The sequence below is a fragment of the Carassius carassius genome, chromosome 30, assembly GCF_963082965.1.
Source record: "Carassius carassius chromosome 30, fCarCar2.1, whole genome shotgun sequence".
Lineage (NCBI taxonomy): Eukaryota > Metazoa > Chordata > Actinopteri > Cypriniformes > Cyprinidae > Carassius > Carassius carassius.
In genome coordinates, this window is record NC_081784.1 from 3,318,372 (window position 1) to 3,385,725 (window position 67,354).

A 67,354-nucleotide genomic window follows, 5' to 3' on the forward strand; every position below is an offset into this window, starting at 1 on the left:
GCCAGAGGAAATCGAATGCTCTTGCAAATGCTAATTTTATAGGGCACCAATTAAGGAGAGGTGTTTTATGGCACTTTTTCAAGAAAACAAAACCTGCGCCCCAGACCCTCCCTGGCAGACCGCGTGGTGTCCAGCCTCTAATTGGACAGCTCCTCCTGTGTCCGCTCACACACACACACACACAGTGGAAATGAGATGCTGTCTGTTTGTAGTCCCTTTCACTAACACGACACGTTTATCACTGTCACAGGCTCACTGAGGGGGAGTGAGTGTGTGTGTGTGTGTGTGTGTGTGATTCAGTACAATCTGTTGTGTTTTAGGATTTTTTTTTCTTTACATTGTGCTCTTGCACGTGTTGTCCTGGCTTTTCTACAGTCATAGATTTCAACATCTCATTCAGACCTGACAGCTGTGTGTGTGTGTGTGTGTGTGTGTGTGTGTGTGTGTGTGTGTGCGTGTGTGCGTGTGGGTTAAAGTGACGTACAATGGTGATGCCAGGTTAAGATGTTAACTAGACAATGATGTGTAGGTTGCAGGACTTTTAATGTTTAACTAACATGTGGTCTGTGTGGAGTGTGTCTCTATAAAGAACTGGCACATTATGCATTAAGTCATCTCTGACTGGTCTGGAAATGCTTTTGAAAGCCACACATGTCCTTGACTTTAACCACAACACTTAATGTTCACATTTACTTAGTAATAGACACAAAAATGCCAAAAAGAAATAAATACAATTATATAGAAATAAATTTTATATATATATATATATTCAAAAGTTTTTTATGTTTTTGAATATTTTATTTAATTGTAAATACACCAATTATTTGAAGTATTATTACAATTTAAAATAACTATGGTGTATTTGAATATATTTTAAAAAGTAATTTATTCCTGTGATGCAAAGCTAAAATAAAGGAATAGTTCCATTCAAAATTTAAATTTTCTGGAAATGTACTTACCCTCAGGCCATCCAAGACTTAGATAAGTTTGTTTCTTCAGTGGAACAGATTTGGAGAAATGTAGCATTACATCACTTGCTCAGCAATGGATCCTCTTCAGTGAATGGGTGCCGTCAGAATCAGAGTCTGCTGATAAAATCATCGCAATAATCCACAAGTAACCCACACCACTCCAGACCATCAGTTAATGTCTTGTGAAGTGAAAATCTGGATGTTAAGAAACAAATCTATCATTAAGATGGTAAAATATGAGTCCTAAATCCATAATATTGCTTTCTCCATGTGAAAAAGGCATCGCGCCTGAATCAGGAGAGAAATCTGCACAGATCAAGCACCGTTCTCAAGAGAAAACAGTTCAAAACAGTTCTAAACAAATATTTTGATGTGAGGATAACAGTAGATGGACTTTTACACAGGAGAAAGCGTTATTATAAATAATATAGTATTTTGTACTATTTTGTTCTTGCATTTTGGCCAGACCCAATGGTTCGAAGTAAAAAAAGAAAAACTTGATGGATTTGTTTCTTACAAAAATGTAGATTTTCACTTCACAAGAGTGAATTACTGTGATGTTTTTATCAGCTGTTTGGACTGATTTCTTCAAATCTTCCCATTAAGAAACAAACCCATCTACATCTCGGGTGGCCCGCGGGTGAGTAAACTATCAGAACATTTTTAGGTGAACCATCCATTTAAACAAACAAAAAGTTATATCAAATCTGCGATCATCAGCTGAAAGGATTAAAGTACCAGAGGTGATGTGATAGAGAGGTCACAGCGAGAGGACTGAAGTCATTCATATTCGCATACTTGAGGAAAGTGAGGAACAGGAGCGGGAGAGTGTAGGTGGACCGGCATTGTGATGCGTTCTGTCTCAGCTCCGCCCCCCCACAGATCTCTTTGATGCTGAAGAGTTCAGGACATTACTGCATCTCCTCAGAGGTCACCGCACTGTGAACCCCAAAAAGCACTCGCTTGGGGGCCCCGCAGGAGCCAGAGGCCAAACTTTTGTTCCTAAAGAAAATAAACGTGTTGTCAGGACGAGAACAGGGAAGGACTTGCAGAGATTAAAACAAATAGAACAGGAAAAGAGTGGGCTAAGGTATTAACATAGGGTCAGATCAGCATGTAAATGAGATGAGAAAATATGCATTGCATTACTGAAGTGTGGATGCATTTGTAGGCAGAAGAGTTATGTGTAAATACACTGGACACTTTAAATATATAAATGTCACTGCATCAAATCAAGCAAAACATTTGGCAATAGCAAGTTTGTTGGGTTTAAAATAATATAAAACAAATATACTTTGCATAATGATGCATAACTACACATCTGTGATTGAATGTATATACATCCATTAAAATCACTAAAACACCAGTGGATTGGTTAACACTAAGAAAAATGCTTTTTTTGGGGGGCAAACTGCTAATCTGCATATCTCTGTGTTACTATATTTAACAAATTGCATCTAATCATACAGAGGTATTAAAAAGAAGAAGAAAAAGACCAAAAGGTGTCTGTAACTCACAGTTATGAATGCCGAAAGAGACATCTAGACAATTATTTAGAATTTAGAAAACTAAAAACAACAACAACAACAATAATAATAATAATAATAATAATAATAATAATTAATGCTATTTCTAGGTTATTTTTGAGCCATGCTGTTGATAAAATATAAAAAGAAAGTAAATTCCATGAAGGGATGTCACTTTCAACAAGCTAATTATAATAAGCAAAGTAAAGTCATCTGAGATATAAATTCTGTAATGAATTATAGCCTATATATTTTTTTTCTTATTTAACTTTCTTTAAGATGCATTGATGTCGAAGACGAAAAGTATCCAAAGAAGAAAAATAAATAAATGCAACTCACGTTTAGACACAACATGCTCAGGTTCTGCCCTCTAGTGGTGCTTTGTTGTACTGCGTAAATTTGCGTATGGCGCCACAGAGAAAGAACAAACTAAAAATAAACTTATCTTTGAACCAAACCAAATCGACAAAACGCCGTTTTTATATGCTATGCATGGATATGTCATAATCATAAATCATCCGAACAGGGTGGAAATAACGATAAGCCTTTGCTCATTGATTGGAGTTAGTTTACAGCATTTCAAGCCTTAAGTTCACTTGAAATATAATTATACCGATTTATATGGCTTTATCAGACAGATATATTGTTCAACTGACAAACCAAGAAACGCCATTGTGGTTATCCCTCCAATATGATGTCACTTCCTAGAGGATGATGTCAATGAGGAAGTGGGTTTGTGAGAGCTCAGATTCCTTTACCTGCTTGTGTATATTTTGTAATAACATGTTTAGTGATATAGAATGGGAGGATTTCTGGCTTCTTTGACAATTTTTTTTTATGTCTAATAAAGTTGTAGTCGTCTCTATTAAATTTTTATAATTTTCCCAGTAAATGAAAAATTTGCTAAATTTAATAATAGTATTTCCCCGAGTGCCCCTTTTGTCATCAGTTTGTAGAAACGATTATCTGTTTGTTTCAGACTGTGTTTATTGCAAAGTATTTAGGGTTGAAATTTCTAATTGTATAAAAAAGTATATAAAGTATGTAAATAAATAAATAGCCTAAAAAATAATTACTCCTAGTGATACATATATACAAAAATGTAAATGTTCAAAGAAAATTCCTTTTTTTTATTTAAAAAAAAGTTGTTAATGTATATATAATGTATTTTGAATGGAAATCTAAAAATAAATTTGAATGTAAGCAGAGATGGGAACGAATATATGAAAATGTATTTTAAATAAAAAATACAAAATACTTTGTGGAAAAATTAATTCAAATACAAATATAGTATATAGTCTTTTCAAAATACACGAAATACATGTGAAATTGGCCATTCAGTGGTCTCCCTATATGCTGAAATCTATTTGGACCTATTCTAAAGAAATTTAACAAACAAACAAAAAAAGAAATTGTTCAAAACAAATACATTTCAATGTGTACAGCTGCTTAGAAACTTTTGTTTTCATTTTCCATACCTCTTCCCTTCCCTTACCCTGTACGAAATACAAAACCACAAAAAAGAAGAAGAAGAAGAAGAAGAAAAAAAGCATATTTATTTCCTGTTAAGTGTATTTTGTTGGATATAAAGTTTATTCAAATGAAAAAAGTTTTTTTAAAATGTAAATTTTAAAATTAGAATTAATTTAGATAACATTTAACTCTTTTTGGCCTAAGTTTCTTTTCTTTCTTTCTTTCTTTCTTTCTTTTTTTACAGACAATAAAACCAAAACCTTAAGATTTTTTGATGACAGACAGTGATTAAATTAATTTATTTACAAAGTTCTCATGAAACATTCAGAGAACATTTACTCTGAGTCACCCCCTGTCGTTTCACAGAATTATACAACGCCGACTACTAAACGGCGAGCCCATTAAGTATAAAAGCCTAGTCTGTTCATGGAGAGCTACGCGAAAGTATAAACAAGGCTTCAAATGCACAAAACGCTTCCACTACAACAGAAATCGGGAGCTGCGCGGAGCTTTCTTGTTAACTGAAGGCAAATCTGAACGATGCACTATTTTAACTTTAACCGACAAGTACAGCTGACCATGACATCCTCACCTTATCTTATTCCTGTAAAATTCCTCACTCAATGCTGAATGGAGCTATACTTTTGTGGTCTCCAGATATGGCTTGGGTTCCTCTATGACCCAAAAAGTTAAAGCGATGCTTGCCTCAGCAAATAGCTAAGGCAAGCATCACTTAACATCACTAATAAACAGAGAATAACAGTCAGGAAATACTTCAAAGCTCTGGAAAACAAAACATCTGAACCTTCAGCACATTTCTGTAATGGCTCTTTTCTTCCTGAAGGCTGATCAAAGTGAAAACATGAAATCTGTCTTAAAAACAAAACTCCAGGATTGTTGGAAGGAGGAAGCTCATCAAAAGCTCCTGTGAGGGCAAACAAGACACCTCAAAAGTGCTGACAGATTAATTCTTTCAAGTTCACTGTTTCACACATGCTGGTATGACTGTATGAGCAATGATGAAACCATATAAAACCAGAGGATCAAAGTGGTATTGTCATCAAACAACAGATGGAGGACATGAGATCAGAAAAGAAAAGAACTGAAAGTGGAAAAGTTGAGAATTGCTAGAAAGTTTTGACCTTTTTTATAACAGAGCCAACAAATAACCCAACAGCATAACATATGAAATAGAGGCAAGTTGTCATATTTATTTTTATTTAGAAAAAAAAGGAAAAAGAAAGAAAAATCTTAAAAGCTGTTGAAGACTTCCATCTGTGTTCCTCAGGGGAAAATAAATAAATAAAAGATACGGTCAATTGAACAAAGGTTGACCTGTGGGGCAAGTTGTCACAACAGTGACCTGCTGTTTAATGATACTAGTTTGAGATGAATACATTTTTTGTTTGTTTGTTTGTTTTCAAATAATATATATTTTTATTATTATTATGCTTCTATGTTATATTGTTATTAATGTTTTCTGATTTCCAGTGTGTGCATAGCCTATAAATATTAATATCCTTCTTTCTATTATGATTTATGGCAAAGAAAGAGAAAGCATTATGCTCATTACTATTGTCTTATTCCCCATGTTTACTTTATATTTTAATACCTTCTTTAGATAATGTGATCTTCATTATAAAATCTTCTTTTACTTTGTTATTTAATTTTTATAATTTATATATTTTTTTAATTATATAATTTATTATTTTATTTTAAACACTGTTTATTTGCATTATTTTACTTTTATTTTAGTTTTTGCACTTTGTTGGCAATAAAAATGTACAGTTTATTTCATGCCTATAATGAACAGAATATTGAAAACATGCATAAGCCATCATAAAAAAGCTATCAACATTTCCTCCATTATACCACAGGAAAAGAAGATACAGTCACAGGTAGACTCCTGGGGCGGGTTGTCACAGTGAGAACCTGCTGTTTAACGAAACTGATTTTAGAAGAACACTTTAAAAAAATACTATTTAAAGTACAAAAAGCAATATATTTGTTAAAATGCATTGGAGACCACTAAATAACTTTTACGATAGATTTAAGCAGTAAAAACAATTCTGAAAACAGGACAGTTCAGGAAACACAGAATATAAAAATGGTAACATTGAAAAGTATCAAATGCTTGACTTGATGAGATATTACCCTTGTGACAGCTTACCCCAGTCTCCCCTTCACTGCTGTGTATAAGTGTTTAATTTTGAATTCAGCTTTAATTATTAAATATATGTGATAGATCTGAGGGGAAGTAAGGGAGTAAGTCAGCAGTCATTCTGTGCTGAAGTCCTTATTTATCACAGTCAGACGGCCCACAGGGTCCTGTGGAGATGGTTGCTGGTAATTGTACAAGGTCTGGGCTCTCAAGGGATGTATGGATTATCAGGAAAACACTGTACCTCATTATGATTCAGCTACTAACAGAAACTAGGACACACTGAAGAACATCACACCTGGAAACAGCACAGGCAATGAGTACACATACCATTACAGACTGGACTGTCTGATTACATTATTCTTATTATTCTTTTAGGTAGTTAGGCACAATTTTAAATTTAAGATTTTTTATTTTATTTTATTTTTTATTTAGCTTGCCAATGCTGCATTTATTTTTATATTAAAAAATTGAATATTAATGAAGTAAAAAAAACTACTTTCTAATTGAATATATTATAAAATGTAATTTATTTCTGTGATGAAAAGTTGAATTTTCAGCATCATTACTCCAGTCTCGAGTGTCACATATCTATTTATCTAACATATCTGTCTATCTGTCTGTCTGTCTGAACTGTTTGTTGATTGATTTTTGAGCTCAGCTAGATTTCACAATGCAAATTCAAATAAATGTATTGCAAGTAGAGTGTTTGTGCCCCTCCTTAAATAGTTTAAATGATCATTCGTTTCATCAGAAAAACCTGCATCACTGCCAATCATTCCTCACTAATGACCTCAGAAACAGCTTGTTGAAAATCAGGACATTGGGAACACTGTTTTCCTATACTGTTCTATCAGTTAAGAAAACAGTGCTACAAACCTATAAGGAACTTTCAGTACAACATTATCCGAATTATACATTAAATTTATGTAAATGTAAATATTTGCATTGCATGTTTTAGCAGCAAATATGTAAAACAGAGGCGGTTGAACACCAAAGGCTTCATCAACGAGCTCAAATCTTTGCAGACGCATCAGCCAAATGCAATATTAATATGGAGTAAAACAGCAGGGTATTCAGAGCATTATACACCAGAAGTCATATTCCAATAATCCCTTTATTTTGATTTAATAAATTTATGTTAGATAATGCGATGACTCTACAACGTTCTTCTGATGCTTAAAAGTGCACATTAATTTGTGCTGTTTGTGGAAAGCACCTAAAACTTTTTCTCTCTGTTTCTTTATGCATTTCATTTTCTTTGTCCCTTTCATACTTTTTCTATCCATCTCTTACACAGCCTTCCCAGGACTCAAAAAATGCTAATAAGTGTGTCAGATAAACAAACAATGAGAAATGGTCGTCCCATGGCCTCTCTGTCCCTAAGCTTTGATCTCTCTGTGTTGTATTGTTCACTCAGGCCTGTTGTTCTCCTGAAAGCCTCTATGAAGCTGCAGCCACAGGCTTTTGACATCCTAGTCGTGTATGAAAAGCATGACAATCGGCTACAGGAACACAGAATGAACAGATCAGATGGATTCAAGATCAGCTTTTGAATACGGTTGGAACGAGTAAATAGCAAATTGTAATGACAATAATTTTAAACGTATATTAAATTCTTAAAGGTAAAGTGTACAGCTTAAAATGTACATGTTAAAATACTTTTATTAGACTTTCTAAAGAGTGTAAACATGCTTCTTGCCCACATAATGATGATCGTTCAACACCAGTCAGTTATTTAATATTTGATATAATAATTATTTAATTTATACAATAATAATTAAACTGTCATCCCAGGTCAATTATTTAACATTTCATATAATAATTAATGGATTTATGCAATAATAATTTAATTGTCTTCCTTGGTTGATTATTTAATGTGCCAATGTTATCCCCGGTCAATTATTTAACATTTCATGGAATAATTCATTGATTTATGCAGTAAGAAATACATTTTCATCCTTGGTCGATTATTTAATGTACCCATGTTATGCCATTTTTAAGTTTCCTATTGTTTTGGGAGTCTCCTACAATACGTTTAAATGCATGCGAGGTTAAAAAAATCATTTAATTTTCTCAAAATATGCATTTAATATCACCTCCTTTTCCAACAATTCTTAAACGATTTGTTCGAAGCAGTTCTAAGATCCAGTCTCTCTCTCGTTTACCACACAAACAAGCTACAAGCTGCTCACTGCCGGTCAGCATAGAACATAGGCGTGCATTATGTAAATGTGTTATGCTGTGACGTGTAACCATCACGGAAGAGGGATTCAGAGAGGGATTCAAAAAGATGACACAAAAAAGAATGCAAATAATTATAATAATTGTTTTGTACAGCTGATGGATTTAAAACAATCTGGAGATGTTTTTTGAAGATGCTCTGTAAATACAGCTTACACAGTGTGTTTATGATAATTCAGTCAATTATTTTTTAAATGCACTAGCTGTGGATGCTTTTGGTAACCATGACATCACAACAAGGAGAAAAGCATTTTTATGCAAATTTCAAATTTCATTATGCAAATCTTAATCGTTTTTGCTACATAAAAAACAAAACAAATTTACATTTAAATTAATAGAGAATGCATTGTCCAGAACTGCACAGAGCAGCATTGACACACATACACAAACAATCTTCCATCTGTACAGCTTGTGAAGCAACAAAACAACTACATCAGCAGCTTTTGAACCTGACATCTAATGAGATGGTCCAATCCATCTAAACCTGCTTCTCCTTCAAAACATACCAAGTGTAAAGAAGCTGCTTCAGTCCCACTACATTAATTATCTCCAGCCTGAAAGCAGCCCGTCTTTGACCATTCATTCTTCAGACGTCTCCTGAATCACCCACACAAGCTTTTAGGCCATCCATAAATAAATGCAGCCTTTCTACACAAGATTAATCTGCAACATTCCCTCCTTCACAAAACTAAAACAAGATCACTAAGCAAAACGTGGAATTAAACAAGTTGACTTTCAGCAAAACTCTCTCGCTGTGTCTTCCTCCCCATTTGTGTCTCAATCACCTTTCAGGTGAGTAGTTCTTTGGTTTTGTTTTGATTTGAAATATATATGCAATGATAAAGTCTTGTTTTGGTGCAAAAGTTCACTATGCATTGAAACCCATTAGCATTTTCACTATGGCACGATTCAGGCAGATGAAAATAACAAAAAGTTTATTTATTAAATTAAATTCCAACAACAAAGACAGAAGCAATCCAAACACATGACAGAGAGTGCAAAGCACAAACAATACCAGACAAATTAAAGTTGTACAAAGAGGAAATTTGCAGGTGTTATTAATGTGATCAAATCTGGTTACTTCCCTATGTTTGTAGATTTTTCTTGAATGTTATCTTTGGAATATGGATATTTTATTTGTAAACGTCACATTTTCTTTGTAGCTTATTTCAGTTAATATCATAAAACTAGCGAGCTAAGCCAGTAGTAGTGCTGACAGTGTCGTGTAAACATAGCTGAAGACACAAAAAGTTGAGGAACATGAACCTATTCAACCGAGTGATTATTTACACTGGAATCACTCTGATTGATTCAAAGTCTTGACTTCTATCATTCAGTTCAAGCGATTCACAAAAAAAAAAAGAAAAGAAAAAAAGCATGACATTTTACACTCAAAATTTCACAAAAAGCTTATGGATGTAAGTCTCTTTTTCTTGCTTGTGTTGCTGCAAGAAAAAGAGAAAAGCAGAAGCGAGGGATGAGTATTCCTCCTCTTCAGTGTAATCCTGTTCTCTTGAATGAATAAGCTGCACGCTTATCATATTTCTCATACTGAAGGTTTACCACACTGAGAGAGAGAAAGTTTCTATGTTACAAATACAAAATACCGTCTTTTGAAAGTATTCATATAATAGGGTAACAGTGAAATCGCTTCGTCTCACTTCCAAGACAAATTCAAATATAAAAAAAAAAAATTCAGAATGAAATGATTAGAGTGTCATTTACAAAAGTGTTATACTTAGATTTGAGAGTGTGGGATTACATTTCTACTCTAATCTCACACTGCTAAACAAAGCAAGTGTCGGGCAAAATAGCTTCTGCATGCATGTCTGGTGTGTTCAGTAGGACAAAAGAATTGTGAAAGTGAAAAGAGAAGTGAGCATGAAGCATCTCAGAAAAGCAATGACATTTTTATCTTTTCATCATAAAATGTGCAAAATCTCTCCTTAGCATCTATTATTAACATTTTTCTCACTCAGGCTACTCACCTACTGTACAGCTCTCATGCATCATTCTGCAGAAAACAACACGTTTATTATGCATTTATGAATTGCAAATACTTCAATCATAAGTAATTTACATTGCATTCAAGGCATAGATTTGATTTGTTCATGCACACCCAAAAACCCATGGTCTTGGAGTTGCTGATTTTTACATTTATTTTGTTTTAACACTGTGATGGTGCTTGGGCAGACACCGCCTGCTATACTGTAGTTCATAAGGCACTGGTTGTTGAGCTGAAATAGAGCAGTATTTGTGCATTTCACGTGCCTGACTACTACAGAAATCATTTGCTACAGTAATATGCCACAATGTACACTGTTAGACCTTACCATTTTTTTTTTTGTTGTTGTTTACAGTAAAATACTGTTCCCAGATGGACTAGTAAACACAGAACTAAACTTTGAAGTAGAAAAATAGTAAAGCATGCTTCAGTAATTTTGGTTTTAATTAAAACTTTGAAAAACATTATGAATATATGAACATATTTACAATATGAAAACAAGAACCTAAAACCTCCACAAAGATCCATGACAGTGCTGTTGCAGTATCATAGAGATGTTATTATATTTTTCTTAATAGTTTTAATTAGATTTCACATATATATTTATATTTTGTGTTCAAAAGTTTTGGCAATTTTTGTTTATTTTTTGTCAGTTTTGCTTTTATTCTGTTTCTATCCAAGACTAATTTTTTGTTGAATTAAGGGAAACATTAAGAAAGGAAGGAAGTTTGGGATCGTGAGATGCAAGAGTGATTCATGATCCAAATATAGAAACAGCAACTGTATCCACCTGAGATTGTAACATTAAATGATTAATGTGCTGATCAATAAGTTCAGTTCTGCATCACAGGTAGTGTTGAGGAGAAACTTCTCTTTTGTTCAGGGCTCTTCGGTGCTCAAAGGCACTTTTAATGTTTCCTCCCTCTGCGTGAGTATAGCAGAAGCTTATGTAATTGTTTCTGTGAGATTTGAGAGTGGATTGGGAACCCCTGCGGGCTGAACATTGCCCATCCAGCTTCACTCAACTCACTTCAACTCTTTCATCTCTTTTTAATAGCAGTAGGAGACCTGAGATGAACAGTCACTGGAGACATGGGTCTGGAGTGTTTGCACTGCAGGAAAAGAAGCTGAGAATTTGAAAATGAGTTGAGAAAGAACAGAGCCATGGCATGAGACATAAACTATTATTTATAAACATTAATAACATTAATCGAACTAAAAGCATTACAGTCTACTGATAAATAATGTTCTGATAGTTGTAATGAGTCATTTAGCAAATGCTTTTATCTAAAGCAGCTGTGATTCCAGAAGTAATTTTCTATTGCACTTTCTCCACAGGATCTTCTGTGGTATAGACTCATAACTCAAACTAACCAGCTCAGAGATAAATCCCACAACAAACTTTGTTATGAAGCAAAATATATTAAAAAATTTGGAGAAAATAACTAAGGAACTATACCGTTAACACCTTTTACAATTCAATTAACTACAGAATGCATTCCATAAAACTTTAAAGTATTGTGAATTACATTAAAAAAAAATGAACTGTAAAAAACAAATCTACTGACTTCTGAAAATGTATTATATGTATAAAATACAATACAGTTTATTGCAAAATATAAATATTAATATATATTTACCATTAACATGTATTTGGTTCATTATAAACCTACTGACTTCAGACATGTATTATATGTATAATTACAATAATTTATTGCAAAATATAAATATAAAAAAATAATATATATTATTAGATTAATTTAAATTATCAGTGCAGTAATGATGACAAAATATGGATAATTTTCCACATAAAATAGACAAAATATTTCTTAAAAATGTTTTTATATCAAATGTTTTCATATATATATATATATATATATATATATATATATATATATATATATATATATATATATATATATATATATGAAAGCATTTGATATAAAAACATTTTTAAGAAATATTTTGTACATATATATAAGAGAGAGAGAGAGAGAGAGAGAGAGAGAGAGAGAGAGAGAGAGAATCTTGTCCTCTTTTTATTAGCCATTTTTCATCAATATTTTATGACTATTTTACCATAAGAGAAAATCTTCAGATTTAAAATATGCATGTCCACTTAAAATTAATTTGCATAAAGATGACATTACCATTAACATACATGGAACTCAAGAAAAACAGAGGTTTTGGAAAATGTTTATATTTGTATATCTTATGTCTTATTACTGATGGCTTGTGATTGTGATATAATGGCCAATAAAATACCTACTGGAATGAAGAAGCTTATAAAAAAAGCTATAATGGAAAAACACAACATGAATGTACCATAATGATAATCAATTACGGATTAATTGACAGATGATGAACGGAGGACACATGCCCTTTTAGGAACCTCCAGGATCCTTTAAAAGTGTATCAGTGTGCAAATGGACCATCACAGACCAAATATAGGAAATCAGTTGCACAGTGGTGAGAAACAGATCAAAATATGTACTTTAGTTTCTGTATTACTTGCTTCAGTTTTACTGTTAATGGCAAGAACTTGTGGTGATTTATTAGAAAAACAGGGCTTTGTTTTTATTGCAACTTTTGCTTTTTTCATTCTGTTCCTCACCCGGTTCATTAACAGTGTGCCGTAATAAATATTATGTGCCATGAGAACTGCTGAGCGGCAGTGACCTTCTTATAGAACGTTCTGGAATGCTCCAGTGATTACATTCAACTCTTTTTTTAATGGGACCTGTCTACATATAATCCCTGATTCTTTTACAGAAGCAGACCAGATGTTGAATGCTTGAAATGAGGATAGGAGAGACTCTGAATAAGACTTAAGTGCAAACACTTGAGCAGTTATATTTTCTATATATTTTCTATATATATTCTATATATTTTCTATATATTATTCTTATATTTTCTTAGTATTTTCTTGGTTTGTCAGCAAATTCTTTCCCCTGAACATGAACATTTTCTCCATTCCTTCACGAAAAATAAATGAATGCACTGTAACAAGCTGAGAGTTTTGTTTTTTTTTGCAAAATTGCAAATGAAGCAAAAAAAAAAAAGTTTGTATTTTTATATAATAATAAAATAAAGTAATTAATAAAATATTAAATGCATTTTAAAAAGTTAGATAATAAATTAACATTTAAATAGTAAAAAAATTAAGATAAAAAATACAAATACAAATAAATCAAATAATCACATATCACCAGATCAAACTGAAAAAGTACTGATTAATAAAAACAACACAAACGCAAACGGGCCAAAAATTAGTTTTAAGTTTAGAAAATGTTTGCGTCTCCACCTCCCTTACCTCACAAATTATGCTTTGGTTCAAATGCCTGTTTTCCTCTTTTACATCGCAGTAAAAACTGTTGCCGCAGGTTGTTTTTCCATTTCCGCTGGTTGAAGCACCCCTTACGTGATATTCAGTTCCTGGAATGTGAATTTTACCGCTGTAACCCTGCCAAAAAACTTGCATTGTACCCCCCGGAACGCAAGTTTTACAGGGGAATTGTGACTCGGCTAGTTTAAGGGCTAATTTTGAGCATCACTTACACATACAAATCCAGTGAGTGGAAAAAAAGTCAATAGTTGTGGAACTCGGCTGTCAAGGATATTTTATTCACTTAAACATCGGATAAAGTGATTATTTTCTCTTTAATACGCCCCTGCGAATGAGAGAGAGAGAGAGAGAGAGAGAGAGAGAGAGAGAGAGAGAGAGAGAGAGAGAGATGCCAGAGGCTTGCCACACGCTCATACAGGAATTTTTTATTTTATTTTTTTTAGCCTCTTCAGTCTTGCAGGTACATGACAGCTGTATGAAAAACCGCAAAGACGAAAGATGGTTCATCTGAATGTCTCCATCTCAACATCCGCTGTGCTGAACGTTGTAACTCGTCGCGAGGGTTTGATGACGGGCTGAAGCGGGGATGATGTGGAGCTGTCCGCGGTGCTGAACCGCCGCTGACCGCGGTTCTGAAATATAGCTCTTCAGTCCCTCAGCGACATTCATCGACGTGAATGCAAGACCAGCGGAGGACATTCACATCTAGCCAGCGTGGAAAGGATGAGGAGGGATTTCATGCCCACTCTGCTGCTCATATTGAGCTGTTTTGGGGCGTCGTGGGTCTTGGCTGGTAAGTTTGCAAGATTTCATTCCATCAATACTAATGGAGCATTTATGGGGACAATTGTACAACTGATTAATTATGACATTCGATGAGACACTGCGAGATAGTTGTGGTCACATGTGGCATGTGTAATGATGTTTGAACCTTTGTGGGGAGCATGGGAAAATATAAAGCATGAATTTGGTCATATCCAAAAGCCAATGCCATAAGCTTGATGTACAGCACTGAACCGAAATATTGTGGCAATAATAGACACTTTTTGAACCACAGCACACACACACACACACACACACGAACGCACCCACAGTCACTTGAAAGCAGTGCATCATAAATCTCGAATATACAGGGTGAATTTAATTACATTATCGACTGCAACAACAGGGAATGTGCTTTGTGTGTATGCTAACTGAAATTCTAAATATTCTTTAGCAATATTCAGTATTAATCTATTCTATAATATTTTTTACTAATTTCTGAGTTGATTTGTCATGAAAATTAAAATCAATTAATAAAATAAAATAAAATAAAAAAATGATTCAATTTAAATTGTTTAAATTAACTAAATTAATTAAGTTAATAAAAAGTAAATAAAATAAAATGTATCAAATTTAGCCAAAATGCAATAACAGAAAGACAATGACTGATACTTTAATGATTCTGTCCTGCATAAACCTGTCACCAAATTTAAGCACAATACCATAAAGAAGCTTTTTCTACTGTAGATGTTACCTGCAAAATAATAAATCCAAACTACAGCTGACACATTAACTTATGGAGCTATAAATTTTACATCTTAATGCACTATATTCTAGTTGTAGTAAAGAAGGAAAAGCAGTGAATCAGAATGTTAACAGGCTTCTGGCAGCTGCAACCATTGGATCCTTGATGCTTTTAGAGGCTTGAATGACAGAAGCCACTAAAAGGTTGAGATTTCAGTAGAAAATGTGTGCAAGTTTACTTTAAAGAAGAGTATTAAACACTTAAATGAAACTGTGGCAGAGAAGTCGAGTAGATGAAGAGTAAGTCGGAGAAAGAAATATGCAAAAATAAAGCCCAAAGCACATGGCTGATTAAATCAGTTCAGCATAGTAAAAATAACATGATGTGATGAATGGCTTAAAGGAATAGTGCACCCAAAAATGCACTTTATGTCATTATTTACTCATTCCTTTATTTTTTCTGTGGAACACAAAAGGAGAATTTGCGGTGACTATTTTCTGTACAATTAATAGTCCATGGCTTTCAATCTCCATAAATGGGAACAAAAACCACTAAAGGTAGTCCATATGGCTTGTGCAATTTATTCTGAGGTTGCATGATAGCTTTATGTGATATATAGACTGCAACCGAGTCATTATGCTATAATTTGTTATCTTTATATTTTGTGTTTTGTTTACTCAGTTTAAATTTGGCATGAATGTGGACCAGGACACTTACCTTCCAAACAAATTCCCACTTGGTTTGTACTTGGTTCCATAGCAACCAAGTACAAACCTACAGTATGGGGCTTTTCATTTGACTATTTTCTTATGGAGCAAATACCATATCTCTGAAACCCAAGATCAGTGTTATTGTTAAGTACTAAAAATAGATAACTAATAAAAAAAAAACCTTAAAAATTGCTTTCAGTAATTGAAATAAAACTGAAATAAAAAAAATTAAAATTAAAATCTTAAAATAACTGAATAACTAAATAAGTTTACTACAACTGAAAGTGAAATAAAACACACTGAACCTAAATAGTAAATTAAAAAAGGAGAGAAAATGACTAAAATGAAAATAAGAACTAAAAATAAAAAACTGAAAGCTAATACAAAATATTAATAAACACTATAATGTTATATAAATAATACTAAAATTCCTTTCTTTATTTCCTTTATTTTGGTTTGTCTTTAGTAAAATCATCTTGACCTGTTTTCCTAGATTGTGTCATCCTTTATTTTCAGTCTTACAGTAATTGATTTTGTCTGAGATTAAATAAACACACTAGAGTTAATCTGAGTAAAATATATACAGTATAACATCAGTGTATTGCATAGCTGATCATTCATGATATTTATACTTTATCAAAAATAAAGAAAATAAAAATAATAATAATAATCGAAGTATTGCATTGCGGAAAGAAAAATGTTTTGTGATGAATTTAATACAGATGTCAACAGATAAATCTAATGATTTCTGAATCAATGCCTGAACAACAGTGTGAATGGAGTTAAGTGTTTATGCATTTCTGCCTGTCTTCTACATCTGTGTGGGATGCTTCATTTCAAATTTGTTATTGCTCCCATAAAGCCATTCTACAGCCTATAGAGAAGTCTATTTACTGCAAGCGTCAATCAGGAGATACTGTATATGTCTAAGACAGTTATTATGCCTGAAACACACTCTACAGATGCTGTAGCCTGACTTCATGCGTCATCTACAGGTGTCAGAGCACAATTCAGAAGACAAATGCATGCAGGCATTCTGCAATTTTTTATAGTTTGAAGAAAATCATGGTAAAAGAGAAAGTGGCACATCTGTTTAGGGAATTCTCTCCAAATGTGTCTCTTTCGTTAATGTAAGTCTCATGAGCCTTAAATACAACAATACCGTAAGTAACACTTCTAAATACTAAAAATAACAGTTTACTGTTGATTTGTGAGTCTTTTGTTCATAAGAGTTGGACTGCACAGATCAATTTTTTTTTTTTTCTTTATGTGCTCAGCTACTACTGAAAACTCCTCAATATTAATAAATGTGTGAATGTCCATCACTTCATTTTGGGGTTTCATGCATAAAATATGATTGCAATAAATTTGTACATAGAGTTCTAAGACTGCTCTCACTGTAGCAGTACACTACAACCAGTTTTGTTCATCACACAACACGTAGGCAAGGAGGAGGCATGAAAATTTTATCTGGGGCACCATAAGTTGTACTGGATTCACTGCTGGTGGACGAGTTTTTCACACGTCATCCCTCCAAACGGCTTCATAACCATATCCTTTTACATCTAGAAATAGAGTTTACATATAATGTGTGTGAAATAGTGATTTCTAAACATTAAAGAAGAGAAACAACAGCACTCTCTGAAGCACACGGTACTCATTCAGCAAACCTGAGAAACACTTGAACATTAACACTCACACAAACTGTATAAAAGTTACTATATATAATATCTAAAGATTAAAGCTATCATATTTCATAATTTTATTAAATATATATTTATAACATACACCATGAGTCAAATGTTTGGAAAAATTCAAATATTTGATGAATTTTAAATAAGTGTCTTCTGCTCACCGAGGCTGCATTTACATGATCAAAATCAGTAAACACAATAAAAACTATAAAATATTATTATACTTAAAAAAAGTATAATGTTTTCTATTTGAATATATTTTAAAATGTAATAAATTCCAGTGATGCAAAGCTGAACTATCAGCAGTCTTAAGTGTCACATGATCCTTCAGAAATAATTTATTATATTTATATTTAGCAGACTAAACTATCATTAAACTCTTCATTTAGATACATATGGATATTATAACACTTGAAAATGAAAATAATGAAGATAATTTACTTACCCTAATGTCCTTCCAAACCTGCATGCTGTTATTGTTTCTATGGGACTTTCATCTTAATGCAGCTCTTTCGCACTGATGAATCACATACAGTAAGACCAGGAATGTGCACTGATGGGAATCCTCTTTGTTTTTCTCAGAAAGTTTGGCTGCTCCAGTGAACGTGTCCATCAGAGATCTAAAGGGCCGCTCTGCTGTGGTGACATGGGACATCCCAGATGGGGAGCCAGTCATCGGCTTCGCCATCACACAACAGGTACTCAAAATGAGAGAGAGAGAGAGAGAGAGAGAGAGAGAGAGAGAGGAAAAGTCACATACTCAGCACTCATATACTGTATCTGTATGTTCATTAAGCATCTGGTTAAACAGAGAGAAAGAGTAAAGTCAAGACAAAGCATTTGGTTGAAAATTGTTTTATCTATCCACAACAGAAAAAAGATGTTCGCATGCTGCGCTTTATCCAAGAAGTGAACACTACCATGCAGAGTTGTGCATTGTGGGATCTGGAGGCAGATACGGACTATATAATACATGTCCAGTCTATCAGTACAAGCGGGCCGAGTCCCCTCAGTGAACCGCTGCATTTCAAAACCCCCAAAGAAGCTGAAACACAGGCCTCCAAGAGCAAAGGTACTACTATAATATAAAAACTGTAGATTCTAATCTATTTTTTTTTCAGTATGAATTAAATAATTAATAATCAATGTTTGACGCACCACTAATAGCATCAATATATTATTCACAGATGAAGTGACCATGGAAGAAGTGGGTCAGAACGCTCAGCTCCGGGCAGGAGAGCTCGTCATCATTGTGGTGGTTTTGATCATGTGGGCAGGTGAGTGAGGAGCACTGGATCAGTCAAATCCTGCTGCAACGTTCAGATTTACTGCAATAATCAATTTATTGGATGGTTAATTGAACAGCTTATTGCACATCTGCAGCGTTTGTCATTTGTGTCTCTTTCAGGTGTGATCGCGCTCTTCTGCCGTCAGTACGACATCATCAAAGACAACGAGCCCAACAATAACAAGGATAAAGCCAAGAACTCGTCTGAATGCAGCACCCCTGAGCATTCATCAGCTGGCCTGCTACGCAGTAAGGTATAACCGCTGCCCTGTGAGAGTTCAGACAATGCAGGCAGGTACAATCGCCCTGAACTGTAACTCAAACCAAACTCCGCTAACATTTCAGTTCATGTCTCAGAAAACAGTATAAATATAAATATTTTCTTATTGATCATTAATAATAAATAAATTAAGTCTTAATTTCCTTGGATTATAAATATGCACCCCCCCAAATACATTTCACGTTTGATTTAAATAGTGTTATTGAGATATTATAATAGTTTAATGTTTTAAAAATATATATTTTTTTCTTTTATTTTCCTGTGTAAAGTTTTAGTAATTATTTTGTGTGTGTGTTTTTTATGTGTCGTTTTTTTTATACATCGACTTAAAATAAATTAAAATTATAAATGTTATTTATTTTATTTTATTTTATATATTATATTATAATTAGCTATAAAACCCTTATGATATGAACAGTAGCACTACTGTTTTTTTTTAGTACATTGAGTTAAATCAAATGAAAATTATAAATGTTGCTTTGGCAACTAACACATTTTTATAGAATTTATTTTATTTCTGTTAAAGTTTACATTATTTCAACTAATATGTTCAAGTGTTTTATGCATTTAATTTGTTAATGATACCATGATATTTTAGTGAGCATAAAAGTGCACACAAATATCATGTAAATAATTTAATTTAATTTAATTTAATTTAATTTAATTTAATTTAATTTCATTTCATTTCATTTCATTTCATTTCATATGACTGACCTGCTATACATTTTACATGCATGTTTTTACCGTTTATTCGTTAACACTCATATATTGAATAAATTATGTTTTTATAATTAACAATTGTCTTGCTTCACAATGCATTATGGGATTGCATTCTCTGATAATGATAAATGTAATGCTGCTCAAAACATCCTTCATTTTTCATTACTCCACTCATTACACCATGCTCTCTGCTGATTGCTCCAGGCTGCCCTCCAATCCTCTCACTTACATTATACATCTGCTTCCACTCTCCACAGTTCTCCAAGAACAACAACAATAACCAAACGCAACCTGTGAACATGATCAAAGGGTGACAGGAATGGTTTCTGCTTCAATGGATTCTGCTTTTACCACATGGCTACAGAGGCCATATGTGCTCATCCTCAAAACAGGAAGTAGAAATATTGGAAGTTTCCTGAAAACAGCTGGAATAATCTGGCCAGCACAGCGAGCATCTGAAAGAGAGGCCAGAAAAGTGACCTTTCACACAGGCCTGCTATTTGCTATTGGAGATAAGACCAAATCTGTGGCTTTTCGGGACAGGAGAAAACCCTCTGAAAGAAACTTTTAAACTGTTGAGCTTTGCTCCTTTATCTGGTATTCTCTTTTGCCCAGTTGAAATGGCTTGATCCATATTCCTCTCAATGGTGATGAAGGCTTTTATAATAAAGTAAATCTGTTGTAAGCCTCTAAATGCAGAAAATATATTTCCAGCTGACAAAAAAAAAAAAAATGTTCTAGGAACATTTTGCTAACATTCCTGTTACGAAAATGTTACATCTGTTCTCTTAAGTTTTGTGGGGTTATAAGAACACTAAGGGAACATTCCAATTTAGAATTTTGCAAACATTGTTACTTTTGAATGTTCTCTTAACATTCTAAAACAAGTAGTTACATTTAAAAAATGTTAGATGAAAGTCCCACTAAAACTGTGTGTGTGTGTGTGTGTGTGTTAATGTTTTTAGAACATTATTAAAGACCACACAAGTCTGACTGAACATTCTATTAATGTTTGGCTACCATTCTAGCAAGGTTCTCTCAGTGTTTTGAGAATGTTCCTTGTTAGCTGGGTTGGTTTTCAAATGTCTGAAACCACATAAAAAATCTGGTATAAAAAAACAAACAAACAAACAAACAAAAAAAAACTGTTAAATACATATGGAAGCAGATTAATCTCAAATATAATTCACGCAAAAAACATGATTCACACATGCGTAGAAAATTTTACATGCATGAAACCTAATTCACGTACACACAAAAAATATCCACGTGCGTGAAAAAAAAATATATTCACAAAAAGCAATTCACATGCGCAAAATAAAATTATATACTCGTAAAATACATTTCACAAATGCAAAACACAATTCGTAGATATACAACTGTGCACAAAAACCTTTGAATGTTTAAAATGTATGAGTGTATCCTTGCATTTGAATGTGCAAATCGTCATTCACGTACGAATCGCCTTAGATATGTGTGTGTGTTTTTGAGACTTTCCTGGCAGCATAACACTCGTAACACAGAGCAGTCGTACTCTTTAGCCAATCAGATTTAAGCTTACCAATCGACCAATCAGTATCACGTGAGGGCGGGCCTACCTGCATGTCACGTCATCAGCTTTCGACCAGTTCATGGCTGAGCAGAGGTAAGTGCAGTTAATCGTTCATTTCTGTGTTAACTGAAGTTAAAGAGTTCGAGATCAGTTGAAGCAATAGTTTATGAACTATTATCTGATGTAAGCAAGTGTTGTTGTAATCAGATGTCCCATATCGTGTCAAAAATGAAGAAGAAATGATGCTTGTTTTGTTGTATTTTAGCTGAAGGTACAGACAGCTCTCACAGCTACAATCACGCTAATGATTGCAAAACAATCATCTGTGGTCAATACCCATCGAGATTGTTCTTTAAATAGTGAATAGACCTATTTTAATGAGCAGCCAGTGTTTTTTTTGCCATTTGTGTATGATGTTAAATTATTATTAACACTTGTTTCCCTGCATTTTTCAGGATTACTCACCTTTGGTGTGACATCTGGATAGCAGTCACGAACATCTTAATTCATGTTGTTTCTTTATATTCTCTTTTATTCTTTTTTTGTATTTATGTCTTAATTGGTAACACTTTATTAAAAAGTTTCATTAGTTAACATGAACTAACAATGAACTGCACGTGAACAGCTTTTATTATTTTTTGTTAATGTTAACATTTACTAATACTTCATTAAAATCTTGTTACCATTAGTAAATGCACTGTAAACCAACACTGAACAGCTGTATTTTTACCTAACGTTAACAAAGATTAACAAACACAGCAACAAATGTATTGCTCATGGTTATTTAATACATGAACTAATGTTAACTAGTTATTGTACCTTATTACCAATATATTCATCATTAATTTCCTTATGCTGTATTGTAATGTCAAGGTTTTTAAATAAGGTTTTTATTGTCATCTTAAGGTCTCACAGGACAATATTGTGAAGCATTCATTTTACTTTGCCTAGTAAAATAGGCAAATCTGATTTTATGCTGATAAGACAAAGGTACTTATCATAGAGAGGCAATTAAGATTATGCGACTAAGATTACTCAGTAAACTCTATTCAAATACCATCACTTAATTTCCCACATCCTCTGTCTGCACCTCTTGTACTATAGGGTTTTAGTACTTTAAATATCAGGACACAATCTTATATGTCCTAACAGAGAGGTCTACTGATGACCGGACTGAACACAATTCATTTTTTAACTTTTCACTTGATGTATTGCAATTATATTTATATACTTTAAAAGCAAAGTACACTCTGAATCGATCTCACAACTCCTGAAGAGACGTATATTTCTCTGTACTGAATATTGTGCTTCACAGTTTAGACTGTCAGTTCATGATCATATGTAACAGGAACATTAATCATGATCAAGTCATTTTATATATTTTATTCCCAAATGATTCGGAAACTTTCAAATTAATAAAACGTGTACAAATTGAACTATGTCTGAATCTTTTCAATTCAATTCAATTCAAGTTTATTTGTATAGCGCTTTTTACAATACAAATCGTTACAAAGCAACTTTACAGAAAATTATGTTTCTACAATATTTAGTAGTAGCTAGTAGTTTGTGCACGTTTGACAGGATTTTAGAAAAAATAAAAAATAATAATAATAATACAAGATGTAGTCAGCTAGACAATGAACTATCAATATTATTAATTAATAGTAATTATATGATGCAGTCACACATGTAGCAATAATTGTTAGTTCTGTTTGTTGATTCAAGGTTAGGATCATCTGGGGTCCTCTGAGGGTCAGCATCATCTCTTCTCAGGTGTTCTGGGTCCAGACTGGAGCTTGTGTAAATCCTAGTTAATCCCGTGGCAAAACATAGAAACAAAATAGAGACATCATTAGCATAGCTGCTGATCCAACAAAGTAAAATTAGTTTAACCCAAGCTAAAGAATAAAAATGCAGATGCAACTACACTCACAATTTAAGAGATACATTATTCGAATGCTTGGCGAAAGAGATCTTTTAATTCTTACAAGAACATTTAATAATGCATCATAGCAAGGCTTTATTCCTAAAGCGTGTACATATAGTCTGCAGGAGACAAATTAATACAGTAACAATGCATCACTTTCAACCACTTGTTGAAACAACTGTCAAAATGGATTGCTTGCAACATGACTTTTTATAAAGAATTACAGTAGAAATGGTAAGATCACAGTACTGGTTGTCTGCATCTTCATATATCATCTGTCTTGGAAATCTGAAACAATAAAACTACATAATATATGCAGATCAAAACATGTCTCCTACATGCACGTCATTACATACATTATCATCAGTTGAATGTGTGGTAGACAGGACATGAAAGTCCATCAGTACTAAAAATAAATGTTTATATTCACATGTTGACTAAAAAGCAGTTAATAAACTATTGCTTCAACTGATGACGTAAACTGGTCGAAAGCTGATGACGTAACATGCAGGTAGGCCCGCCCTCACGTGATACTGATTGGTCGATTGGTAAGCTTAAATCTGATTGGCTAAAGAGTACGACTGCTCTGTGTTACGAGCGTTATGCTGCCAGGAAAGTCTCAAAAACACACACACACATATCTAAGGCGATTCGTACGTGAATGACGATTTGCACATTCAAATGCAAGGATACACTCATACATTTTAAACATTCAAAGGTTTTTGTGCACAGTTGTATATCTACGAATTGTGTTTTGCATTTGTGAAATGTATTTTACGAGTATATAATTTTATTTTGCGCATGTGAATTGCTTTTTGTGAATATATTTTTTTTTCACGCACGTGGATATTTTTTTGTGTGTACGTGAATTAGGTTTCATGCATGTAAAATTGTCTACGCATGTGTGAATTATGTTTTTTTGCGTGAATTATATTTGAGATTAATCTGCTTCCATAAATACATAAGGTTTAAGAATCTTGGAATATATTAATAAAACAAAAGTTATAAAGTGTTTGAGATATATTTAAAATTTGGCACATTTCTGTTATTAGTACATTTGTGAAAAAGAATGCATGGGTAGATTAGTTCTAATAATTGGAATTATTAGATTGAAATAAAGCGGTAATTGAAATAAAGCTGAATTAAACAAATTTTAGATGAAAAACTTAAACTTAAAGAACAAATACATAAAACTAACTGAAACAAGTGTATCCTAAAATTACTAAAACTAAAATAATAAAATACATAAAAGCTATATAGATTTGTATTATTATTATTATTATTATTATTATTATTATAAAAATGACATTGGCTTAAATGACTAAAAACAAACAAATAAGTAAAATGTGAGAAAAAAAAGAAAAGAAAAGAAAAGAAAAGAAAAGGCCTCAGACTTTTTGGACTCCACTGTATAACTGTTAGAAAACTGACTAATAAACAGTCCTGAATACAGATGTTTGACATCACCAGGATCTTCTAAGGTTTCATCCAGGATTCCCCTTCCCAAACTCTTAAGCAAAACATTTTCATTTAAATGGCTTCGGTTCTCAAAAGGGAGAGAAGCGTTGATCCAGAGAATATAGGTGGCATATTTTGGACTGGTTGAAATGATTTGACAGAGAGATGAAAGAATGTTGTGGAATAATTTTACTGACAGCTCTCATTCCGGCATAATGAGAAGACTTTTACTTCGGTTTCTGATTGTGTTGTTGGTTGTTTACACCTGCAGAGAAACTTGACAAACCAAACTGGTATAATAAACCAGAAGTACTGGGGGAGATATTTTAAAACTGTAAGCCACTCCTAATTTTAAATAGATGGAGTTTAGAAAAAGATACTCTTAAAATATGTAGTTAGTTACACTTTTCAATAAAAATTTAATCAGATCTATATTTGTTCAGGCACGAAAACAACGAGGAGTTGTAATGACTAAATGAACGCTCTCAATTAGAGCAACTATAAACAGACAAATTTACATTAAATATGACAAGAATTTACTAATTTATATAACCAAGCTGAAAAAATTAACAGCAACATTTAACACAATATTTCACTATTTAAAAGATACATAAATGCTATGCATTTTAATCTGAATGAAATCAGACACTGCAATGTTAGGAGAGCATGTTTGATTATTACAGTATTTCATTGGGTGATAATGTTGGGGTTTTTATACTGCCTTGCTACTACCAAACAGTACCTTGTTTTTGGATAAGCTATTAAATCTAGCTGAACTACACTCCAAAAGTATTTAGGTTTAAATGTAAGATTTTTGAATTACATATAAAATGTCTGTCCATTTGGATTACACAATTTTAACATCAACAAATTAATAAACCTGCATATCTGTCACTCGTAGATAAAGGAAACAGGTCAGATTTCTTTAATAGTACTAATAAACTGATGCAAATAACTAGATTCAGTGTATCTTCAATAAATCCAATTTAATCTCATGCATTTTGCAACTAACTGCGTGTTCCACAGATAGACGTATTTTAATGATGTTCATAACTAAATATATTTTCCCAATGAACAAATGTATGCTGATTTTAAGCAATAAATACACATTGAAAATATGAGTATTTGAATAAAAAAGTAAATGAAAATAGTTAATCATTATTTTTTATTTTTTGCCTGTTGTACCCGTTTCATTTATTTATGACTGACGAATATGGATCACAAATTAAAGTTTTTAGTTTATGTTAAAGCTGTGCAATCTAAGTGGATAATTATTTATTTGTATTTAAATCAAATACAAAAATCTTAAATTCGGGCCTAACATTTTTTTTTTTTTTTTTAATCATGGTACTGCAAAAGATTTATTGAAAAAAGCATGAACTCCCCAACACTGTTAGATACTAGAATTCTATTACCATACTTTAGAATGGTTGTGTATATTTCCTCATAGTATATAGCGTTTATTCTTTAACAAAAGGGATCGTTGTAGGGCTGAGTAATTTAAACATTCTAATAGTGCTTCTGTTAGTTCTACATGTTCTCATTATGATATCAAGCCTGGTTTCAATTATTTTAAGTGGTGTGAGAGAATTTTCTATAAGACAAGATGAATGATATAGGACATTTTCAGTATTTTCTGGACTGCCGATCAGCGAACTTCTCTTCAGTGCTAATATGATGTTTCTCTGAAGGACATTCCCCTGTGCTTTCTCAATATTGTCTCTGAGGGAGACTATCCTCCTCTCTAAACAAGGGCTGAACATACTTCACGTCAGCAATAATAACCACGGGGGATTCTGACCGGCCTCCAGGATTGCACTTAAACTGGCGGGACCATCAATGGTGGTCTATAATGATATGGGAATTACAGGACTGAAGAGAATGTACTATTCGTTCTCAATTTAATATGTGCTACTACACTATATTAAAAGCATTCATTGTCATTAAATCTGATAAATGGATTTGAAAAATCTTTTGTGCTGTTATTGTCATCTCATAAAGCTGAATATGGAATAGCAAAACTAATGACAGTTTAACAAACACACCATTATTCCCATCCTAAACTCACACCAATGGGTTAATCAACCTTTCAATTGTTTACTTGTCTCTGCATATTAAAGGAATAATTCACTCAAAACTAAAAATTTGATGAAAATGTACTCCTCAGGCCATAATAATCTACAAGGAATCCACACAACTCCAGGCCATCAATTATGGAGCGTAAAGCTGCATGCTTTAAGAAACAAATCCATCAAGTGATTTTTAATGTCGAACTACATATTTCGCTCCCGATTCAGAGACGACTTTGTCAATGGAGAAAGCATTATTATGCATAGAGGACTGTTTGAAATAAAAAATGTCTACTAGATGTATTTGTTGATTTATCAGCTGTTTGGACTCCCGTTCTGACGGCACCCATTCACTGCAGAGGATCCATTGCTGAGCAAGTAATGGAAAGCTACATTCCTTCAAATCTGTTTTAATGAAGAAACAAATTCATCTATATCTTGGATGCCCTGAGGATGAGTACATATTTAGCAATTTTTTTAAGTGAACTATTCCTTTAAACTGGGAAGGACAGAATGCATTTTAGCTTTGAACATGAGACAGCGCCCTCTTCAGGCATGCATCTTAACCCTAAAAATACATGTAACAGCAGATCAGACTATAAATGTACTGTACAGACTGTATTTTGTTTTTATATCCAGGGGCTTTCGAGAGACATTTATTAAAGAAAAAACACACATACATAAAAACAAAAAAAGTGAGGCTCCTTAAAGAGACATGTACAATACACTCCTACTTTCATAGTGTTTTATTCCTCTTAACAGTCGTCTATATAAAAATAACATCACTAATTCAGTCAAGGAATTTTGTGAAATTGAGGTTTTATAAACGTGATTAAAACAAAAATCTAAAAGTATATTTTAAATTAAAGGTGAACAAGGTATTTTTTTTTCTTAGTGTTTTCTCTGCACTGCTAATGGCACCAAACAGAATTGCAATCTGAACATTTAAGCTGTCTAACAACATAGTCTCAACCTGTGCCTTGAGTTTCATTGAGCAATGGATGAAATGATTAAAAATGAATCATTATTTTTTGCAGTTCTTTCTGGTGCAAATAATGACACATCATTAGAAACTTCACCTTTAAACAAATTCTGCTCTTGTAATCAAATCTTTCCTACACTCAAATTTAGCTAAATATACATTTACATTTAGCTAAATATATAAATACATATAGCTAAAACTTCTTCTATGGCTGCCATTTGACAATCATGATGAGAATATGATCATGATCACGAAAGAATGAAGCTGCTAAAATTCATTAGACATCACAGTTTAGACGTTTGGAGATATTTTTTTGGCCCTGAGACAGCGAATCTCACAATCCTCCTGAGTGTTGAACCTGTTGCTGTTCCCGTCACAGCCTCCATACCAGAACTGGACACATTCACCACTGCTGACGTTAAAGTACCATTTCACTGAAAAGTTTGAGCAAGTTCCTGCATCAGGTATGAGCTGGCAAATGTCTGTGAGCAGAAAGAGTTACACACAATAATGAACAGACTGATGGCTTTGAAGCAATTAAAAAAAAGCCACACCTTTAATACTTGCATATTTCACCATGCATATTGAGTTCAACAATAATTTTATGCTTGATTTGCATTATTGTTTTAGTGAACCAGGGATGCTCCTCATATGTATCTCTATTTTTTGAAAATAGTAAAATAATAATAATAAATCATAATGTGTTTAATTTGTATTCATTCTAGAAATGCTAAATATTTTATGGTTTGCGTTAAGCTATAAAATGTCTATGGCAAGTACAATAAATGTGTCTTTACCCTTGATACTGGAATCATCCTTGGGAAGATTTTCAGATTCTGTGGAGGAAGTTTGAACAGTCTCAAAACTCTGTAGAGGTAAATGGCCAACATGAAAGCATACAATATATCCACAAAAAAATTTAATATTATATTATTCTAAATTACAATTATTATAAATAGTTAAACTACTGTATTTAAAAGAGGAATTAATACATTATGCATTAAAACGTTAATATATGAATTAATGCATTAAATATTAATATATTTAAAATATACTGAACATATAATAATAATAATGAATCAACCTCATTGCTGTTTTCCGATTATTTTGACCCAGAGAGAATTTTAATTTCATGAAAAAAAGTTTTGACTTAAAAAAAGGTTTTAGTGCAATGTTCTCGTATTGCATGAAAACCTAATAAGGTATTCCTGGTGAAATATTACCAGCCTACAAAAAATTGCTTATGAATCTCTCATTATGCAATATTATAACTAAATACTGGATTTAATATTTTTAATACCAAGGGTTAAACATAAAAAGTAAATAATTATAGTTTACATCAATAAAAATATGGATCATATCAGTAAGCAAGTTTGGACAGTTTACCTGTAGACACACATTCCTTAAAGCACTCATCCTCAGTCAAGAATCGGTTTTCATTTCCGCCACAACCACCATACCAGAATCGCATGCATTTCTTAGTTTGCTGGCTGTAATACCATCTGGAAATATACGATCCACACACACGGCCTGAATCTTTCTCAAGGAAGCAGCGTGCTGTTGGAAACAAACAGTACACTCCACTAATTCCCTTCAGCACTGAATACTGAACTCTGTCAGAGAAACAGCTTAAAAGCTTGTGCATTTTTAATGTGAGGATACAGTACTACCCCAGAGATACAGTACGTGCAACTCCAAAAAAGCTAAATCAAGGGTTTAATTGGCCAGTAAAATCTGGATTCACCACCTTTAGTCTTGGAGGGCTCCGTTTTGTCCTTTCTGTGCTGTTCTGTATATTGTTCAGTGTCATCAATTTGACTGGGTTCAGTGATTGGTTCTGTGTTTTGCTCATCATGAACATATTCATACTGTTCTAGAGATTCCTCTCTTGTGAAGGGCTCTTCAGTGGGCTCTTCGGTGGGCAGAATATCTCTGAAAAACAGTTAGACACATTCATATCTTTAAAAAGCATAGAATGTGTCCTGTACAGGCTAATTCGTGTTCAAAATTGCAGCATCGATTTGTATTTCAATGTGCAAATAAAAAAATATGGTACATGAAGCCCAGGTTTCCCATTTCTGGCACAGTGCAAAAACTCAAAAGTCAACAAGTAAAAACCATTTTATTATTGAGCCCAGAGCTTAACCGACTGTCACATGTAAGAATTACAGAACTTCAAACACTTTTATCTTGTGAGATGGACAATACACACACAGTGCATTAACATACAGATGTTTGTCTCCACATCCCACTGAGGGAAAATGCGGGGAAAACACTTTTGTCATCTATGCATCAGTTCCTTTTCATCCCCTTTCCCTTCCACTTACCCATCCTCCCTCCACTTGGTTCACTCAGAATGGTCAATAGTAGAATATAATGTTCTACATGATAATGCCAATGCAATAAACTAACTGTCATATCTGGTATCATTTGAAATGTCTCAGTGCAACTGGTGCAATGGTCTCAATTTTACAAAAGTAGACTAAAAGGTAATACAGATCCTAAGAGTTATGCAATATTTTTACTGTATGCTTACTGTAATGGAGTGCCCTTTCCCAGAATGTTCCATGTAAATTACCTTCTGTTTACATTGAGGGGTAAACCACCCATGTCTGGGACCTGGGTTAATGCAAATTCCAATTTTTAGTTCCTGTCTCCATTTCTGGGGATGCTTGTCTTGGTCTGAGGTACTTAAGGAAATGTTTCAAGAGGATCAGGGCCTTCTGTAGCTAGAATGAGCCCATAGCATGAAGTGTGTCCACACAAAAGTCACGTATGCATCTTACTCATAGATTCATCTTTGAGAATGTGATGTCTTGTATTGATTTGATATCTTTGATATCTTTGATGTAATTGGCATACTACATACTTACCTGACTGATAATAAACTGCCACATTTGATTTTTATTTTGACTTACTCTGAAATTATTTTCTCAAGTAGATTAAGTGAAGGCGTATGCATCTGCAAATCTGCGTCCAGGGTTGCACACATGCACTGAAAATGCTACAGCCAAATGGTGTTGAAAATACACAATCCATGCACTAACCTTTGTGATTTAATGTCCGAAGATTGTGGTTAGTAAATTACATTACCTCTCTGTGGTTTGTGGACAATCACGAGTCTGTATTGATGACTGGGGTAAGATTCCTCCTGCAAAACAATAGAAGATACACACCAGGATTATTATCGTTAACTGAAAAAAAATAAATAATTCAATTTAATGTATATATATATATATATATAAGCTAATTTTTAAGGTAACATTTATCATTTTTGTTAGTTGATGTACTAAAATAACAAACTGAAACTGAAATAAAAATTAATAAAAAATAGTGAGCTTATTAAAAATTTGGAAAAGATAAAAACTTAATTACTAAAAATAAATCTAAAATTAAATTTAAAAAAAGAATATGCATAACTCAGTGCATGCTGCAGTGGCAATGAATAACTAGTAACAAATTGTTAAAACTTTGACTAAAATTAAATAGAAAATAAAAATATAAAATTAATTTAATTAATCTAAAATACACAACCATGAATATTTCTTACTGTGGAGCATATGCAGGAAGGCGTAAGCGAAGCGTGTGCCATAACCTCTGTCATCCAGGAACACCAGGTGCTGCTCCAGAGGAGAACTGGTGAGCTCCTCCATCTGTGTCCAGTCGAATCTCTGTCCCGCCATGAGGATAAACATCACAACATTCTGACACTTACACAGTCTAGACAAATAATCAAGCTGAGCTTTGCTGTGCTTAAAATCTTCACCAAAAACAGCCATGACCATTCGTTTGCTTCGTGGTCTTTCTACTTTAAGGATAACGTTAGTAATCAGCCACTCCAAAGCAAGGTCTGGATGGGATGTCCCACCCACTTGCTTCACTGAACCTTTAATATGCCTCTTCATGATATTGCGATCTTTAAATTTGGTGAAGCTGAACTCCTCGTTGATGTAAGATGAGCCATAAACGGAGCTCTGTTGGTAGACGGACACTCTGGTTTTTCTGTCGGCTCTGCTCGGCTCGCTGCTCACATCGATCCGGTCCAACAGAGACACCAGAAGCTCCTTCATATTTGCATAGTGTTGAGTGTTCACGTTATCAGACCCATCCATCAGCACAGACAGATCCAAATCCATCTGCAGGGGTGGAGGCCGCAGAATTACACCACACACTGGGTCTGGGTTACAACGATCTGGCAAGAGAGAATAAAAACCCTTGGCATGTAATTAAAGACATCCATAATCCAAAACCTACCTACATAAGCCACATCCTAACAGAAATAGAACCGCATTAATGACTGATTTGGAACACTTTAGATCTCATTGGGAAGTTGCCTTGTTGACATTGCTAAGATAATGACATAATACTCAAAGCATAAAATTAATAATGCACACTAATATTGGTCAAAATATGCACTTTTTGGATTTAAAATAAACATTTATCTTACTTTGTCCACCACTAAGGATTTTTACTGAGCTTGTTGCAGTGCCTTATATTTGCTGTCTTAGGGGCCATTAACACAGAATGTGTTTACGCATTTTCATGCACTACATGAACATGGGCTAGACAAACATGTTTGACTGTGGCAATCATTTCTTGTGTCTTTTCCAACTTGCATGCATGGCACCACATTCTAAAACACAGCACTCAAGTTAAAATAAGTTCAACTTGTAAAAAACGCATCTCTAGACCTTATTGAATCTCAAGAATCATTTTCCAACACTGCTTTGTCTTGCATTTTTAAACATGAAAAATCCATTGTGTAAATGTTTCCTCAGGTTTCTCCTACATAGGTTTTGGAACAGAGCTTTAATTTGTATTCCTTTAAATGTTTGGATTCTCAAAGAAGTGAAAAGGATCAAATGTGGATGTCTGCACTGGAGCTTACCAAAACAAATGATGCACTGTTTAATGCGATTTACTCCTCTGCCATCAACGATAATGTAGCTTCCCGTGTCATCAACCTGAGACAGACATTTGAGGTAGAAATTAATCTTATTCAAAGCTGAGAGTGCTAGTGAATTATATATATATATTTTACAAATTGCAAAAATCCATTATTGTTACTTTTCTGTTATTACTGTGGAGTAATATGAATAAATATGAATTAAGTTTACTTGCATTTTTTTGCATATGCAAATCTGATGTTTTCTTATCTACCTGCAATGCTCGGGTCACATCATCAGCAGGATTTAAGGCGATCACTCCAAGGCCAATGTCTGCAGCCCTGAACTCCAGCATGGCTGTTGCAAGGCTCGAGTCATCCCTCGACGGCCCGTTTGTGAAGAACACAGCCACTTTCCTCATAAGCCTGCCACTTCGGACACGTTTGAAGATGTTCCGAGCCACAAAGCTCATGGCTTGTCCGATGTTTCTGGTTTTTGTGGTTCTCTCTAGAGTGAATGTTCTTACAGCTTCATGAAGGGTCTTCTTCTTATGGTGGTCTGTGAAACGGATCAGGATCCTGGACTCGCTGTTGTAGGCGATCAGAGACACCCGTGCTCCTTGTGGACAATTTGTTTCAGCAATGGAAATGTCTTCCAATAAGGAAAGAGCCGCAGAACGCATCCGCTGGAAAACTTGAGGAGTTACACCCGCAGACATGTCCAAAGCTATCACCAGGTCTGTGGGGTAAACTGGACACTGGGTACCATTACCTGAAAGCATTTTGGAAAGGGACATTTTTTATTTTTTATTTACAATTTAGCAAAAAGTTACTATTAAATAAGGCACTGAAATGTTAAAGTGTAAGGCACTTTACCGGAGCAGCAAGCTGTGGAGACAAAATAAAAGATAAAATGTAGATCCATTTCACATGATTTCAAGGTTTAATATACAGAAAGCTAAATGCCACATATAAGAGATCACGGAGAGAGAAATAAAATAACTTGATGAGACCATGCTAATGACTAAAATCACTAGCAGTCATTCTGCTTGGCATTCTTTGGATATTAGGTTCTCTGAACTTACGACAGTTTTTGCGTATGTTTTCAACCAGTTCACATTCCTTGACGTTCAGAAGCAGAAAAAGACAGAAGGAAAACAATCAAACATTTGGAACAGATGAGTAATTTAATATTATTTAAAGATATTGTATCTTAATATTAACCTACAGGCATCGGATTGATTCCAGGAGGACCTTTTTCACCCTAGAAATACAATAAAATTAAATAAACAATTAGAAAAGTACATAAACAAATAAATAAATAAATATGAAGAGAAATATCTCAGAACACCTTATTTACATTTGCTTAACCCTCCTTCATTTTTGGGTCACACTTGCTACTTACAAACGTGACAGAATCCTTGAAATGTAACTTTATTTGTTTTTTTGTTTTTTACGAAAAAAATATGTAAAATATTTTTGTCCAGTAATATTTTTAATCATTATTTAGAATTTTTGTGAGGATTTTACTATGCAATATTGATAATATTTTTTGCTTTTTTTAATGCAATTTTTTTCCCATGGTAGTGTTACTTTTTTATTTATTGACTCTTTAAAATATTCAAATCATGTCCATGACTTTTGTTTTCACATAGCTAATTTGATCAAAGTCACCAAGAGTCTTCCCATTCCAATAAAGCAAAAAAATATTTTTAATTAAAAACATTTTTGTTTTCAATCAATTCCGACCGAAGAGGACCTAAACTGAAAATGTTTTGTGATGTATTAGAAGTATTTTTGTAATCTGTAAGAAAGTGATGAAAAATGACTGACCCTGTGTCCATCTATCCCATTGTCTCCTGGAGGACCTTCAGTACCCGGACGTCCCGTGTTTCCCTGATCAGATCAATACATAATACAACATAACTGCATAACTTCCAAAAGGTATACTGCAAACATGCAGAACCTTCTATAATGTTAAGTAAAATAATATAGAATTTAAAAGTGTACCGGTTTTCCTCGATAACCTTTATGTCCTTTATTTCCACTGGATCCTTTGGTACCATCCTCACCCTATTATTATAATCACTATTAATAATGTTACATAATTTTATATTAATGTAAAATTATTATTATTATTATTATTATTATTACCATTTATACAATCACATAAAATGCCTAGTGATGAGCTGCAACAGATGATAAACTAGCTTTAACAGACCTGCAAACCAGGGAGGCCAAAGTATCCATTGTTTCCCTGAAAGCAATTTTATTCTGTTAGTTGAATATCCATAAACATACAAAAAGAGAGAAAACAAGTTACCGTATTTTGCAGGAAATAATGTTTTGCACTTTCCTCATATGCAAAGCCTTGCTCTTGATGTTAATTTTAAAATAAGTTATAGCATGTTTCAGATATGGCACAGGTACCTTGTGTCCTTTGAGCCCTGCAGGTCCATACCCGTCTCTTCCATCTTGTCCCTTTTTACATAAAGTCATACTTTAGACTGGAAAGTCTCACTTTTAAATGGGCATTTTATCATTTTCAAGTCAACAATGCACAAATGCATCAACTGACCAGAGGCCCTTTGAATCCCTCTGGTCCCGGTGATCCCTTGAGCCCGGGGTCACCCGGTGGACCCTAAACACAAGCAAGGACAGTGTGAAAAGAGGAGAATTTCTCTACAGCATTTTATGGCTGCAGCACTACTATACTGGAGACCAAGCAGGTTTTAAAGGAATATTTCACCCAAAAATAAAATTTGCTGAAAAGTTACTGACTCTCAGGCCATCTAAGATGTAGATGAGTGTGTTTCTTCATCAGAACAGGTATGAAGAAACTTATCATTAAATCATTTGCTCACCAATGGATGCTCTGCAGTGAATGGGTGCCGTCAGAATGAAAATCCAAATAGCTGATAAAATCATCACAATAATTCACAAGACATCCACACCACTCCAGTCAATCAGTTAACATCTTGTGAAGTGAAAAGCTGCCTGTTTGGCAGACCATCATTAAAAAAAAAAAATATTTTAACTTCAAACTGTTGTTACCGTTGCTAAAATGCAAGTCATCTACCCATAATATACTACTTTTAATTATTATTGTCTTCTCTAAATCAGGAGATAAATATAAGCATACCAAGAACTGTTTACAAGCAGTAACAGTCCAAAACAGTCCTAAAAAAATAAGTCTTGTGGATTACTGTGTTGTTTTTGTCAGCTGTTTAGACTCTCATTCTGACGGCACCCATTCACTGCAGTGGAACCATTGGTGAGCAAGTGATACATTTCTCCAAATCTGTTTTACTGAAGAAAAAAGACTCATGCATTTTTCACAGAATCAGGAAAAGAGAAAGATGGAAGTACAGTAAGAAGAAAACTTCAGTACAACAGTCTTCCATACCCTTGGTCCTCTGGGTCCTCGACCTCCTTTTGAACCTTCAGGTCCAGTTTGGCCAAAGGGACCCTATGAAAACACATACTGTATGGTTCTCTCAGCATTCATTGTATTGTTCTTTCTGTGTTCTATATCATATGTTTTGTACATTAAGAGTAAAAACATGAACATGCAACTAATGAACTGAATACACACCTGCATTCCAGGTACACCCGGAGGACCACCGTCTCCTTGAAACCCTTTTGGGCCTGGTGGTCCCTGAACAGACAAAAAAAAAAGAAAAAGAAAAAAAGATCAGGGAGGTGTAACACATCATAAAATCAAACCCTAACATCGGACATCTCTTATCTGTTGGTTTCTTTTTAAATAAAGGTGAAATTTCCTAGTTCTCACCACTTGTCCAGGATAACCAGGAAGCCCTGGCTGTCCAGCTTCTCCTTTTGCATTTGAAGATACACCCTTAACAGATACAGTACACATGTTTCCTCACATTACAATTACAGAATAGACCAGAACAGGTTATATAAGACAAGAACAAATTTGAACAGATTATAAAATGGAATGTTATTTAAAACAGAAAAAACAGTTCAGAGATTAATGGAATAAATGAGAGAAGAACAGAATAGAAAAGAACAGGACATAACAACAACAACAGGATTAAATAATATAATGAACAACAGAATATGTTAGAATTAGAAATAGATTACAACTTATAAGGTTAGAAAAGAATGGTATACTGTAGAACAGATCATTTAAAATAACAGAACTGAAAGAACAGAATATTTGTATTTTTTTTCATGCTACATTACCGGCAATCCTGGTCGGCCTTTTCTCCCTGGAGCACCCTACCAAAATACACTGAGAAGTTATCTGAAGGATAAAACCTTATGAAGGATGAAAAAAGGACTTTCAGGCAATTAATGTTAAATATCCCACATCGAAGGTCAGATGTCATGAAAATCGTAAAACAAAACATGATCCTTCAGAAATCAATCTAATATGCTGATTTAGCAAAGAAACCATTTTATTATTATCACAGATGAAAATAGTTACGCTGCTTAATGAAAGTGTGAAAACCAAGAACCAAGTGTCTTTTTTTCATGATTCTTGGGTGAAAGGAAAGTTTGAAAAGCAAAATTTATTAGAAACAGAAATCTTTTGCAACATTTTAAATGTTTTTATTGTCATTTTTAAACAATTTCATGTGTCCCTGTTGGAGAAGAGCATTAACTTCTTAAACAAAAAAGGTGATCCAATCTTTTGAACCACATTCTATATCTATTTGTAACATATTTAAAAAAAATTAATAAATAAAAAAATAAATAAAATTGCAATATGATAAAAGTGTGTTAGCAAGATTATTAAGCTATCTCGAGGGACACTGAGTAATACAGAAACTACACATTTTCAGAAAGAAAGTCCAAAACAGGGATTGTAGGATTAGAGAATCATCCCAGTGACAGCTTTGTACCTTTTTTCTGAGAGTGTAGTTACAGTTAGAAGCAACTAAGGTATTAGTACAGGTAATACTCACAGGATCACCGTTATCCCCAGCTCTTCCTGAGGGTCCAATAGTGCCCTGGTCACCCTGACAAGAGAACACACTCATAACACACTTTTACTGAAATTGGAGACATATTCTTGTAAAATTCAAATTCAAAAAAAAAAATTTTGGTTCTAAATCGGAGATGTTTCTGATATTTGGTCACTTGATTCTCTCTTATTAAAGTTCTTAATTTGGAATTTTTCATCAATGAAAGTCAAACCAAGAGCCAAGAAAGAAGGATCAGTTAAGAAGCAGTAACAATTGTGGCCATGTCGACATGCAGAAATGTGTAAGTGGTGTTAATATTAACATTATAATTAATCACAAGTGTAAATGTGCTAACTTTGACAGCCTGCAAACCCATTGTCGCTTGGGAGGATTTTAAAGTAGTGTGTATACACAATAACAGAGGAAGAATTTGGTTTTCGACACACCGCTACTGAAACAGAAACATTCTCTCACTCTTACACAAACAAATGGAGTTAACATTATCCAGATGGAGTGTGAAAAAAGACCCTCACCGGGAGCCCAGTATCTCCCCTCTCGCCTTTTGGACCTGAAATTGTGTTGTCTCTTCCTGGTGCACCCTATTAACACGAACAGAGAATCAAGCACAGAAAAATCAAGTCAGGTTGTTTAAACGGTAAAAAACAGCTTCTTTAAACACAGAGAAATCCTTACAGGATCTCCTCTCACTCCGCTGTGTCCCTTAGGTCCAGGACTGCCTCTGAAACCCTTCTCACCCTAAAAGACAGAAATAACAGTGAAGAACCACTGGGTTGTTTTAAGAAGACAGCTGTGATGAAACTAATGCGTGATGTAGTTACAGCACTGCCCGGGTCTCCTTTAGGTCCTTGAAGCCCATTTAGGCCAGCGTCACCCTGCACGCAACAGAAACAGAGTACAGTGAATCAATCAAATGACTCAATAACTCATTTAATTACAATGTGGTGCGAAGCAGTTTCATTGCCCACTTATGGCAGTGTTTACAAGGCAGCACTTTATTCCTCAAACACAATTAATTATGTCATTACTTGATCATACTTCTGATTATGGATTTACAAAAGATATTACTTTTATAAGTGGTCAAATGTACAAATTTTGCTTCGTGGTCGACATAACAGACAAAAAAACTATAGACTTGCACTTAAAGAGTGAATTTTATACTTTAATATATAGAAGGTTTAACTATACAAAATGTTTTCAAAGTCAGATGTCATTAAGTGTATCTTGATACATACAGTATACTGTATGCATATTTAATTGTGTTTATGTATATTGTCAACTTTCTTGCATCCATTTAAGTGTCTATAACCAAAGACAAAGTTTTCATGCACAAAAAGAAACAAAAACAGAAAACAAGACTGAACAAATTCAAATATTTATATATTTACATCTAATCTATATTTATATTATTTTACAACAGTACATGTGAATGTAAGTGTAGAAAAGGTGCAGAGAAAATAAATGTGACCTGTTCTCCATTCACTCCATCCAGCCCATCGTCCCCATCTTCTCCCTGTCAGACAGAGGTCAAAGGGTCACACACACTTACAGTCTGTTTTGGGAAGTAATCAACAACACTACACAAATAAAATGTCCAATTGTACTTGTTTAAGACCCTAAAACAACATCTGCAGCTTGTAAAAAAAATAGACCCAAAACTGCTTTAAGAAAACTGTTAACATCATCATTATTAATGAGAAACTGAACTTGTGCAAGAACCCTTTAAGCAAAATGTTTTTTTTTCTTGTTTTTTTACTGTTATTGCAAAAAGATTCTATGAAAATAGTCTTAATATGTCATGCAATTTTGCTTTGCATTTAAGTTTGTTAGACAAGACAACTATACAGTACTCAAAAACCTTTACATTATTTTTGAGTTGTAAATTGTGGCTGTTGAAGACAACATTTTTAGGATATCTTTTACAGTTTAAATTTTTTTGTCCAGAAAGTAACTGTAACAGTGGGTGCAACTATAGAGCGAACAGCCAGTAAATAGCATAATAACTCTTTTACTTACTTTATTTCCGTTGTAGCCTCTCTGGCCCTGTTGAAATGAAATGAAATGAAAACATTTTCTTGATTCAGCACAGCTGTAAAACTGATCTGGTTTACCTGTCCTCATATACAGACAATAACATATCCTAGCCATGCATTTAGTAATAGTCATGCAGGTATCCATCCCTAAAAATATTATTCACACTTAATGTATGAATGTGTTTGCACCAAATAACAAAATATTAAACCATTTTATTTGATATATTAACAATTTGATTAATTGTTTAATCTTACAGTATTTCTAATTATTATTTGTTGAAAATAGAAACTGAAAAATTATTGGTGTTTTAAGAAATACAGTCCTGTACTATCTTGCATTCTAAGATAAATCCAGAAATTCCAAGAAGAAAATTTGCACTGATAAAAATGACATCAAGAGATGCATCTTCACTGATAATTGTATGTTACAATACCTTTATTCCTCTGTTTCCAGGACAACCGTTGTGTCCCTGAGTTCCATTCAGCCCTGGTGGTCCTCGCTCTCCCTGCCAGAAACAAGATGGGAGAAAGACTGTTTATCCACAGCATATACAATGTAAATCCTCTCTAAAACATGTATATTCTGTCCTATATACAGTATCATCAGTAACACATTGCTACAGATGAGGTCAGATGTTATCAGCTATGCATTTTCTTGTGAATTACTAATGCTGAAATTTTCTGAATTGGACTATTAAGGCAATATATTACAGGCAAAAACAATGGGCCTCACTCATTCACAAAGCATGCATGCACACAAATTTGTGCATGAAATGTGCATACGAACGAATTTAAGAACAAATCACCAATTCACCACAAATTTTGTAAAACAAAATGTATTTTAAATTTATGACAAAATATAGGAACAACTGAAAAACCACACGAACGCAAAAAGCACTTTGTACAGCCTTATCGTGTTAAGAAGTTATATTTAATCCTAACATGACTATAAATATACTGATGTATATTGCATTAATTGTATTATACAATCCATATATAAATCATATAATCAGATTATTAGATCATCGAAATTTCATTTAATCCTAAATACATTCCATTCCATCATATACAGTGAAGAGTGAGAAAAGTTGCGTTAGCTTCAGCTGTGAAGTTTCTCTGAATAATATGCATATGTGCATCTGGCCAAACAGAGGTCTGTAATCTGGGTCTGGATTTGTTGTGAGAATGACACATTTGGCACTGCTCGAGGATCGGACGAGCATGGGAGCTTGTTTTCCCCAAAGAATAAAACATTAAAAAAAAAAATAGGTACAACTTTTAATCTCCCATTTGAGATGTAAACTTACAACTATGAGATAAAAAGTCACAATTTTTGTAAAAAAAAATAAAATAAAAAATGTATTCTGTGTAAACAAGCTTCTGTAGGAGAAACCATTTCTGCAATCAGCGGCAAGTTTGACAAGAGTGATGAAAGGCTGTAAGGAAAGAGTGTACAGAAAGCCCTTAAATGGAGATGGTTTGGACATGTCTTATGCAAATTACTAACTTTGTGCAAGTGGCCGCTCATTTAAAATACTCAAAATTCACTATCATCTGAACAAGGTTTCAAACTAGTTCATGTACGCATGAACGTGTTGTGAATTAGGTGGAGATTTTTCGTGAGAAGTTCTCCTGTCCGTACAAACACTGAATAAGCCATGCAATTATTAGTGAATGAGACACATTGAAAATTTGGCCAATTTGACTTTTCATAAATAGCTTCAGATTTCCAGAAAGAAAACAAAATAAATGTGACAAGTGGGGCAGGGCAAAGAGCTCTGGGAACAGAGTCGTAAGTCCGTCTCAAGTCCAATGGAGGAGCCCAAGAAGGAAAAAAGAATGAGAGAGGACCAGGCATGGATTGACATCATTTTCTAAATCATGGAGTGACAAAAAAAATTATATACAGAATCCCTTTCTTTCCAAATTTTGACTCTAATAAGTCAGCAAAAGAAACAAGAATTTTTGAACCTGTCTTTATCCAATATTCAGATTTCTGTTTTGGAAATGTTTGCAAATTAGTGCCTGTTTAATTAGATAATGCCTATTTTGCTTATTTAAGCATAATGTTTCATTAAAAATGTAATACAAAACTTTTTTGGAATTTTTTTGTTATCAATCAAGTATGGTGATATTTATTAGTTATTTTTTTTTCCTTTTCACTTGGGCTGTTTTGCCTTAAGTGCATGTAATGTGAAGGTTGTGTGACATCAGTTTCACTTACCATACTACCTTCATCTCCCGGAAATCCAGGATGACCCTTCTGACCAGTGTATCCCTAAATAATAAAAGAAAACAGGTATACTGACACATAAAACCTGCATAAGGCAGAATTTCTTAAAGACAGCAGAGCCACGTCCCGATGCCAAGGATGTTCAAAAATCTAGCAGCCTTCTAACTAAGATACTGTACCTTATTTCAGTCAAATTGTATTTGTCACATTTAGTCACAATGCAATTATCATTCTTATAATGACATAATGTATCAAGCTAAGTAAGAAAAATCCATCCAAGATAAATAATACAAGAGAAAATATGTAAACCCAAATTTTTTTCTACATTATCAGAATTGAGGGACTTAGACCTTTTCTCCCGAGCTTCCAGGGGGTCCTCGTGGTCCAGGTACACCAGTGCATGAACAAGGCACATCACAGCATTCCCTCAGCGCTACTGTTTCCTGAGGGGAGAGAAATGCATACAATGAGTGAAACTGTTTGTATTTTGTTGTTGAAGTCACAAGCCAGGCATCCAGTCAAATGTTAGGGTACTTTACTAACAAATGTATCCGTCACTTGGTAGTAGCTTAAAAAAATAGACAGATGGCATACCTTAATACTACTGTATAAACACATATACAAAAGTTGCCAAAATTTAAATATTTATCCAGTTGCAATGATTTGTGTCGAACACAATGTGTTTTGTGTGGTGATTTATAGTCTACCAAGAGCATCTGGAAATCAAAGATGTTAATAAACATCACTATTTGATGATTGTACACTAAACAAATGTTACATTTGGCTCCAGAAACAAAGGCCACAAGAAAAAAGAAAGGCCACAAAGAATGCAGAATGTATTTAAAATAGTAGAAGAGCTCATTTATTTAATGGGACATTAATATATTTATATATTTATCTTTTTTTACTAAACAAGTTAAAGGGGAGTAGCTACTCAAATAAATAAATTAACATTTAGCAGACACTTTTATCCAAAGCAAAGCAGTGCATTCAGGCGATAGATTTTTTTTACCAGTATGTGTGTTTCCTGGGAATTGAACACATGATCTTTTGCGCTGCAATATGCAATACTCTACCACTGAGCCACGGGAACACCCAAGCTGTGAAAAGCTATGAAAAGCCTTCATTTAAAATAAAATTTTAGTTTCATTACAAGATTTCTTTCAGAACAGCTGCTGTTGAGCAATTGATGCAACTTGTGCAGATGGCATAAAATATAAGCCTGGCAAGAACTGCAAAATGTTACTTTATTTTGAGTGAACAGCACCTTTTTGGATACTTACAATTTGTTTCATCAGAGCGTTGCCTAAATTAAGCATGTTGATGGTCAGTGGCTGCAGGTAGCTGAAACCTCTGCCAAATTCCAGCTGTTGAACATCTACTGTTCCCTCCAAAGACACAATCAGCAGTGCACTGACCCCTAGTTTACACATCAGAAATGAGCACACATGGGTTAAGTACAGAGTGAATGCAGAGGAAATGGTTCAGGATGTATTAAAGTTCTGCACATAACTGAGTTTTAGACGGATCAATATTGAAATAATTTGCAATGGCTCAGTTTTTATGGTTAAGATATAAAGTGTGGACTGTGAAAGGTATAATTCAAAAACAATGATGCATGTTAAGTGATGTGATATGGTACCCACAGATATCTATGGTTGTACCACCAATGTTGTGTCTTTTATTCACATAGTTTTGTTTAAATTCTACTTTGTACAGTCCTAATATTACACTACAAATATGACAGAATATGTACTCCTTGTTTAGCAGCAAAACAGGTTTGTCCAGCAAGTGGTGGGATATTTTGCTAATAAAATTACTTTTTAATGTTTAGCCTCTTGGTATACCTCAGAGAGCTCACATTTTACCCCGTGCAGTAATGCGATTTAAGTGCTTTCAGACATTTCAATGTGAGCAAACTAGTTGTAAACTAGTTGAAAGCGTAGAGTATGCAAAACAAAAACAGTTTTAAAATAAATCCAGATTAATGTGGACGTAGCCAAAGACATCACTTACCACTTTGCTTAAGTCTCTCTGAACTCGCCATTAAACGCTGAATGTTATCATCCAGCCCGTCTGTAAAGATTATCAAAACCTAAACACAAACATATGATTAAATGTCAGGAGATTTAGAGCATCATTCTGTGTGAATACCATTTTCTGGTTACCCTCAACTGAATGAGCAATAAATATCTAATGTGATCTAGGTGCCTGATATGAATCTAAGCGACCAAAAAAAAAAAAAAGGACTCCAGTTTCTCATCTGATTTTCCAACCATGTTTGGCTCGCCTCTTCCATCTATTGTCATTTACATACATATTATTTTTTTCCAATAGTGCTCTTACGGATGCAGTTTTTTTTATTTTAAAGCAACACTTTGGGTAAAATATAAACGCCAAATGCATAGTGTTTCTTTGTTGTGTAAATGACAGTGAATTATTCTGTTTCTTATTAGAGTCTTTCAGTAAAACAGAAAATCATTTGAAAATATCATCAGCAGAGGTGCTCTTGCTCAATTAAGGGAACATTAAGGAAGGGATAATGTACACCCAGCCGGTTGTTATCTCAGAATAAACCCCGACAGGGTGATCAGGGCCCCGACACAAAGCTTATTACACTGATACTTGCCACATAAGTAAATAATTAAACACAAAATATTGATTTGAGTTGAAATATTTGAACGCAAAGCTTCCGTGAAGAAATCAAGTGCGAGGATCATGTGGCAAGTTCAAACTGGATAGATATTTAAGGAAAACAATACAGTTAAATCATTTATTACACAACATTTAAAACAAAAAAAAATAATTAAGGCTATAAAACTTGCTGTTACCTGGATGAGCCTGTGTTATTAGCTTTTACCGGTTGATTTCAAGGGATAACATACCTCGCAATGTCGCTACTGACCAATCAGAATCATGTATTCCAGAGTCGTGTAATAACAAAGAATAAAAGATATAATTGACAGCCATTTTGATGGTCAGTTTTATGTCAAAAACACTCCCACCTTTGCATTGACTTTGGAGGAGGCTAACATTTCTCTGAAGGAATCTAACAGAAGCTTGTTGAAGTTCAGGGGTGCCGTAGGTCGCAATGACATCACTTTCTTCACCACATCCTCGCTGTACTTCTCAAAGCCAAAATTATCCAGAACACTCCCATCTGTCCCAGACACAAGCCTATACCCAAATCTAGTTTTAATCTTTTCCTTTACGATGCAGCACAGATCACCCATCATAGAGATACGATGGATGGCTGCAGAAATCAACTGTTCCACCTGAGGTCTCAACAGAGGTTGTGTGCTTGTTCGTCTGGACACGTCAAACCCAAAGGCAATGTCAATATCACAATCTGTTCGAACAAAACAAAACAATGGTTCACAATCTTCAAGAAAGGGTATAGACAAAATATTATACATCATTATCATTAATAAATATGCAATCAAGCTATATACTGTATGTCGCTATATTACCATGTTAGAGAGAGTTTTAACAACAGAATCCTAAAATCCCAGAGCAGTTTCCTAATTATCTGCACTCAACAATATTGCTATCAGTTAATTTACATGTTTTAAGCATTTACTGTACCTTTTGTTTTATAGTTTTAGAAAAACTACTCCTCCCTCAAGAGACACAACATAAGATGAATTTGAAATAATACGGTGTATTTATTTATTTATTTACTTTATGTAAACAGTGTGCGATTTTAACTAATTATCTGTTCTAAAACCTATTGAGCTTACTTATCAGACAGCAGGTCACAAGATAATGTATATAAGAGGCATTTGAAGGCAAGAGGAATTAGGTTTAGGAACAGAGCTCATATAAAGAGTATTTTGTATATAATAATTATGAATTATGAATACTATAATAAACTATAGATACTTACCATGTGGGATTTGTGGTGGTGGACTTGTGTCTGTACAGAGTAAATGTAACACTTTCCTTATGGTTGTCTTCAGTTCAAGGCCTTCAAAAGTCTCAATAAGGACCCGATCAGCTGATCCAGCTATTTCACGCAGCTCAGATTTCTTTATTTCATCACCGATCCCAATGGCAGTTATTGATATGTTCTTGTTTCTGAGATACTCTAATGCATTCATGTCTTTGTCATCATTAGCTTTTCCATCTGTGATCAGCAGGAGATTCTGAGCTACTCCTTCATCTATTCTGGATCCATTCTCTTTTGTGAAGTAGTATCGAATATTTCTCAGGGCGTCCCAAGTACTTGTGCCCTGCTTTCGTTGTCTAATTTTGTTTATAGCTTCCTCCACTTCTGCAAAACTAGTGTATGTGTTCAGGTAAAATTGATGCAGGAGTATATCGCTGAACTGGGCAACACCCACTCGCCATTTGTCTTGAGCAATATCCAGCTCTTTCACAATGTCAATCATGGTTTTTTTGAGAGTATTCCAACTATGTTCGTCAATAGACTCTGATCCATCAATTAAAAAAACAAGGTCTGATTCCTCCATCTCACAAACTAGAAAAAACAACAACAACAACAAAACATAAGGACAAACTACATTAATGGGCAACTGTAGATTGGCAGTTTCAGATCTCGCATTTTTACCAATGGTTAGAGATAGTTCAGTAGGTGGTCTTAGACATGAGCAATCCACATAAGCCACCCACACCTGGACAAGCATTCGTGGACGAAGCAACCATGGGACACAAACACTAAGCATCATATGTAGACGAAGATTTTTGAAGTGAATTATATTGCCATATATCATGTAGCATTGAATGGATTTATAACATTATTTATTTTAAGTATAATTCAACATCAATCTGATCAATCAAGATGCGTGAAAGTCAACTTACTCTTTTGAAAATGCAGTTACTGACAAAATGTAGTGGTCAAAATATTTTTAAATATATATAATTCATTTGATATAATTTAATCAGAAGATACATTCACATAGAACGATGAGTTCATTTCCAGAAAAATGTATGGCACAAAGTGTTTAGTGATAAGAATCAGATTTACTTGGTTTGGTAAGATTGCACAGCTCTTGGGTGATCCGTTTTTGTAGACCATGCAGATCCTGGTACTTCTTTGCATAGTGCACTGTTCCTTTCCTTCCCACCATCTCCTTTAGCTGTTCTGCATCTGCTTCTTCAGTACCAATAGCAAAAAAGTTGACCTCTGAATTTGCCAGGGATTCAGGCCATGTTGCCAGACCACTTAAGTCATTAATCTTGCCGTCTGTTATCAGGAATAGCACTTGGCCAACATTCCTTGCTCGTCGTCCGCCATGTGTTTCCCCAAAGTAGGAGAGTGTATACTTCAGGGCTTGGGCTGTGTTTCTGCTTCCTCCTGAAGCTTTGAGGTTTGAGATAACCCTCAGAATATCAGTTTGACTGTAGTACTGTTTTAGTGTGAACTCTAAATGAGGGTTGTCAGAGTAGGTGATGGCGCCAAATCGTACCCGCTTTTCTCCAACCACAGATTTGCTCACCGTATATTTGATTAAGTTTGTCATTTCCTGGAAACCATCTTTATTTGGACTTCCAGAGGCATCCATAAGGAAGATTATATCAATTAGTTCTGGTGTCTTGCATTCTGGAAAGATATATGATGTTAATGTTAGAAGTCATTTGGAAAATCCACCTTTGATAATATTTGAAGTGGTTTTTAATAAAATACACATTAAAGCTGAAAAGCATTTAACAGATGTACACATTCAAAATGTGCAGTCCTTCTCTTTTGGCAAAACAACCATAAAACATTAATGTCTACATGCTATGGGTGGTCAGATTAAGATGATCAGGTGGTAAATATGTGCACTGCTAAACTAGCATGTACTGTAGATGCCCCCAACAATAACAGACATTGACTAAAAGCCACAGAACATTTTTTTTTTCTCGAAGGATTTAACATCAAATGACAGAAGTTACTGACATGATGTGATCTCTCCTAAAAATCTCAGGATTTGGTTTACTTACCTGTGTTGCAGATCTTGAGAAGGACGTCATTGCTTAATTCTTTTAGGGATGCAACTGAGTCTTCAAAGAACAATCCATCATGGGATCCAGCAATGGCAAGAATCTGAGATCTGTTTGCATGTTTCATACCAATGGCATTAATGTTGATGAAATTGTCTCTCAAGACTTTAGCAGGCTCGGCTACATCATCCCTACTCTCTCCATCTGAAAGAACTATCAATAACTTTAAAGCACTTGTGCGTCCTCCTGTAGAAATGTCGAAAGATTGTAATGTTTCTGTAAGTGCTTTTCCAGTGTACGTTTTTCCATACATCTGTTTGATATTTCTAATTTTCTGTAATAATACATCTTTATCATCAAATGTATTTAATGAAAACTCCTCCTTTGTGTCTGTGCCATATTGAACAACTGCAACACGTTCCTTGTCCGGTCCAATTGCAAACTTATCTATCACAAGCTTCATTATCTCCTTCATATTTTCAAAGTCCTCAGCATGAACGCTTTCTGATCCATCAAGCAGGAAGACAACATCTGCAAAAAGACCTTCACAACCTGAAAATAAGAAATTCATAAAGTGATCACTCCTCCTGGGAATCTTGAAACAAATTCTATTTTGGCCAATTTTATTATTTTCTCACCCATTCAATTAAAAAAAAAAATCACGTAACAGTGCAAACATACATTATAAACATGTGCCATTAATCATATTTCTCACCTTCAAAGGAGCATATTTCTGTAATGATGTCTTTCTTGATTTCATCAAGGAAATCATAGTTTTTGACAAAAAATGTTCTTTGTGGGCTGCCAGATATTAATTCCAGCTCTGGCACAGATGCATCTTTCACACCAATTGCATAAATGATGACATTCTGTTCTGTTCTCAAAAGTTTAGCAGGAACTTCTACCGACTCTTCTGTCGTGCTTGACTCACCATCTGTGATGACAATCAGGAGTTTACGAACCTTTTCCCCACGTGTCCGTACAGCTTCTTCGAATAGCGGGATCATTTTTCTCAACCCCAGATCAGTCCTGGTGCCCCCTCCCTCCATAATCAGGGCATTCACTGCCTTTTCGATATCAGCTTTTGTGTTATAGTCATGCAATCGGAAAACTATTGTTGCACCGCTTGCAAATTTCACCAATCCAAAGCGCACATGGTTATTTCCAACCTCAAATGCTTCAAGCCATTGCTTAGTAAAGTTCTTCATATCGTCAAACTCATCATAGGATATACTTCCTGATTCATCCAGAAGAAAGTATATGTCGGCTTTGGTTGTTTCCTTGCAACCTGCAGTGGAGTTACATTTTTAGTGTTCAGATGTGAAATTTAAATTGTGAAATTTGATTTAAGGGCAAGTAATTTATAAAAAAAATTAGTAAAACCTTTTTACCAACCTTGCAATGCAAAGCTCTGTGAGGCTCTAGGTATTATGGAATCTGTGATTTCATTGCAAAGTGTTCTAGTTAAAATATTTGAAAGTGAATTTAGTTTATCAAAGTCTTTCACATTGAAAACAAACTTTTTATATGGATAGGATGCAATCGCTCTCAAGTCCTCCTCCTCTGTGTCTTTGATACCAAGCGCAAATACAGTGACGCCAGATCGCCGCAATGCTGCCGCAGCCCTGGCCACCTCATCTGTTGACTTTCCATCAGTGATCACAACAGCAACCTGCTGAACATTCTGATCTCTTCTGCTGCCTCTTGCTTTGGTGAACACATGCTCTTTGGCAAACTTGAGAGCAGCTCCAGTGTATGTTTTACCACGACCATATGGCATGCTGCTGATATAGCGCAGGATGTCAGTTTTATCATCGAAGGTATTGAAGTACACATCCGCTCGAGGGAAGTCACTATAGAGGACCACAGCTATTTTTATTTTTCCCTCACCCACGTCGAGACCTCCGATTGTGTTCTCGAGAAAGTCGCGTACAAGTTGGAAGTTATTGGATCTGATACTGCTGGACTGATCAACAATAAAAGTGATATCTGCCACCACGTCAAACAGGCACTCTGTCAAAAAAAATATGAGAACTTAAAAAAAGTCTCTTTAGGATTATGTACTACATAATAGTTTTTCAAGTTAAAACTCTAAACAAAGTAGAAAATGAAAAAAGTTTATGGGTTTTTTGGAAAGAATATTAGATAATGCATGCACTCACCCCTTGCGACAGCAGCAACTTCCCACGTCTCAATGGCAAGCTTAATTTTTTGTTGCACTTCTAGGATGTTACCTACTAACTTGTAGCTGTGTGGTTGACTAGAGATGTGCTTCATTTCATGTGCATCAGCTTTGTTCAAGCCAACAGCAAAAACTGTCACTGCATCTTTTTTGATTGTGCGGGATGCTTGGATTACACCATCGGCGGATTCTCCAGCTGAAATGACTAACAGAAATTGCTTAAAGCCTTCAGAGACTCGGCTTCCAGTAAGAGTACTGAAGAAATTTTTATGAGCATATTCAATTGCATTGCCAATTCTACGCTCCCCTGTAGGCCTCAGTGTCAGGCTGCGAATAGATGATAAAATCTCATTCCTGGTCTTATCAGTATTTAGCAGGAACTCCTCCTTGACATTTTCGCTGAACTGAGCCAGGCCGACACGATTAGTATTCTTTCCCACATTGAGCTGCTGGATCAGTCTTTGAAGAAAATTCCTTATTATTTGCTGCTCTTGTCTAGATGCTGAACTATCAACTAATATGAAGAGATCAGCAAATTTTGACACAAAAGCTAAAGAGAATGGAAGCAAAGGAATAGAATTACTTGCATCTATACCATAAATCAATAAACAGTCCCATACTTGAGCCCAGAAAACAGTAAATTGTAGTTCACTGTTAAGGGAATCAAAGCTAGTAGATGTTTTTGTAGTAATTTTAAGGTTGTCATATTCAACAATCCCACAGTAAAGACACAAATAGGAAAGCATAGCAAATAAAATCTGTTACCTTTTGACTGGAGCGTCACAGTTGAGCACACCTTGTTGCGTAGACTTTCTTTTAGACCTTGCAGTTCTTGATAACTGTCGATACTGAATAAGAACTCTTCATGTGGGATATTAGAAATGGTACGCAGTTTTTCCATGTTGCCCTTTCCCACCCTGATGACAAAGATGGAAACTCCTAGGTTTCTTAGTCTTTGGGAAGGTTCCTCCACATCATCATTTGATTCCCCATCTGTGATGACTATGGCAATGCCAGGAACTTTCTCTCTGGCCTGTCTAAAGTAACTCTTACGGATGAAAGTCAGAGCCTGACCAGTGTTGGTGCCTCCTCTACGGTAGATGAGTTCATTCAACTTTTGGTGCAAGTCTCTCTTATCTGAATAGTCACCGAGCAGGAACTCTTGGTATGGTCTGTCACTGTACTGAGCAAGTCCCACTCTCACCTTGTCGGGTCCAAGGTTAAATCTGTCCACAAAGGCATGGAGAAACTTCCTAACTTCTTCGAAATCCCTCTCTCCAATGCTACCAGACGAGTCAACAAGGAGCACAATGTCTGCCTGAGCAGTCTGGTTGCAGCCTAGGCAAATGGAAGAATTTTAGATAGAATTTTGACCACTTCATTCTGCTCTTAATTATTATGTTTCCACAAATAAAATAATACAAAGGTAATTTTAATAGTGTAATCATTTTTGTCTGTAAATGTGCCACTGCCATTATGTTGCCTTAATTACAATATCAAAAAACACAATATTTTAATTAAAACCCCCAAAAAAAGGCTATTTCCTACAGAAAAATATTTTACACTTTCGTGAAAAGCTTTTTCGTGAGTTTTCAATTAATGTGCATCAAAATTGGTATGCTTTAATTCTTGTAAATTATTAGACTTGGACATAGCAGATTATCAAAATCCCCACCAAACCCAATTTATTTTGACAGAATGTTCTGAATCTTGCTTGGAACTGTTTGATTTGATAACATTTTTCAAATGTTAGATACAACTATATAACCTTCAGATTTCAAACCAACCATCAAAATGTTTTAAACACCCAAACAATTTCAAGCTTTATGGAATAATACCTTGAATATAAGTCAATAAAGAGCTTAAAGGGATACCCACCCCAAAATGAAAATTTTGTCATTAATCAATTACCCCCATGTCATTCCAAACCTGTAAAAGCTGTGTTCATCTTCGGAGCAAAATGTAAAATATTTTGGATGAAAACCACAAGGCTTGTGACTGTAGACTGCCAAGTAAAATACACTGTCAAGGTCCAGAAAAGTATGAAAAGCATCATCAGAATAGTCCATCTGCCATCAGTGATTCAACTGTAACATTATGAAGCAACGACAATACTTTTTGTATGCGAATAAAACAAAAATAATGACTATTCAACAATTTGTCTGCTCTGTCACTCCACATAAGCGTAACGCCATTTTGGAGAATCTGAGCTGTACGCAGGCAGCTTACGCTCTTCTGTGTAGGCCGTTTTCTACATTTATGCTTTCATTTTAAATAAAACAATGCATCAGTTCAGCGCAGTGGACAAATTGTTTAAAAAAGTCATTATTTTTGTTTTCTTCATGTACAAAAAGTATTATCATTGCTTTATAACGTTACGGTTGAACCACTGATGGCAGATGGACTACTCTGACGATGCTTTTCATACTTTCCTGCACCTTGACAGTGTTACTAATTTGGCAGTCCATGGGACGGTCACAAGCCTCCCTGTTTTCATCCAAAATATCTTAAATTGTGTTCCAAACGGAACGACATGGGGGTAAGTGATTAATGACAAAATTTTCATGTTGGTTTGGAGTATCCCTTTAAGTGGTTTGTTGCAACTTGTTACTGATTTCTCAGTGCGTTCTTCCATTAAAAAATTACCAGTAAAGACGTGACCCAGAAGTGCTGCACTACAAAATTCCATGCACATAATTGATAGCTTTACAGTGTAATATGTTACCTCTTGACATCAGAATGACCTCTTTTTGTGTTTCCTCTACAGTGGTACACACTTTCTGGATTACACTCTGAGAGATTCCTTGCAGAGCTGCAAAATCTGATACGCTGTAGACATGCTGATCATACGGCTCACTCGCGATCAGCCTCAGTAACGCCACGTTTGCATCTTTGATCCCTATAGAGAATATTTTGATTCCCCTTTGCCTCAGCTCCTGAGCCTGTGACTCGACCTCATCTTGAGAGTCACCATCTGTGATAACAATGGCAATCTGAGGAACATTCTGCTGTGCTCGACTTCCGGCCTTTTCAACAAAGTGTTGTTTCAGCATGAACTCCAAACCCTTGCCGGTAAATGTCCCGCCGGTTTTATAACGAAGATTTTGGATGTAGCTGAGAATTTCCTCTTTATTCTGGTAAGTGTTGAGCGTAAATTCAGTATATGGTGTGTCAGTGTACTGGACCAAACCAATCCTGATTCTGTCAGGAGCAACTTCAAAGTTCTCTACGAGCGAGGAGAGGAATTCACGGATTTGTTGGAAGTTCGCCGGCCCAATACTGGAAGAGCCATCCACCAGGAATACAATGTCAGCCACTGTGTTCTGTGTACAGACTGAGAGAAGGAAACACAAATTAGAATTGAAAATATATCAACCAATAATATCATCTAGTAAATCCTGTCCTTACCGATGTTTTGGCCATTGCTGACAAGAAAACATAATGACAGAACAAGGAAACCAAGTAATCCCCACTCCTTCTCCATGCTTGTTCCCTGAAATAAAGCAACCAATTATATTAAAAGTTTCTGCACAACTTGCATCACCAAACAGAATTACAAATATAATATGAAGGTAAAACAAAAACAAAAAGTTGAAAGAGAATGAGATCTTTGCATTTTCCAACTTATCTTTCTTGTTTTACATGAAAATAACAAACAGAATATTTGTACAGACTGATATACTGTGATATGGGAGCTACCATTTTTGTGAGTAACTTGGCCTACTTCCACTTCCACTTCTAAGCACACAAGTGCACCTTGTACCAAATTGCACACTTCATGTTTATTTGTGTAAACAATGACCATTAGGTCAGCAAAACCACAAACACAAACTATTTTAAATGGATCAAACGTTATCAAATGCACACCAGTACAGCATGCTTGCAACACCATTTGCCAAAATTTAATTTTGGTCTTGCAGATTTGTTACACTGCACAAAAATGGAGCAACTCCAAATCTATACATATATTTAACACATCTTCAGAAAATATGCTATGTATGCATGTCATGTTTCTCAGATAAACATATCAAGGATGACATAAAACACATCCACTGTTGTCTGATTGTTTATGTAGGACAGCACTGAGAGGGTCCTCCTCTTAAGGGCCAATGTTTGTGGTTCATCTCTGAATTACTCTTACATCCTCAGAACATCTGCCAACAGTTTAACAAAATATTTATTTGAGATGAACATCCAGACCAGCAGATGAAGAACAGGCAGACATCTCAAGCATCTCAAGAACAGATGGTTTAGAAAATCATTCACTTTCAGGTTCTTCAGTGTTTCACGTTCACAATTAGTGAACATGAATAACAATACATGATAAACAACTACAAAACGATAAACTATTATGATTCATTTTATCAGTCTTCAATATTATTTAATCACGTTTTTACAAAATATGGTAATCCTTTAGAATTATTGCCTGTAATTTACAGTGTAAGTAACCTTAATTTACAGCATGCCTGTAATTATATTGCACCTATACAGTTGCCTGTCTGCAACATTTAGGGGATAAAGAGGTATAAACCCGAAACATTACAAATTATTTATACTAAGTATATTGAAACTAAGAGGTACCTATTCTAATATTTATATTTATAGACTACGTCAGTCAGCCCTTATACTGTTATTGTTTCAAGCTCACTTAAATTAGTTGTTATTTTTGAAAGTCTAATAAATGTTCAAATTGATAGCGTTCAATTATACTGTAATGTTGAATGGCTAGTCAATTGTTAAATATCGGGGGGAAACAACAATAGCGACATTGATTGGCAGCACTAATATATATATATATATATTAGGGATGGGACGATAACCGGTTTTATTGATAACCGTGATAAAATGTGCTGAAGGTTAGTAATATCGTTTAAAAATGAATTATCATTAAAACCGTGTTTGATTATCGCGGTTTTAATAACTCACTATTAAATCATGTCCAGCCAGCAACAGTCTGACGCAAGCGCAGCGCACAATGTTTTTTTTGGTTTTTTTCGAGAAGGAATGGCGAAAGTCAGTGACTTTCCTATGCTTTTCTATGCTTCTTCACTTTTCATTGTAAGGAAGGAAATGCCACAGAATTTAATCTTTCTTTAAATTAAGTGCATAGAGTTGCTTGTTTTATTAGTTGTTTGTTGATTATTAAATATAAAACTTGCTGAAATGTTTTCAGTGTGAGCATCAACTATTTTTGAACACTTTCATCTAGTTTCAACAAAACCGTGATAATATTGATAATCGTGATAATTTTAGTCACTATAATCGTGATATTAAATTTTCATACCGTCCCATCCCTAATATATATATATATATATATATATATATATATATATATATATATATACACACACAGTATAATATTATATATACAGTACAGACCAAAAGTTTGGACACACCATCTCATTCAAAGAGTTCACACTGAAGGCATCAAGGGCTATTTGACCAAGAAGGAGAGTGATGGGGTGCTGCGCCAGATGACCTGGCCTCCACAGTCACCGGACCTGAACCCAATCGAGATGGTTTAGGGGTGAGCTGGACCGCAGACAGAAGGCAAAAGGGCCAACAAGTGCTAAGCATCTCTCGGGGAACTCCTTCAAGACTGTTGGAAGACCATTTCAGGTGACTACCTCTTGAAGCTCATCAAGAGAATGCCAAGAGTGTGCAAAGCAGTAATCAAAGTAAAAGGTGGCTACTTTGAAGAACCTACAATATGACATATTTTCAGTTGTTTCAAACTTTTTTGTTATGTATATAATTCCATATATAATTCCACATGTGTTAATTCATAGTTTTGATGCCTTCAGTGTGAATCTACAATTTTTATAGTCATGAAAATAAAGAAAACTCTTTGAATGAGAAGGTGTGTCCAAACTTTTGGTCTGTACTGTATATACCTATGGAATTACAACTAATCAAAAACAATTTGAATGTACTGAATATATACATCTGAATAAAGACTAAAATGTTCTAAATTTTTTGCTCAATTATAAAGTGGAGCCTTAACATCTATCAGCTTAATAGCGTGACAATCATATTTAAATTAGAAATTACAGTCAATTATAGGAATTATTTAATTCAATGTTACATTTTATAAGTGTAGATTTAGCTTTTAGCCAACATAAACCTTGGTATCATAAAGTCTTGGTATCATTTTGTCTTAAATGTGATCAAACGCTCACATTTTCAAATGCTTTTCAACAGGCAAATTTCACACTAAGACTTTTCTAATATTTCTAATTCATATTCATCCCGAGCCAGTAACAATAACGGAAGCAGAGCTCCTAGAGATTTGAAATGCAGCTTCAAATGTGTCCCCAGATTTAGCAAAGGATTGTCAGCCAGCTCTACTTTCCTAATGTGTTTAAAATCAGGCCCGAGTCTATGAAAAATACTGGTGAACTAGTGAACATGACACTCATGATAGATCTGAATCCAGAAAAGGGGACTTGAATTAAACACATAAATAAACTCTATGCTTAAGATTGCTTTAATTGTTTTTAAAACGAACCTGAAAACCCCAGTCTTATTTTCTGTGAAGTATTTTTTATAAACATAGACATTCTCACAAACTAATGATTTTAAAAAGACTATAAATCATATGATAACCTGGGTACAAACAGCTCTGAACATAATCTAAATATAATAAAGGAAGAGAGTAAAGAGGTGAACTTACACAGAGCCCAGGCACGGATGGGATGAGTCCAATCCGCAGACTCTGAATGAGAAACTAAAAATTAGAAACTGTTCATACAAACTTATCAAACCACTCCTCAACCCCACAATTTCCATTTTAGGAGAAGTGGACTTCAAAAACATGTATATACAGACCCACAAGATTTATCATCTGTTTATCTTCAGCATTAAAAATCTTGAGGGCAGTGTGTTCACATTCCCCTTTTGGATCATTGCAGATGTTTACAGCTTTGTGTTTGTTGCTTCAATTCTTAGTTAGTTCTAATTTAGTTCACCAAAAATGTCATAATTTCTCACCCTCATGTCATTCCACGCCTTTAAATGGATGTTTTCTCTATTGAATAAACTATAAAATGTGCAACAGAAGCATTATACTGATTATGTGCTAAATTTCCAAATCTTCTAAACTTATTTTATATCATTAACAATCAAACTGGCACTCTGTAATGGATTAAGGCATTTGTAAGAACCAGTGGCATTTGATCTCAAATACTTGTAATCTGGTGTTTATAATCATAAAAATAAAAAAACATTAAAAAAAAAACCTTATTAATAACTGAGCACTAACAATAATTGAGCAGCAAATCAGCATATTAGAATGATTCCTGAAGGGTCGTGTGACACTGAAAACACAAGTAATGTCTGACAAAAATTCAGCTTTGCATCACATAAATAAATAAAAAACAGTTCTTTTAAATTGCAATAATATTTCACAATATTCCTGTTATTACTGTATTTGTGATCAAATAAATGCAGCCTTGATAAGCATTAAAAAAATTAACAAATCTTTCAATTATTTCAAACTTTCGGTCACCAGGGTTGCATAGAGCAGCTGGGAATGGGATCATGTTCACATTAAATCACATGACCAGTTGAATCCTACTCTCCATAACCAATCTGTTATCAGACACTCCAGTTCTTGGAAGTCCACAAGAAAGATCTCCCAAATTCCCAAATTCTGGCTTCAGATACTAGCTGCTCTTCCAAACAACATGTGTCTTGTCTTATGCAGTCTGTTGCAGTCTGACAGAAAAACACAACATAGACACATTACTACACCACATATAAGGAATGCTGAAACATGGATAAACAAAACTAACATTTTAGCTTTGTTCATGTCAGGCAAGAAAAGCATTGGTCATTTACATTTAACCTATCATTTATAACTTGATTCACATAGCTCAGGTTCAAATGTGTTTGGATGTGTAGAATGTTGGGGTGGTTATATCTCCGTTGTCAAAAATAACTGAGATCCTCATTAAAGCAAAAGTCACTTGGCTAATTCCTTCATTTGTGCATTTTTAACACAGCATTATTAATATAATTCGTTAGTCCTCAAGAGGTGGATCAACAATGACAAAACTGAGCACACTTTTCCCGGAGGAGAGTGCAGGACTCTGCTTTTGACTGGTTAGCTCATATATTACTGTATTTACAATGATAATGCACATTTATTTGATAAAATTATAATTTTGAAATGTAAATGCACAGCAACTAAGCCAATAACCTGTTATTTGACAAAATATGTTGAAATTATGTTAATATAGCATATTCTACAGTAGGTCACTTGACAAACAGTCTGCATGTATTGTCATCTGAGTAAATTTACATTTTGATAATGTGAAATAGATATTATTGCATTGCAAACAACAGTGTGTATAAAAACTGATTCCCATGTTTCAGTTTGAGATGAAGATTATGGACCACCAGGGCTTGGCACAGAGGGGCCTCATATCTCCAGGCAGGCCAGAGGAAGGTAATGCTGGGTATCACAGCTACAGTATGCTGATGATACTCAGATTTACCTAGCCTTATCGCCAAATGACTACAGCCCCATTGACTCCCTCTGCCAATGCATTGATGAAATTAATAGTTGGATGTGCCCAGGGGCAGATCTACCGGGGTGGCATGGGGTGGCAAATGCCACCCTAAAAGAAAGCCTTGCCACCCCTGCTGCCACCCCAGTTGGCAGCAACGAATTAAAAGTTATGGCCAATTGCAGAGGTGGGTAGAGTACCCAAAAACTGTACTCAAGTAAAAGTGAAAGTACTTCTAGAAATATTTACTCAAATAAAAGTAAAAGTACTAGTCTTGAATAGTTACTTGAGTAAGAGTAAAAGAGTATCGGATAAAAAATCTACTCAAGTAGTTAGTTACTAGTTACTTTGGGTCATATATACTGTACTGAGCCTATTTTTATTTAGATATATAGATAAAATGTATGTAATGTATGTGTGCGTGTATAAATGTATATATTTCATCAGCCTTTACTCCAATTTATGTAATTTATTATAAAACCCTGTCTGTTTACTTAAGTAACAGATATAGGTGTCATGCCATAACATATTTTTAATACGACTGACTTTATATTAAATGTGAATTTAACATTGAAAGTTAATGTGATATAAATATTGCTACTAATCTTTCATTGTTCAGAAAGAGAGCAAATAACATTTACATTATTAAAGATAATTTTCACTGACAGTCTAGATTTCAATCACTCTCAGAAACTCCCATTAAAATCACTGAAACTGTTAACACTGTGAAATCAATATCTTAATTAAAGATTCGTACACACATCTGCACTTTGTTGTTCCTGCGAGAGAATTCGCCAGAAATAGGTCTCCAGTCAGTGAGCGGAATTTTAGCGATGACTCATCTGAACACCTCTGATTGGTCAATGCTTTAATAAGCTTAAAAGAATCATGTGTGATTGGTTATAATGCGCAGCGCTGTATAAACGCATCTATCTCTGGCTAAGCGCCAGCAAGCAATCACAGATCTGAATTTAGCAGCTGATAATATGACTCGCTGAACGTACTTGCACAGGTGTGATTGTATTAAAATTAATAAAATCTTAATCGGCTATTTTTTGTCTTTTGGAAGCTGCATTCAACTTGACTCCCCTCTGTTATAAGCCACACACGTACAACAAACTAATGTCACAGTGGTATCGTGTACTGTAATCGAATGTAGCCCAAGTTATTACCTGTTAAACAGTAGACAGCACACGCGGTGTTCATCTAATAAGGATCTCCATCGCTAGCAAATAATATCCTTTGCAGATTTCAATTTAGTGCCGTTACAACTCCGAGTGAACCACTTCAGATGCTCAGCGCGTGCGGCAGGGAACTGAACGACTCATTCAAACTGATTCATGAACCAATTCACTCGTTTGCCAATTGGTTTGATCAAGCCTTTGAACAGAATTGACTCAAAAGAATGAATCATTCGCGAATGGGCATCGCTCATTGCCCAGAGAAAAGTAGACGGCGCGTTTGGAATAAACTGAAGCATTATAACATTTATTGCATTAAGATAAAGTAACGAGAGGAGCGTAACACACAGTAACGAAGTAAAAGTACAGATTTTTCCCCAAAAATTTACTCAAGTAAGAGTATAAAGTACCCATCTTTAAATATACTCGTTACCCCAAAAAAGTATTATATAGTATTCGTTACCCCAAAAAATTACTCAAGTAAATGTAACGAAGTAAATGTAACTCGTTACTACCCACCTCTGGCCAATTGTAAAATTTACGCTCGCGAATCTCCGATGTCCGACTGCAGTGCATGCAGCAGCACGAGAGGACAACATAGCGGCACGAGACTGATTTGTTTGGGAAACTTTATGAGCGCGCGCGACGCGAGGGAACCAGGAGTCACGAGGAGACACAGGAGGAAAGAGGTAAAAATGGATTATCTGTCAAGAAATGAAGCTTTAATGAAAGCACTGACTTTGAGATGATAAATAACGTCTAAGGTATGTAACCCTGGTTCCTCGAAGGAACGAGACGCTGCGTCGAGAACGATTGGGGAACGCCCCCAGCGTGACGTCTCTGAATCATGTGTGTAATCAGTCCAATGGAAGGGTGAGACGTCATAGGCGGGTGACGTCAGAGACCAGGAAGCATAAAAACAGGAGAGGCGCAGCCGGCACCAGCCTCAAAGGATGAAGCAAGCGCCGGCCAGAGATGCCAGAAGTGTGGCACTGCGACGTAGCGTCTCGTTCCTTCGAGAAACCAGGGTTACATACGTAACCTTAGACGTTCCTCTTCAGGAACTCGAGCTGCGTCAAGAACGATTGGGGAATGAGAATGCCCACGCCGCCAGACTTTACAAAGTCTGGCGGCGTTTTCTTCTCGCAATGCTCGCACTGGACACATACAATTAAGCTTCTTCTGGTCTGGCTCCCTAAAGGGAGGAGGATTGAAGGCCTGGAGTACGACAGGCCGTGGTGTAGAGGAGGGAACCTTAGGGACATACCCCGCACGAGGGTAAAGGAAAGCTTTAGCCAGACCGGGCGCAAAGTCTATATAAGAAGGGGCCACAGAGAGGGCCTGCAGGTCCCCAACTCTCTTGAGAGAAGAAATCGCCAACAGGAAGACAGTCTTAATAGAGAGAAGGCGATCGGAGATCTCCTCAATAGGCTCGAAGGGCGGCCTACAGAGAGCTTCTAACACCACAGCCAGGTCCCACGTGGGGACACGAGAACGTACTGGGGGCCTCAGCCTCATCGCACCGCGGAGGAAACGTGTAACGAGTGGGGGTGTCTGCGCACTGACTGGCCACCGAGAGGGGCGTGGTAGGCCGCAATGTCCGCCACGTAGACCTTCAGGGTGGAGTGGGTCAACCCTGCGGAGAAACGGCCCTGCAGGAACTCCAGCACTGTACCAATCGGGCAGTTGAGTTGGTCAAGCTGGCGGTCTCCGCACCAAGAAGTGAAAAGTTTCCACCTCAAGGCATACAGTTTCCTCGTAGAGGGAGCTCTGGATTGGAGGATGGTCTCAACAACCTCGGTTGAGAGACCGGAAGCTACGAGTTGTGCCCCCTCAGGGGCCACACCCATAACTTCCACAGCTCCGGGCGGGGGTGGACTATGGTGCCCTCCGCCTGTGAGAGGAGATCCCTCCTGACATGAATCTCGCAGGGAGAGCCGTCTAGGAGGGAAATCAGGTCCGAGAACCATACTCGACCCGGCCAGAACGGGGCTACTAACAGCAGCCGAACTCCGTCCCAGCGCACTCTCTCCAGAACTCTTGGGAGCAGAGCAATCGGGGGAAAGGCGTACAGACGAAGCCTCGGCCAAGTCTGTACCATGGCGTCCAGCCCCAGTGGAGCTGGATGAGTCGGAGAGAACCAGAGGGGACAGTGCGATGTCACTCGAGTCACAAACAGATCCACCTGAGCCTGGCCAAAAACTCTCCAAATCTGCTTCACCACCTCGGTGTGAAGCCGCCATTCCCCGGGCCTCGGCCCCTGCCTCGACAGGATGTCTGCTCCCATATTCATATGCCCAGGAATGTGAACCGCTCTGAGCGAGAGGAATTTGTCCTGGGCCCACACAAGGATCTGGTACGCTAGTTTGCATAGACGGTGTGAGTGCAGACCTCCTTGGTGGTTGATGTAAGAGACCACTGCTGTGTTGTCGATGCGCACCAACACATGGTGACCTCTTAGGTCTGGGAGAAAATAACGAAGTGCACGCAGCACGGCCAGCATCTCCAGGCAGTTGATGTGCCATGTCAGATGGTGACCACTCCACAGACCGCGGGCAGGGTGGCCACTCATGACCGCACCCCAGCCGGTGAGGGATGCGTCCGTCGCTAGCATCACGTGGCGACAAGGAGCTCCCAGCACCGGGCCCTGAGACAAGAACCAAGGCTTCCTCCACATATCCAAGGCACGTAGGCAGCGCCGCGTGACCTTGATCATGCGAAGTGGGTTTCCCCTCGGGGAGAACCCCTTGGTCTTGAGCCACCACTGTAGGGGTCTCATGTACAGCAGGCCAATAGGTATCACGTTGGACGCAGCTGCCATCAGACCCAGCAGTTTTTGAAACTGCTTGACAGTGAGTGACTGGCCTTCTCTCACTCTCGCGACTGCGGCGAGGATCGACTCGATCCGAGCAGGTGACATGCGTGCCTGCATCGTGGTCGAATCCCACACCACGCCCAGACAAGTGGTTCTCTGTACCGGAGAAAGCACACTTTTCTTGGCGTTCAGTCTTAACCCCAGCTCTCTCATGTGGGCGAGAACGACATCTCGATGCCGAACCACCATCTGCTCTGATTGAGCTAAAATCAACCAATCGTCGATATAGTTCAGTATGCGGATGCCCTTGAGTCGTAGCGGAGCCAGGGCTGCATCCACACACTTCGTGAAAGTGCGGGGTGAGAGTGCAAGGCCAAAGGGAAGTACTCGATATTGGTACGCTTCGCCCCCGAAAGCAAACCTCAGAAACTTCCTGTGTAGGGGAAGGATGGAGATATGTAAATAAGCATCTTTTAGATCTATCGTGACAAACCAGTCCTCGTACCTGATCTGAGCCACAACCTGTTTGAGTGTGAGTATCCTGAACTTCAGTCGCTTGACTGAGCGGTTCACTAGACGCAGATCTAAAATGGCACGCAACCCCCCATCTTTTCTTGGAAGAATGAAGTACCGGCTGTAGAACCCTGACTCCCTGTCGTGAGGAGGGACCACCTCGATGGCCTCCTTCCTCAGAAGAGTGTGCACCTCCTGTTCCAAGACCAGAGCCTGCTCGGGACCCACCAGCGTGGGTGAAACCCCGTTGAATCGAGGCGGAGGAGAACCAAACTGAATTGTGTAGCCTCTTTCTACAGTGTGCAGGACCCATTGAGACACATTTGGCAGTAGTTTCCACGCTGCTAAATAATCTACTAAGGGAGTCAGTCTCTCGAGACTGACCTCTGGTGTAATCAGAACAGCTAGCTCGGTGCCCTGTAACGGCGGACCGGCAGGAGACAACCAAGCTAACCGTTCTAGAGACCTCCGCGGAGGCGGCAAGCCGCTCAGCACCGCTACGTTTCCGGGCGATAACTGGGCGTGGTGCTCGCCGGAGACCGCTGCGCCCTGTAACTCCGGCAGGGTTGGCAGAACGATCTCCTGAGGGCACTGAGGCGAGACGGACACCGTGTAATGCGGTGTAACCCGCTGCACCACAGAGGGGACTGCCCTCATAAGCCCCGGGCCAGTGGCGTCAGGGCTTATTGGCCGAAGACCTCTTAGCCTTAAGTACGGTCCGCAGATCCGGCTTAGACTTAGAAGCCCCCGACCCAGAGCGTCGGCGACGCTCTGTTTTTGTGCCTCCCTGTATGAGGAGTTGGTACTCGGTGGAGGCTGCCCCCGCCCGGCAGCCTCCGGATTTAGAGAGCGAGGTGGGATGAACTGCTGGAACGCCGCCGCCTGCTTGCGAGCCTCCTGGTACCTGTCGACGACAGAATTAACAGCGTCGCCGAACAGGCCCGAGGACACAAGCGGGGCATCCATGAGACAAACCCTGTCCTTTTCTCTCATATCAGACAGGGTGAGCCACAAATGTCTCTCTGCTGCTACCATTGCTGCCATGGACCGCCCAATAGCGCGAGCGGTCTCCTTGGTAGCGCGGAGAGACAAATCAGCGGTCCTCCTGAGCTCTGTGATATCCTCAGATCTCACGTGCTCTTGCTCATCTAAATCTTTCAGCGGATCGGCTTGGTACGCCTGTAACACCGCCATAGTGTGCAGACACGCACCTGCCTGACCCGCTGCCGAGTACCCCTTGCCCACCAGCGCTGATGTTGTACGCAGCGGCTTGGAGGGCAGCGCCGGAGCCTTTAATGACGATGCCGCGCCGGGAGACAGATAGCTCGCCAGCGTCTGTTCAACCCGGGGCATCGCCTTATAACCGTGTTCATTCATCCCCTCTACGTTGCCGTAGTGATCAGAAACGGGGATGAAGACGCGGGCCGAGAAGGGTTTTTCCCACAATCTACACACCTCTGCGTGCAAATCGGGAAAAAAAGGCAGGCTTCGGCGCGGAGGTGGCGGCTTAGTTCGCAGAAATCGCTCATCAAGTTTACTTTTCTGCGGTTCAGCCTTTTTCTCGGCTGGCTTTTCGATGTTTAATTTGGCCACAGCACGAGTAACCACCTCCAAAAGCTCCTCATACTGGGGCGATTGAGGGGGCGAATCCTCAGCGACGTTCACCACATCAACCTCCTTGGAGGAAGATAGATGAAACGCCGAGCCCGCTCCCCGGGGAGAAGAGAGCCCTCCGGGAACGGAGAACATGCAGGGCAAGCCGCTCGCAATGCGGGCAGTCGGCCCCCTCAAGAGCCGACTCTGCATGCTCTGCTCCCAGGCAAACAACACACAAACTGTGTGTATCCCCGCCTTTGATATAGCGAGGACAGGGAGGAACACACGTTCACGTCAACTTCGTTTTGTGTCTGAACTTTCACACTTTAATTCATAAATTAACCCTGTCTGTGTTTGCAAAGCGACACGGATTGAATCGCGGAATTCAGTCACAAATGGAACTTGCTGAATAAAGCAGAACGTCACAAAATTCGGCAATTTTTGAATGAATAAATCAAAAGTAGAGCTGTACATTTAATCAGATCTCGATATGGACTAGTGTCTGTGAATATTAAAGGTGTTGTTCTACACGTCTCTGGGAATGAGCGCTCAATGTGTGCTCTACTACTACACACACACACACACACACTCACACACACATACACACAGAAGCACGCGTGGTGATGTAGGCTACTCATGTGCACAGCGCGCCAGGAGAGGATTTCACCATTTCATTTGATAAAACTATCTTCATTCATTCGTATCCACAGATAGAAACCGCAATGTCTTTACGAAAACCTGTCAAAATAAAATTTGTGTATAACTTGAAAAAATGTAAATGAAATATAGTACTATTGCACAGTAGAGTATGCTATACTTCAAGTAGGCGTTATAGCTAATGATAATAATAGTTTGTTAAAAAACACAGAAACTCTATCTACAACCCACCAAAATAAAAGTTCGGTCTAACTAAGAAAATATGTAAGAAATTGCACAGTAAAATATACTTTAAAAAATATCTACTAAAATGTTATTTTAAAGGAATATCACACAAGTTTTCATAGATGTTTTAATTTAAACTTGCCAAAACAATAACACCATTTTTTTTTTCAATAACAATTTCTAAAAGTACATTTGTATTTGTGCCTATAATGTTTATTTATTTATTATTATTGTCAGCTAATAAAACCTATGTTTCAGGGACCATATTCATATATCATCTGAGGCTAAATGTAGCTCTTGACTGGTTGAGTTAGTTGGTGATTAACACTAAACAGTAGAAAATCAGTTGAGTCTCCCCAGCTGGAGATGTCATTGGCATCTTGTGTTTCTTATAATAAATTGAAATGTTGATAACACTTTCATCTTTCATAATGCTCTCAATTACACGTCGATGAATACTGTATGCATTAGTGAGTGTGGTGGTGCTTCTGGGGTAATGCTCTGGGACAGGTGAGAATGAGGTGGGGGGTCACTGTATACTCACTACAAAAAACTAAATTTAAAATGTGACACTGGTGTAAATGATGTAAATCCTGCTGAATATGAAGCAATGTTGCTCTTTTTGTTGTTTTTTATATATATTTCTTATTTTGTATACAGTCAGTCAAAAACAGTTTGCTTCCCCTGTCACACATCTGACACTCATCACCTGTGTCTTAACCTTAATGCCTTTCCTGTGATAATGCCCATTACTTCTATCACACTTCTGTCTCCTATTAAGTGAGATCACATTGTATGGTCACTTATTCTTTGTATGTTTCAAATGCAAGACATTGATTACATGAGATTAAGTTTGTAAATGGCAGCCTGTGCCCTTTTGTAATGTGTTTATATACTATTTATCAACAAACTGTGATGACTGTGACTAAATTTTGTATATATATATACGTCTGCCATATGTTGCCACCCCTCAAAAATTCCTGCCCCCTTCTCGCCACCCCACCAATATTTTTCTAGATCCGCCCCTGGATGTGCCAGAACGCCCGCAGTTGGAATCAGCTTCCAGAAGAGATCAGATGTGCTAAAACACGTCACATTTAAATCTAGACTTAAAACTCATCTGTTTAGTGCATTTATTGAATGAGGACTGTGCAATGTCCGAACTGATTGCACTATATTTTGACTGTTTTTTTCTATGTAAAACCATTTTCTAGCTGTTTTTAAATTCATTTTAATTAAGTAAATTTTTTAATTATTTTAAAAGTTTTAAAATTGCTTGTTTTATTTTTGTTATTATTTTTCTTCATGATTATTTTACTTTCTTTTATGTAAAGCACTTTGAATTACCATTGTGTATGAAATGTGCTATATAAATAAACTTGCCTTGCCTTGCCTTGCTCAACATAGGGGACAAAATCCTAGTGATGCACAGAAGTAAATGATACGAATTTGGATGATGTACAGTAATAGACCACGTTTTTAAGTTGTAGTGTCTTTATTTATATTTAGTCTCATTCTTTAATGCCATTTTGCATATTACTTGTGCATCTCAGAGACAAAAATAACAAAAAAAGAAAATCAAGCAATAATCAAGAAAACTGCTATAGCATATAGAAAAATTGAATATTTTGGGTGATAAAAAGTTGATAAAACCTGTTATTGCAAAGTGCACTTGTAGACGCTAAATAGGACAATTTGCCTTCCTTCAGTTAT

At 36.0% G+C, this 67,354-nt stretch overlaps 3 protein-coding genes across 4 annotated transcripts; 1 reads left to right on the plus strand and 2 right to left on the minus strand.

Annotated features, from left to right (window-relative positions):
- Positions 1-14,157: 14,157 nt before the first annotated feature.
- LOC132110433 (fibronectin type III domain-containing protein 5-like) lies at positions 14,158-20,795 on the plus strand. Of its 2 annotated transcripts, none has more exons than XM_059517028.1 (6): positions 14,158-14,519; positions 18,220-18,335; positions 18,511-18,709; positions 18,825-18,914; positions 19,046-19,220; positions 20,183-20,795. In XM_059517028.1, the coding sequence occupies exons 1-5, from the start codon at positions 14,450-14,452 to the stop codon at positions 19,183-19,185; spliced, it is 615 nt and encodes a 204-aa protein (XP_059373011.1). In that variant the 5' UTR covers positions 14,158-14,449; the 3' UTR covers positions 19,186-19,220; positions 20,183-20,795. The 2 variants fall into 2 exon arrangements, with proteins under 2 accessions (XP_059373011.1, XP_059373010.1); XM_059517027.1 differs by having other exon boundaries at positions 19,046-19,179.
- Positions 20,796-27,810: 7,015 nt separating this feature from the next.
- LOC132110282 (boophilin-H2-like) lies at positions 27,811-29,989 on the minus strand. The gene is made up of 5 exons (XM_059516854.1): positions 29,970-29,989; positions 29,661-29,845; positions 29,300-29,470; positions 28,711-28,749; positions 27,811-28,395 (listed from the first exon to the last, which is right to left on the minus strand). The coding sequence occupies exons 1-5, from the start codon at positions 29,987-29,989 to the stop codon at positions 28,205-28,207; spliced, it is 606 nt and encodes a 201-aa protein (XP_059372837.1). The 3' UTR covers positions 27,811-28,204.
- Positions 29,990-31,002: 1,013 nt separating this feature from the next.
- Positions 31,003-56,847, minus strand: LOC132110283 (collagen alpha-6(VI) chain). The gene is made up of 38 exons (XM_059516855.1): positions 56,818-56,847; positions 53,553-53,637; positions 52,870-53,478; positions 50,910-51,482; positions 50,125-50,694; positions 49,358-49,975; positions 48,678-49,250; positions 47,963-48,514; positions 47,004-47,579; positions 45,903-46,496; positions 45,022-45,365; positions 44,033-44,111; positions 43,300-43,436; positions 42,367-42,459; positions 42,008-42,061; positions 40,218-40,289; positions 39,767-39,793; positions 39,219-39,263; positions 38,572-38,625; positions 38,426-38,488; positions 38,266-38,331; positions 37,733-37,786; positions 37,008-37,043; positions 36,592-36,657; positions 36,394-36,456; positions 36,205-36,267; positions 35,377-35,439; positions 35,229-35,279; positions 35,020-35,055; positions 34,809-34,871; positions 34,632-34,694; positions 34,027-34,062; positions 33,884-33,920; positions 33,675-33,686; positions 33,074-33,570; positions 32,802-32,877; positions 31,464-32,105; positions 31,003-31,064 (listed from the first exon to the last, which is right to left on the minus strand). The coding sequence occupies exons 2-38, from the start codon at positions 53,626-53,628 to the stop codon at positions 31,003-31,005; spliced, it is 7,695 nt and encodes a 2,564-aa protein (XP_059372838.1). The 5' UTR covers positions 53,629-53,637; positions 56,818-56,847.
- Between the last annotated feature and the right edge of the window lie 10,507 nt (positions 56,848-67,354).

Excerpts from the sequence above, each read along its gene's own strand:
- LOC132110433 (XM_059517027.1), top strand. The coding sequence starts at position 14,450 with ATGAGGAGGGATTTCATGCCCACTCTGCTGCTCATATTGAGCTGTTTT. Across the intron at positions 14,520-18,219 it reads GGCGTCGTGGGTCTTGGCTG|AAAGTTTGGCTGCTCCAGTG; the intron begins GTAAGTTTGCAA and ends TGTTTTTCTCAG. Across the intron at positions 18,915-19,045 it reads GGTTTTGATCATGTGGGCAG|GTGTGATCGCGCTCTTCTGC; the intron begins GTGAGTGAGGAG and ends TGTCTCTTTCAG.
- LOC132110282 (XM_059516854.1), bottom strand. The coding sequence starts at position 29,989 with ATGGGAAACCTGGGCTTCAT. Across the intron at positions 28,750-29,299 it reads TAAGGAATGTGTGTCTACAG|AATCTGAAAATCTTCCCAAG; the intron begins GTAAACTGTCCA and ends CTTCCTCCACAG. Across the intron at positions 28,396-28,710 it reads GGATGATTCCAGTATCAAGG|ACATTTGCCAGCTCATACCT; the intron begins GTAAAGACACAT and ends TTCTGCTCACAG.
- LOC132110283 (XM_059516855.1), bottom strand. The coding sequence starts at position 53,628 with ATGGAGAAGGAGTGGGGATTACTTGGTTTCCTTGTTCTGTCATTATGT. Across the intron at positions 49,251-49,357 it reads ACAGAGCTTTGCATTGCAAG|GTTGCAAGGAAACAACCAAA; the intron begins GTTGGTAAAAAG and ends ACTCCACTGCAG. Across the intron at positions 31,065-31,463 it reads CTTCCTGCATATGCTCCACA|GAGGAATCTTACCCCAGTCA; the intron begins GTAAGAAATATT and ends ATTGTTTTGCAG.